Source organism: Schistosoma mansoni, chromosome 7, assembly GCF_000237925.1.
Source record: "Schistosoma mansoni strain Puerto Rico chromosome 7, complete genome".
In the NCBI taxonomy this organism is placed as follows: Eukaryota; Metazoa; Platyhelminthes; class Trematoda; order Strigeidida; family Schistosomatidae; genus Schistosoma; species Schistosoma mansoni.
Window position 1 is genome coordinate 6971997 of NC_031501.1, and position 72089 is coordinate 7044085.

Here is a 72089-nt window from a genome sequence, read left to right on the forward strand (position 1 = left end):
TACTGATTATTCCCAGAGATCATTTACATTACCAGGTATGTGAGAGTAATGATATTGAATTTTTTACACTTATAGGATATTTCTCGACTTTACATATGGTACACTGACTAGTTATTTCCTCAGACGGTATTAGTTCCAGATGAAAGTTAGCTGTCTTTAAATTGAAGACATGCAGTTTCACAAAGGAACATTTAATATTGAACTGATGTGTTACATGTGAATGGTTACGTTTATATCGTTTAATCTAACTAGCCTAGTTAAATATGTCGCCAATCGTGGGCACTCACTCTAAAGTGTCTTGAAATAGTTAGTTGGTAGACCCTAATTTTCAGTGGTTCCATTTTGGATAAACCTTCATTTTAAAACGTGAATCTACTCATGAGATAAATGTTTAAGAGACTGAGATTTCAATCCGTAACTTGCAATTAAAATGATTCCTAGTATATTATATGCTGTACAGGGATTATTGACTTATAAAGTACTTGAGTGACTGAGGAAATCGAAACACTATTTTTCTCACTGAGCTAATACAGTCGATTGGATAGCTATTAGAGAGAGATGTTTATGTTTGACTCGAAAGAGACTCGTTTGATTAGTAGGTTACATTCGTCATAGATTCATTTCAGCTGGACTACTACTGAATACCGGGGAGCGCTGATACAGCTATTTTGTTTTAGTATGAAGCTTCTTAACAATCGGCACATTATGATCCCATCTCATATCATCGGTAACAACTATTTCACTTTCCACATAAATAATCTCAACTAGTCACAACCTTTCATATGCTGTCATGAAACAGCTGTCCAATGCTCCCTAGTTTTCATTGATATCCCGACGGAGATCTGTCTGTGTCAAGTAAAATCCTCAAATAACATTAACATTTATAAACAGGATTTCTTTAGACTTGTATAGATTAATTATCTCACTCATTGTAAAACCAGTAATCTATCAATATTGAGAAAAGAGGTCATAAACCCACCATTGACGTTACATTTCTGTTATTTTATTAGATTAGGTTTAAAGATTCCGTTTTCCCATTCATAAATTGATAAAAGACATCTATTAACTGAGCATGAAAATAAAATGAAATAACAACTTGATATTTGTTCTTAATCTAAATAATTATCTAACTGATTGCTGCTTCGTCGGAGAAACGACTGACTTCATATTGTCTACTCATAACTATGGACTAAATTTTAGCGAAAGAAATTAAGATAGTCACTTATGTTTATGCTAATTACATGGATAAAATCAGTTTGCCTGAGATTGAAGGCTTTTTACATAATAATCACAAACTTAGGACCATGGTGTCTTGTGAAAAGCGTCCACCTGACTAACAGGAAAAATATAGTGGTATCTAATGTTGAATCACTAAGGCTAGTGGCAGCACTGCAAATTGATCGATGGAGTTCTACCACTACTCAAGATTAGGTAAATATAACATAACCTACTAATCAGTGATCTACTAGTTGAAGTACATCAGTTTCACAGGTCAATCACGGCCCAAATAGTTTGAAGACGTTTCAGTCTATGGCACCTAGTAGCTCAGTTTTAACTCGCACAGGAATAACCAGTTCCCTCGAAATTGTAGATAGATTCTACTGACGAGGACTAGGTAAAATCAAACTTAGGTTTCTCATTTATTATCTTCAACCTACTACCATTATAACAACGGTCAATTTATCTCTAAGTAGGCTATATCAATTAATAATGATCAAATTATGAATTAATGTCCATTTTACAATGACAATTTTTGTAATTATTTCATTCCTATTGGGAATTAACAATGTCTATCAATGGTATGTTTGTAGAGAATTGTTCATTGTAAAGACTGGCATTAACTGGCGAACCACTGACAATACGGTAGTATTGAATAGATATTTCTTTTTAAAATTATAATTTATAACTTCTTTGCAGTCATAAGTTCCTGTCTATATTAAGTAGTATATGAACACGACTGAGAAGTTTTAAAGTATATTAAAACTTATGTTCAACATTCATTTATGCACTTATGGTGTAGTGAGTAAACAGTGTATGGGGTCAATCGAATGTATGCGAACACAACATTACAGAATAACTTATTAAAATATGAGAACCATATAGTGAACAGTTAATTTGCAAAATAACAATCAATTGTCTCAATTTGACTGTTTCTTCTGCAAATATCCATCCATAGTCTTCGATTATAATTGTTCATGTATTTTCGTACCCATTGCGTGCCGTTCTCGTTCTATCCTTATCGGCCTTCTATTTAAATTGTTATCAGTTTATGATAACCAATATAACTGAACATATATACATATATGTTTATAATAATTACTTATTTCTAGGTAAACCACCAATTAGAAGTGTTATCTCACCAGCAAGACGTATGTTCTTTGAAGATAATCGTGAGAATAAGTCTAGTGAAATTGATTTACATCCTATACAACAACAGAATACAAATTATCATAATGAATCAACTAAAGCAAGTCAATTAAGTTTACATAATTCTGAAGAGAGAAATGATATAAATAATTCATCTCATCTTAATACTACTAATAAACATACTACTAATTTATCACAAAAAATTGATGATAAATCTAAATCACTATTAAAAACTGATTTAGATATAAGTAGTATATCAAATTATTCACAAATTTCAACTACCACTAATAATAATCATAAACAGAATGATAAAGGTCAATCAAAATTAACGGATAATCTAGATAAAACAATCAATAATGGTACCCATTCACGTTTATCATTTACTAATCGTTTTACTCGTTGGTCTAATAATTCTAATAATAAACATCTTGAAAAAGCTCATTCAGTTGAACCAAATTCTTTGAATGATTTCAAAAAGGTGAATACATCTGATAGCGGTAATAATAGTTCGATTATGAAAACCATTAGTAAATCTAAAGAGAATCTATTTATGAGATCAACTAAAAAAGATAAAACTCATATAAAATCGAATTCACAAGAAAAATCAATAAAAGGTAATAATCATCAATCGAATGAATCAATATCTACATCAGGAACATCATCGATTACAACAACAACCATGACAACCACGACAACCACTGCCACCACCACCGCCACCACAACAACAACATCTTCATCATCAATAAATCATCATGAAAATTCTTCACAATCCATAGTTAAACGATCAAAATCAGTATCTAATATTTCACCAGCAATTATGGCTTTAAGACAGAAATTTTCAGGGGGTGGTAAATCATAAATATCAATTGAATATTACATTATGAAGATCAAAGATTCCCCTTAGATACATGATTTATATATACATAGAGAGAAAGAGAGAGAGAGACAATATCAATACATGCTAAACATATACTGTTTACATAAGTTTAATCCTATTAAATTTCATTGTGTAAGCTCATTCTTTTCGAAAACATTTAATAATAAAATTTACAGAAAAGAATAAAAAAAGCAACAAAAGAACAGTTGGATATTGTTTTTCCTTTCTCTCCCCCCCTCTCACCGCAAAAAAAAATTTGAAAGTTTTTTATATCACTCCTAGTTCATTCAGGATAGTAATTAGGCAGTTTCAGATATTATTCACCTTTTAAAAAAACAATTCATCAGAAGGGGTTTTGTGAAGATTTCAGTATGCGGCAGTTAACCTCTGAGCTTCTTTCCATCTTTTATTGTATAATAAAGTTTTAGCCACAAAAACATCATCGAATGATAATCCTTTATAAATCAACAACAGTTTATTAGGAGCAAGAGCCTCTAGGGTGCCAGGATCATCCGTATCTGAAGAGTAAGCCATTTTTAATGTGAACACCTCTAATGGATAAGCAGGTGAATAAACAGCCATAACGTTTCTCAACGACTCTCCCTTGTTTGGCATAGAATGGTCCGAAATAATCCACACCCATTTAGCTAAAGGGTGGTGAATGAATCTCTCGTCGGTACTCCAGCAACAGCGCCATTATTTGGGAGTATGGCATAGAGTAACGTCTTCTACATAAGTAACATCGTTTTAGAACCTTCCGGGCGTCAAAGTATCCTTTCACGATCCAATACTCTTCACGAATATCATTTAAAGTTTGAGTAACTCCAACGTTAGTGTTAATCAAATGATGGTGCATTATAATCATATCTGTAACAAATTGATTATTAGGAAGAAGAATAATAGAATGTTTGGTTTCATAGGGTCAATATTTATTATCGAACTTTGACGAATTAAATTTTTCTGTTGACCATCTCGTTCATTCTTTTCTGGCCTTCCTGCTGTCTAAAAGCGTTGTCTCCGAGCGTTAACGGTGAACTGTCTAAAACTCTTTATCGATCGTAAATACGGCACTTCGGACTATCTTAATTATGTCACTCTTCGGTTTATCTATATCCTCAACACTTAGTTCGCCTAAGATTAAACATTTTCCAATCCTCTTGTTTAACATATTATACACAAACCGTCTGCAGTATAAAAACACCCTTAATAATCTGGACCATGACTTACACGTACGAAATCGATATAGAAACTTGTCGTTGCATTTTAAGGATCCGAAATCCGTTATTACATGGGACACAGCGTTCTCGCCCTTTTCTACGTTAGGCCATTTATCTTCTTTCTCTAACAAGAATCCCAGCCCTTTTAACCACTCCCTTATCTTAGCTTTATCATTTAGTGATATTCCACGTTGCACGTGACCCGCGGGATTCAATTTACTTTTCACGTATCTCCATTGGTTCGACGTGGACAACTCATGTATAGTTGCTAACCTGTTACTCACATACCTTTCGAATATTTTAATCACATTTTTTATGTAATGAAGCACATTAACAAATCCGTCCCATACGTGATCGATGAGATGGGAAATTTGACTGTTCCTTTGCATGCTTTCCAATCTTAGCACACAGAAACGCGGGGCGTTAATTACCAGTTACTATGGCATAGTGACAAGGTCAAGAGGTGTAGCTCTAAACATGGCTAGCAGAAATGAGTAATGAATCTGTCCAGAAACACTTATCATAACAAATATACGTAGCAACACCATACTCAAGCTCAGAAGTATCGGCAAAACAATGAAATTGAGGAGATGATGGTTCAAACCTTGGTTTCAGACACCTTGGTATTCCTAAGCGGTCCGACTCTTTACAGTTCTATTTTAATTAAATATGACGATGAAGCTACACTATACAGCCAGTCTTGCAAGACGCTGAAGTAGACTTTGAAATTTATGTTTCTTATTGAGCAATACGTATGTAGTGAAAAATAAATCACCAAAATCAATTGCTCTGTAAGTCTTCTACGCATTAGTTTTAATGGACTCACTTAGCTGAAGGCACTTGGCCACGCATCCGCACCAGATTACGAAAGGATGCGCTGTGCTTCACATCTCCTGAACAGCTAACCAGCTGATATTGGTCACTTCTGGGTATATAAATATTCTATCAAATATATCTGTGTACAATTTCGCTTCTGACTACTGATTTCAGCGGGTTGGTACGTTTCGTTTATAAAAGATGCTACTGGTTAAGGTGTTGTCAAACTCCGAATACTTGTGCCATCTTTACGTACATAGACTGTTAGGAAATAGTGATGACAACAAAAACAGGTATGGTAATTTTATGTAGCTTATGAAAATCTTTAACGTTTACATCTGGGTTTCTGTTATCCTAAGACGAACTTGTCTTGTTATGCTAACTCAGTGCATGTTTGAGTGATCAACGGACTATAAATAACCTTATAAATCAATTCTTATTGTATTCAACTTAATATTTTACAGAAAAAAGTTCTAAAACTTCGTAACTCTCACTTTCACCACATGTAACAACGAGATTTTTTTAACTATAAATCCCGAATCAATGAATTCTATGTACATATAAAGGATCCTCGTATGATATTTGAGAACGTAGATAGGGAAATCAACTTTCGGTTTGTCATGTAAAACAATTTGAGCAACTGTCTCCTATTCCACAGACAGGTAGAACACTTTTAAAGAACACTAGAGAAGCGGCACATTTGAATTGCATCATGAGCAGTTCTCGGAAGTTCATTGAAATTTTAACGACAGTGAATCGGGAAAATGGTTCATGTAACAATCTGATAATGTGATAATTAGAATGATAAGAACTTAATTGAGTAATAAGGGAGGTGAGTCATAAGTAAATTATTTTACAGCTTGTTTTTGCTTGAAACTATAATGTCGGCCTATTTTTGACTTGATAAATGGTGAATTTCACTTGCCTGAGTCTGCATTGTCACAAATAACCAAATTAGGCTGACTAAACATTCACCCAGGTTGTGAGCAACAAATACGTCAGGCAACCAATAGGCTGCGATAAACGCCATGTAACAAGCATAAACATTACAAAAATTGATATGTGACGGAAGAATGCTGTGATTAGCTGATAAATAATGACATTACAAATCCGCGACAACATGTGACATGTGAGCGAGAATCAATGACATGACTTTTCGACTCTGCCGGTTCCTATAGTAGTATTCACTAAATACCAAGCGCCTTCCAGTTGCTACTTAATAAGAACTGCGAAATTATTAAACAGCTCCATTAAACAAATGTTTTGCGAGTAACTTCCCTAAGCACTTCCGTCAATCATTCCTGATTTGTTAATACCGTCATTTATAAACTCTGCAGGACATCTACCTGATTTGTAAACGTTTACTGTAAATCTCATTATATCATGTTGACCATGTTTTTAAAATTGGCGTTTACGTGCTTTGTCAAATATATTTTTTATCACTACTAATTACTCACGTTTGGGGTTTTTTCAAAATCTGAATAGCGTAACAGAACATCTTCATGTATTATACTTTTAGCTACTCGGTGTTCAATGGTCAAGTCATTAGCACTGAATTCTAAATTTCATTTTTTTTAAGTGATTTGGTTTGATCGCAAATAAACTTTAACTCCTGGTGGTTATTCACAGCGTAGACGTTCATGCCAAGCACATATTCATACAGTCTCTTTACTGCCCACACCACAGCCTAAAACTCCTATTGCGTTTAAGAATACCCTTGTTCAGTCTTGTTAAATCATCTCAAAATTGACATTATACGCTCCTCATTTTGTCCCATAACCGAACCTATCTTTAATAGTGATGGATCTGCCCTGAAGAAAGGCTATCCAGCTGACGAAAATAAGGTAAGGAAACTTTGCTATTTAAAGGCCGTAAACGTTTTCTTAGTATACCATGCTGTCGTTGTTCCTGTTACGTCCTTGAATCTGTCTACCCAATTAGTGCCGAGTATAATATAGATTAAGACCTTGACACGATAGACTGACTGGCTTAACCTTGAGGCCAATATGCGTGAGTTCGAAATAGGGGTAGAGAGACGAAAACTATTCTGTCCCTGATTGGCTGGCAAGCACGAGAGAGAGAAGACACGAGTATCAGAGAAGCACTTTACTACAAGGTTCAATTATGTACAGGAAAACAGGGGTTTTATAGTAATTAAAAGACCTTGAGATTCCATAGTAGCAGTATGTTTAACAGCCAATCAGGACCTTGTTATTTTAGTAGCATTTTAGTAGCATAGCTTCTAACTAATCGCTGATTGGTTGGGCTCTTTATGAGCCTCTCTGGAGGCTCTGATAGAGTTTATTGTAAGCCGACCTAACACCTCCCTTTTTTTGAAGATTCGAAGATTAGATTCTGATTTTAAAAAAATTATCTGTAGGTTGAAATTCTCCAACATTTCCTCCCCCACGAAATAATGTTGGATCTTCATATCTCCAATTTACAATTAATATGACTTTATTTAGAACACATTTCTCGTATTGAATGCAGAATCCACTAGAAATGAATAGATGATGATGAACGATATTTGATTTTAGGTCATCGGAATTTGGCTTTTCTGAAACATCTCCATCAAATTCATTAAGATTTTCACTGGAGGATATTTGATAGCTAGGGGAATCATCATCTAATGAAATTGCCTTAGGTTTTTGATCAGCATTTGATTCAACCGACTTAGTTTCCTCATCTTCATAAGAATTTTCATCAAAATCATGTGCACCATTCCAGCTTTCTTGACCGATATCATGTAACCCGTAGTTTAATTCTGACTGAAGTTTGTCTTCAGAAATCGGCGGATTGAGTGGTGCTTCATTAGACTCTGGGCTCAGGGCTTTGTCTACGGAACCTTGTTTTTCTTTGACATCTGATACTGTCACAGTTTCATGTGCATTTAGCAAGATATTGTCTTGCTCTGAACCGGCCAACTTACCCATTTTGCCTTTTCCATCAGATGTGAAGGGAAATGAACCCTTAACTGGGCGTTCTTCTGGGACGGCCATTTTAGCACCATTATTGAAAAACTTGTCCAAGACTGTTTCAAATAGTTGCTGCTGGAAGGCTAGCATCTGTTGTTGCCGGTGCTCTAAGATTATCAGCGCCTGTTCTAAAGAAATCGTCATTTTTTTCTGCTGATAATAATAATAACTCCGAAAATTCACCGGCAATTATTACAGCTTGTTTGATTACCAAATCACGTCTCGGTTGCTGTATTTCTTTTTGCCAGAATCCTCGACGACAATTGTTGTATTTTTTTGTGTACCAAAAACCCCGACAACAATTGTTTTTTTTTGCCGAAATCCCCGTCGCCACTGTTATGTCTCGTAGGTTGAACGCTTTATTCGGATCCTAGCTATTCGGATAACCCCAGGCTAGCACTACTCAGCGACTTGAAAGACCAGAGAGAAGACACGAGTATCAGAGAAGCACTTTACTACAAGGTTCAATTATGTACAGGAAAACAGGGGTTTTATAGTAATTAAAAGACCTTGAGATTCCATAGTAGCAGTATGTTTAACAGCCAATCAGGACCTTGTTATTTTGGTAGCATTTTAGTAGCATAGCTTCTAACTAATCGCTGATTGGTTGGGCTCTTTATGAGCCTCTCTGGAGGCTCTGATAGAGTTTATTGTAAGCCGACCTAACAGTTCCTATACAAGCGCTTCACTAGAAACTAAGTCGGAAAATAGGGATAATATTCTTATAAAGTTAGAAGCAAACCTGAAATAAAACTAGGGACGACCAATCCATGATCTGTGTACTGCGATATTCATGAATGGTGGTCCTAGAGTCAGTGGGACTGGGAAGCTCGTATCAAGGGGTTTCAAAATCCTTGGCGTCTACAGTATAGCCTGGGCAGTTGATAAAATGAAGTTGCAACTGGAACTTGGAATGGTTCGCATAAAGAAAGCGTCAAAAGAACTTCACAAAATGTTCATTATGCAGCTCAATATTTTCAGCATGGACTACTTTGTCATCCTGAAACGACCCAACATCATTGGAAGCCGTTACACTCTTATTCATAACCTGAAATATCGCAGGTGAAAATGTATCCGGAAAGGTGGAAATATGTATCAGAAGAACCTGAAGGGTGTAATAATAGTAGTTAGTTCTTCCGAAATTTTTTCCAGTGTGATTTATAAATATTCGCTTTTTAGGTCTACTCCGGAAAAAAAATTAGTTTTACCTGATTTAAATAGTATATATTTCGTCTCTTTAGAGGAACAACTTTGTTACGATGGTCGAGTATCAAGCAACAACAGATGAACACCACAAACTCTAGGGTTTTTCTACTCGCAGCTCAGTTAAACGACTCATTCGGAATCATTATCCCCTTTTCAACCTGTTTATCTGATAATTTTTTAAGGCCTCCCTTAAATCTAACGAAACTGGTCTACGCTTCAAATAAACAGACTCACACCGTACGATTAGATGTATCAGTTCAATTTTATTACTTTCTACAGCCTTGCAGCATTGTTGAATCAGATCGACACTTGTCCTAGAATCACAACCACTTGTACTGGTTTAATGATAACACTAGCTAGAGAATATCCGGATACTGTACTCTTATTAAATAAATCCAGGATTGCACTATCAATGTTTAATTTGCATCGTATTGGAATGATTTGAAACTGTCTGGAGTGTCACTTGGCATGTCTCAAATATCTATTTGTCAACATAATGATGGAATATGATTATGAGATAGATAGACAGGTAGTTATATAGAGGGGCTGTAGTGGAAGTAGAATAAAAAATATCTCCTGACCACACGATCATTATAGCAGAGCAAACAGTTGACGTTGAATCTTTGGTGAAAAGTAGTAGAGTTCAATAAAGTTCAACGCCCGATACAATCCGGACTGAATGACTTAATAGTAATGAGCGGACTGAAAGAAAGTATAATGGCGACGTATTTTCACTGTTCAGTGTTGGAGGTAAAAGTGTGGCTTGTTCGTCCGGTGGACATAAAACTTTTAAAAGTGAAATTAGCTAGATTGTTGTGAAAATACTGATTTATTCTGATGCGAAAATCAGGACCGCCAAGTTCATATTAGGTTTCGTCGAGAAACATATACAGCAATGATCAAGAGCCATCAACAGAGAACGGATAATATGAAATTTATATTTTACTTATTGCTGCTGATATTCTATTTTTTGGCACTACAAAGCTGATCAGATCTATCAGTCTTGTTGACTAACGGGTACAAGTATGATGATCTGTTCAAAATGTTGAAGAGAATAATGAATAGAAGTGTTTGCGTCATTTGTTGTCGTAGTTATTGGACAGATATCGCTGCCTGACGCTTGAATAACTATAGCTTATTCTGTTCTGGTCGTTCGTAATAACGTAAACTTCATTGACAATTAGATTATTCTGCTGTTATAGTCAATAACACTGTTCAACAAAAAACTTTAAAGTGAATAATAGGGAATGTTTACGAAGACCGCTTCTTGTTTAACTAGAAATGCTATCACGATCATGTGACTGATTATAGAACGAGGAAAAGAGGTGAAACTATTCATCAGTCATAGTTAGCCAGTGTAGTAGCAACTCTCCTACATCTTCAAAGGACAGATATCAAAAGACCTGAACTGTTGATACCACTAATCTTGTTTCAGTCGGGCTAACGTTCCATCTGTGGCATTAGTGATTTTATGTCCGTGGTTTTGATTGTAGCTAGTGCTATATCTGGTGTTCACAGTTTGTGATTGGATTCGGAATCTGCGGGAATATCGGACAAAAAGACAAAGGATATTTATTCCTATAATTTTTATCTGGAAATATGTGGTCAGTATTTTTGAACTAAAACCTACGTTGACACATCCTGTGATTGCTGAGTAAAACTGATTTGTGTGTATTTAAGCAACGGATAAATCATTCAATTGAAAAAGTGTTGAAATGAATCGAAAATATGAACTATATGCACCATTGTAATGTCTAGGAGTATTTGAATTATAGTATGAACTGGTAAACCCAACAGTAACGCGATTTATTCAAGAAGTATCAGATGAGAATGAACGGATGAACTGTATTTGGAATTCAAAATCAAAACAGTCATTAATACAAATGAATCACTCATTCATTAAAACACAACATCCGCCACAGCTTAAATTGGAGTGTAAGTGTCTGTATTCGATTGAACGTCTTCTTAAGTTCATCTTACATTTGTCCGACAGTGTATCAGATGTAGACTCTGTATTATCCACAATGCAGTCGTTAGTATTAGAATTAACAACCGAAATTGGGTCCTGTAATTGTATTGGATCAACATGTCAGTTATCTATACTCAAGTCATCGATATCTAGAATTCGTACCATATATTTTTCAACGTTCTTCACCACGATCCCCATGGCTGGTCGAAGATCATTCACACGATAATATGTAACTTCTGCAGACTCCAAACACCTCATATTCGAACGGAGAATTCTTCCTTTTAATAGCTTTGATGGAGTCTCTTTCGTCACAGAGTGTTTAGCATCTCTATATTGAAGTAGAAATGTATCTACTTCCCTCTCCAGTTCATTAAATGTTGCAATTTTCAATGTCCAGACGAAATTTTCTGCCTGACCATTAGAACAAGGGTGCCTGGGAGCAGTAAACAAATGTCTGCACCCTATACCATTCAACTATTTAGTGGCTGCATCCGCAGCGAAATGAGAGTCATTATCAGTCACGAACACCATGGGAACCCCTTCTCCACTAAACACCTTTAATGCTTGGATTGTGAAGTCAGAATTTGATGAAGTTGTTTTCACAACTTCAGGCCACTTAGAAAAATAATCAATAACTACGAGTGCATACTATTTGCCAAGAAATGGACCACAGTAGTCTGCATGAATTCTCTGCCAGGCCTCGGACGATACTGGCCATGGAGTCCACTTCGAAGGCTGACTTTTTAGCTTATGACATTTCTCACAATTGTTTGCTGTACAACATATATCTGCATTTATCTCTGGCCACCAACATATGAGTCTTGCCAAGGACCTCATTTTCTCAACACCTAAATGTCCACTATGAAGATCATCAAGGACAGGTTTGCGTATTGAAGGAGGAATAACAACACGATCACTTAGACACAAAATACTATCAGGAGTATAAGATAACTCATCCCGCTTCGATTAATAGATAGGAAATCTACGTTTCAGATTAGCATTCCAGTCCTTCCGTATGGCAGTGAGTATACATCCAAAGTATCTACAGGTTTCTCTAATGAGATCATGACTTCTCACCGCTTAAGGTTGCACTAACAAACAGTCTAAAGTATTAACAGGTCTATCATGTAATGATTGTTGAGAAATGTAGTCAACGTGTTGAATTTGTTTTGCACTCCTGTGCTGAACAGTATAGTTATAGGCAGCCAAAGCAATACTCCATCGTTGAACTATAGCAGCTGAGCAACGTGCTAAGAATTTGTCAGGATGATAAATGAACTTTAAAGCTACATGATCAGTAACAATCATAAACTCCTTTCCAAATAAATATTTATGAAGTCTTTTAACAGCCCAAAACACAACCAATGCTTCTCGCTGAGTTAGTGAATAACCTTGTTCAGTAACAGTAAGATTGCGCGAAACACAGATAATTGGTCTGCCTTCGTGTTCCAAAACTGCACCAACACCCACAGGTGATGCGTCAGTAATAAGCACAGAACGTACACTGGGTGAGTAAGTTCGAAGAACAGCATCACTTTGAAGAAACTTTAGCAGACTTCGTAGGCATGACTCTCGTTCTTCACCCCATTTGAATGAATTGGATGTCAAAATATTAAATAAACAGTTGGCACGACAAGAAAAATCAGGGATAAAACGAGAATAGTACTGAAGAGCACCCACTAGTGAACGTAATTCTGTGATATTTTTTGGAGACGGTGTATTTGTCAGTGGGGCTAGTCGTTTCATATCTGGTCTAAAACCATTACTATCAACTAGGTATCCAAGGCATTCAAAACTAGATACACTAAATGAACATTTATTCGGATTCACTGTAATATTCTTCTCAATTAAACGACGCAATAAAGCAATAGGTCTCTGGTCATGAACTACTTTGTCAGCACCATGAACAATGAGATCATCTTGATAAACTTCAACACCTTCAATATCGCTGACTATCTTATTCATGACCTCCTGAAATATGGCTGGAGAACAACTAAGACCAAATGGAAGGAAGTTGTATTTGAACAGACCAAAAGGGGTGTTAATTGTTGTCAAGGATGAATTCCCTAACCTTTTAATTATTCTGACGAATCATCTTATGTAATTTCGCTCTCTCACGACATTCAAAACTGGTGCACTTTACATGATTTAATAGTAGATCCTTAGGAATTGTATAGGGGAGTAAGGTAGGCTTTTCAGGATATGCTGAAGTTTTTAGCAAACTGTAGGCTTCTTTACCGACGAATATAGGAAAATGTGCCACAATTTTGTCACCCTTCACATCTTTCTTGGTCATGCTCCATATTTCAAACCTTTCAAAATAATCCTCAAAAGCTTCAGAAGTTGAATGAATGTCCAACTGTTATATCGCAGGGCTCAATCGCGACGCCAGTGTAATAATCGGAAGTATTTGAATTATAATGTAAACTAGTAATCCCAGCAGTAACGCTATTTAGTCATGAAGTATTAGATGAGCACGAACGAATGTATGGTATTTGGAATTCAAAATCAAAACAGTCATCAATACAAAGAAATCATTGATTCATATAAACACCACAACAATATGAAAAATGTGTCTGAACAATGCTTTCATCAACAGATATTGTCGCTTATTCGTTAAACATCTTGTATACTCAGATCATAAGACACTTGAGTATTAAATTTTTTAGAATGTTGACTGATTACTTGTTGAGTATAGAGAAGTTTATCTGTCAAGCAAGTAGCAAGATGCTCTAATATGGTGGCCCCCCAAAGTAAATGTTAGGTGAAAGAAAGTGACGTCATCTTGTACTGGTTGTTTATATTTTCCCAATGATTCTTAGGACTAGAACTCATAATTTTCCTTTGGTGTATGTGAATCCTGTGTGGACTGCCTCGATATTGCCTTAGTTCACAAGCATCTTAAGCAGAGACGTTGGCTAGCTATGGAATTTAGGATGAGTTTCGTCCTTTTTGGGACTTGTCACCTGAATGTCCCTATATTTCAGGGTTCTTCTGCAGTCTTAAACGTCAATAGGAAGATTCAAACAACTAACACAAATCCGAATACTGGAAATCAATAGGCAGACATGTTGTAATTTAGCAGTCGACAGAGCATAAGAGAAAGGAATGATATTATTCACTAAAAGTAACATAGTTTGTAAATGGTCGACGTTGACTGCGTACAAAAGAGAATGAGCTGACACCAAATAATTACTGAAACTTCAGATATTCTTCCGATGGACTGTCTTTTGGTCCATCCATAAGGAGACGGACGGGAGGTGTGTGGGACAAGCTTGAGACTTTCCCTAGAATATTTTATTGACAACACACTATGACCCTTCTTTAAAAATATGACTCTGTCCTCAGTACCTGCTTTCCGATTCATGTGCGTAAGAAATGGCGGAACAGTTAAACCCATCAACGTTTGGACACTAAGTCCCAGGTTTATATCCTGATCCACTTTGGATTGATGAGGCGACTGACCTTCATGCTCAGACTGTCCCTTCTACTCAGATACCACATGAGTTCATTCTTCCCCATACATACTTCACAAACTCCCGACAGCAGCCCAGGTTTTTCCATCATTTAAGGCGTGCTTAAATTTTTGAATTATTGCAGCTTCCCTCTCAGCAACTTTGAATTGGTTGTAATGAAAAATTAATTCTCTTTCCCGCTATAGAGATCAAGAGGCAAGAATGACTGGTGATTGTATGGAGATTATGAATAGGATTTGTTTAATTGGTAGCGATGTGGTAAGTAATGGAATGTTTCAGGTCTGTGTCAGCATACGTTGTTTTCATCAACGTCGGAAAAACAGCTATCGAGAAGTAGAGTGCATCGTAAGCTTTTGCTCCAACAACTAAATTCGTGGATGTTGTGTCGTTCTTGAAGTCTTTTATAAACACAACTTTGTGTTGATAAGCTTGTGATATTCGGCATTCATTAATTAACTATTATCTTGCAAAGCTCCCATTGACATTATAAGTGATAATCTTCTGCAACGACGAAATTTCGGGGAAGCAAGATATTTGAGTCAAGGTATTTTGGAACACTTTGAACGTATATACAGGCTTTATTAATTAATGTAGGAGTAGGGCTTTGCTTCTCTGAGTTGCTGAGTGGCACGTTAGTAAATCCAGCTCCGGTGGCCACTAAAACTGTAAACCAGTAGATTTATTCTTGACGTGCATATGACGACTGTTTGTGGTATTTACTATGGTTGTATAATTTCCCGTTTCGTATTTGACAAAGTAATCTGCTATCAACCTTGCGCTTTCTCATGACGTTGCGACAGAGTGCTGTCCTTCAGATAAACCTTGCTAGTAACTGATTTAAAGCTTACTGATCTGAAAACATGGTAGTTTTTGCGGCTTTTTGTTTAGATATATGACTTGGATTTGTCTACACATCGTTCCACAGGCATTCTACTCTGGTGTTCTCTAACCCATCTCAAAACCATTTCTAGGCTTCTCTGCTCCACACTTGCATTTTAGAAGCTGTAGTGAGAATGCTAAAGCGACAAGTTTATTTCTGTTACGATGTTTTGACCCTTCGTCCTTCTTTCACCCATGAATAGGTTTATTAAACAAGGATAATCCTCTCAAACTTTGGGTAGCATCCAGCTCAGAGCTTTCACACAAAGGCATAACAATTTTCATCTACATCCAGTCACCCCAAAATCTTTCATTTTTAACTTATTCGCTACGTTTCTTGTTTACACTCTTGCTAACTCCTGACTTAGCCTGGTGATGATGAAATTTCATCCGAATGATCAAGATTTCAGAAGAGCCCAACATACGTATTTATTATAAGCTAGGTTTTATCCATTCTCAACGTTCTTTGGAATTACAATGAGGGGATTATCACACTGGTGAATATCTGTAGCTGTTTCTCGACAGCAAAAAAAAAGAGAATTTAATTCAAATTTTTATTATGTCACTGTTTGATAATTCTATTCTTGGTGAGAAACAGACAGTGGTTTGAACATGCAGCCATTCAGTTCACTACACTTTACAAAAATCTCATGAAATCTCCAACATTGGATGTTGAATTTAGGAACCAACCCATGAGAAAGATGTCTTTTGGCAAGGTACTAATTTTTATGAATGGTATTAGAAAATTTGTCTAATTTGTCCGATTTTATGTTAAATTGTTTTGCTTCTCCCTCCCGGATGCGGAACAATGAAAACCGGTGCTTTCGAATCTCATGAGTGTGAGTAGTTTTTTGTGGGTCTGATTTTCGCATGTTTCTAAATGGTTAGGTGTTATAACGCTATTTAAAATGATTTTTAGTGCTCCAGTTAGTTTGTATCTTTGCTTGGCATTAAGGTTTTTGCTGAACTATATTTATATGACGTTATATTATGTGCAAACAGGTAACCAATTAAATTCATGAAATTGATAAAAATAATGAGTTTACCACTTCTAACGTTTGTTACTTTGACCATCTAAGTTCCCTCTCATTTGGCAGACCAGAAAGGTCTCCTTGTAAGGGCGTGTTCTGAAAATATCTTGAATTACTAGGGATTTCATGAAAGTTCCATACCGGTTTGAGAATCGCACACTCGTCATTCATTGCTGTTAAATATGTGACATCAATTAACGGTGCTTAAGTCTGCTACGTTGTATTGTCATAGCCGTATTAGTGTTTTACTTTTGGGAGCAGTAGATTCCGATGGACTGTCGAGCTTTGAGCGTGCTTGTATATACGGAGAAACTAATTTTCTGATTGTTCTTTTATTCACATGTCCACAGACCTTTTATCTCATGCTTTATGCATTGTTCCATTTATCCTGTTTCATCTTCACGCCGCAAAACTTCATATCGTTAGTGTGTATAAGCTACGTCTGTTAGATCACAGCTCATCCATGTATACTGCATAACATTTTTTCTTCAGGGTTATACTAACAAATGGACAAGTTATTTTTGACGAAAGTGTCAGAAAGGCTTGGGGTCAAATACTAAGCCATATGACATCTCATGGTTGTGTACATTATTCCCAAATTTTATTACATTAGTGGCTTCCAGGACCACGTAGGTGGTATTATCTCGATCGTTTGTGTAGTTGCTTTTCATTTCTCGTGGGTTTAAACTTCAGTAAGACACACTGAGATGTTGTATCCTTATCTTCACAAAACATCTATGTCTGGAAACCATCTGACCTACAATGTAGATAAGGGGTTATTACCAAACCGGCTTTTACTGTCTTCTTCATTACCCATCAAAAATACATAAAGCAAATAGAGGCATTGGAAAGAATACACAACAGACTATTGAGAGGACTACCGTCTTGACGGTATGGTAACTCGAACTGATGTTCATATCTCAGTTTCTACGATGTACATCACCAACAGTGATACTTAGAAAGTCCAAAGTTAATTAAACAAGAGTTAATGATGTGGTTCCAAACCTTACGCTGTTCGGACAACTAGGGAGTATCAAGTACTACACTTCTATCATTCTTATTTATATCAAATCTGAATTCTGTATAATTTATCGTCCCTCTCATCAGAATGCTTTGCTTTTCAGAGTCCCGAAATCCTGTCACATGCCTTACTCATCAAGTTCACACGTTCCTCTACTCCCTTCAGATGCACGCCATAAATTGCAGCTCAGAAAATGCTACAATGACTCGGCAGGTATGGGGAAAACAGATATAAGACGGCATGTGCGGGATACTGAGCATGATACTTCTTTACGACTTGGTATCAAACGGAGATACAACTCGCGTGGCAACAGTAATGTGGTCAACTATCATTCGGGAGAACAAAAGCGAATAAGAAAGTCAAGTCCCGGTTATGGCTACCCTAGTGCGGAAAGTCATAATTCTGATGAAGAATGGAATCTGGGAATTAACAAAACTGTTCCTCGGAAAGTAACTAGTTTATCCAGGAATCCCTTGTTAAGTACACGACCACACGGTTATGGGAATCGATTTCACGGTTATGATCCCAATCAAGCCGCTGTACCCAACAAATTCAAAAACTACAAACTGGATGTTAATAATGCTAATCAAAATATGGATAATGAGCAACTTTTAATGTTGTATTACAGTCATATGTATCAACAGTACTACCGAACTTATACGGCGACTGCTCTCTCATTGTCAAAGTAAGTTAAAAAGTATTCTTTAAAATATGCTACCTTGTTCGTAATGAATGCGCGATAGTGCAAATTTGATTTCTTCTGAACCCGTTTTTTTCTATAATCAGACCCTACTCACAAATAAATTGTGACAAAGCTCATCTGCCAAGTACAGGTTTGTGTATTCGCGTTCGAATCACACTGAGGGCTAGTGATACTACTTATTTGCCCAAAACTATGTAGATGTGGTGGGATTTGTACCTACGACATAGTGTTTGAAAGCCAGGTGATGTAACCATTCAGTCACTGTTTCATTTAAGTTCTTGTACTATGATGTATATAATTTCAGTTTTTATCCACTTCCATTTCACTAATAATTTAACAATCGAATCCATTTGTGTTTAATATGGTTGGATCATTTTACCACACGTTTTTATCTCAGGAATTAGTTGTTTCAGACTTTCTAATTTACTGTCTTGTCAGAGCAGTAGATGAAGGGTCATAACGCTGTTTAGCTTACAGAAACATTCTGTTTATTGTTATATATTGAAGTATTGAAGATTTGAAACCCAGGTGAACACTATCATTTCTTCTGAGTTAGCTGGCTTAATTGCGGAGTGCCAACTTTATGTAGAAATGTGAGCTATGTTGTGCAGAATAACAATGAGACCTCTGTAATAAACCCATCTATTTCAGAAGACATGACGCTAAAATTGCTACATATTTCTTCAGGATACTTGTGTTCAACTGCAAGAATAGTTAAACTAACTGGAAGGTCTCCAAAACTACTAGTTGCTCTATTAAATTAGTGCTATAATGATATTTATTTAAGGAATATTGGACTTTCGCTTTTTGAACAAACAGTCTAAGGCGTAGTCGTTTGTATTATCTTAAAACTCATTAGGTCTACCGTCAACTCTCGATGCCATACGATTATGTTAGTAAATATTCAGCTTCATTTACGAATCATGTTCATTTAATAAAATTTATAGAATCGCGATGAATGTGGGTATATATTGGTATAATTCCATCTTGTTTTATTATTTTAGTTATCCCAATGCTGACTTACTACCTGCTGTTGCAGCTGCAGCTGCTAACAATTCAGGTATTCCATCGGATTTAACTTCTATAGGATCAGTACTATCAAGTGGTAATAGTTTTGATTTCTCCAAACATAGTCGAGATGTGGATATACGTGGAAGGCGTCCAAAAAAATATCATAAGCATGAGTCATCCAATGTTTCTTCCCGTTCACCTGAACAACGTCAACACTCACATTCTCGTACTTTTCGATCTAATAGAACAAACGACTCTTCTCGTTCCTCTGTGAAAGATACAGTTCCAAAAGGGAAAGGATTTAGAAAAAGAGAATCACCTGTTAAAGTAAAAAAGACAGAATACACTTCTGAAGAAAGTGATGACCATTGCCTAGATTACGTTAGTAATGATCAACTTTGTGAAGAGAATTCAGCAGATGATGATAATGAAAGTCAACAGAAATCTTCCAGACGCGTTGTTCGTAGACGTAAGTTTTCCCAGTAAAATGTATTCACCTTTCAATTCGTCTTATTAAAGTTGCTTTAAATTACATATCTTCTACAACATTTCACCTTTGAAAATATAGGATATCTGTAGAGTATTGGTATATGATTATAGATACCTTTGAAGCATCACTGGTATATGTTGGAGCTATCAAGTTAATAAACAGTGCTAAGATTAGATACGACGTATTAGGTAAAGATGGCATATTGATTGATGAGGCTGTCGATTTTAGACTGAGTTAGTTGAGATATTTATTACGTATGTTCAATCATCACTAACCTTAACTTGTAAAATTGTTTTGTCTAGGGAGGAGTTTAGAAGAATGTTAGGGGTGGTTAAAACAAGACATGACACTATTCTCTTGAATTATTGGCAGTTAGATTATGTTGTGTAAGTAGGTTCAGGCTGTCTGGTTGTGATCCTCTCTATTGTCTTAGCTAATGGATAGAGACTCTGTATGAAGTGGCTCGGGTGCGCTTACTGTTTTTCTTCTTAAGTTTCTAAACCACCCTATATTTTTTTATCCCACGAATTCATATTGTCTTCCTAATCCCCAAATGCCTTGGTACGGCCAAAAGTGGGGAGAGTCAGCTCTCCCTCAAAATGCTCTCACATGGTCATGCGTATCAAGACTTAATGAGTTAGCCAAGCGGAGTTCACTGTTTCACTTTATTCATATTTTCTGTCAATATCGAAACTAATAGGGGGCAAATTCCTTTGTTTTTGTCACAAAAATCACGTTATACCATAAACTGTTTACAATATTGGTTCAAATTTTATTGATCACTGGAAAGCTTGAAATCATTACTGTGATAATTAGATGTTGGATGCATGATTGTTATTTTTTTGGTTTTGTACTGATGCGCCTAAAGTCACTTGTAAGCATGAAGTAACTTATTTCACATTAATACCAGTTCACAGTGAGTGACTAATCAAGAATTTCATATCGGTGATAGTTTTTGAAGTATGTATCGATTTTGATTACTTTCACGTATATCGGTAGCTGTTTATTTATGTTTTGCAATTGTATCAATGACGTTCTTCCATAGGATATATGCAACGTAATATGCAGGATATAATATGCAGATCGAGTTATTTGCGAATTGTTTGTTAAGCCAGTCAGTAAAACTGATTTGTAAAGCTTTCCCTGCTTGACTATTACTTTCATATACGATGTTTTCTATGTGAATCGTTAGGAAGTGTTTATACTTTTGGATTAATATTTTCTTGAACTAGGCTCGACTGTTGAAACTACTACGTCAACCGGACAGAAAGAGGAGTCCGTTCATGACGAAGATAATTCCAAAGTCGTAACATCAAATACGTCTGAAATTGAAACTGAGTCCAAACAATCATTCGGAGCTAATAATGAAGTTAGCACCACAGAAGCAGTGTCACCGAATGAAACTGAATCTGTTTGAGAAGGTGAGGCTAAGGATGATGATACATATGGTGAGGAGAGCGAAGAAAATGAAAGCGTACTTGAAGAATCATCCAGCGAAAACGAAGCAGATAGTTCACGTGAAACAGTTGTAACTCAATCACAAAGCCAGAAAAAGCGAAATATTTAATAGAAATCAAATCATCGAAGGTACAGAAAACGTCTATATCCTCGACGTCTAACCGAGTTGCGGCAGAAGGTAAAAGACGGCATGTTGAAGTCCTGCCTACTGACACTTTACTTCCTATGTCCACTGAGTAAGTAATTTCACATAAGGATGATTAAATCCACAAACGTTATTTCATTGGCTAAATCTCATATTTTCCACCCTAGGTTCGATCATGAACGTGGACCACTTTTACCTACACCAGTGGATGTGGATAGACGACACTTGAGATTTCGTAACGCTGGCAACGATTTATCATTATTCCCTGGCTGTGCTACAGCACCTCATATTCCGAATGTCTTGGAAGCTGCTGCACTAATGTCAGGTCTTTGCCCATCTCTATTTCCGTCTATGAATCCATCGAATTTGTTAAATACTCTAAGATGTCCTCCTGTTGATTTCGCTCCACCATTTTGTGATCTATTTAATTTACCGAATCCGATTGAAATTCAGAAACAAATAAATTGTTTAAAGATGAACTGTCATCCCCCATCTGAGTCATCAGAATCTAAGTCTGGACGAAGTAAATATGAAAACTCCAAAATAAGAAGTGATGTCAGGGAAATTCGTTCCACGTTTAATAAACATTACAATATGAAAACCCGACATGGGAATGACTCGGAATCTGAAAGTAATTGTTCTTCTGGTTCAGATTATCAAGCTAATGTTGTAGTACGCAAATCTGTTAATAGGTAAGTGAACTGTAGTCTTTTTTGTTTACTTATCGGCGGCTTTGCAGAAATATTTCTGGTTTATTTGTTAAGTTTGTTTAATAATACTGATAATATCAAGTTTAGTACTTTGTCAACTTGCGTAAATTGAGTAATACGTCCTAGAAGTGTACATCAGTAGCCACTAACGAATTGATTCGGTTATTAGGACACCAATTATGCAGCAAAACATATAAGATTATCGTTTTTTCATGTTATTAGATATTAATTATCTGTGTTTAGTTGCAGTGAATTTATACCTGTCCGATAAGTTTCTTTAAACCTTGTCATAAACTAGGAACATATCACAGTTACATGTGTTAAGGTTAGGGTTCAGTATAATTCTGTAGAAGTCATAGTTATACCTATGAAAATGTATTGCAGTTAATCTACTTGGAGACTCATAACAACTTTTAACTGTTTGATGATTTTAATGATGCGCCTTTAACTTTGTAGACCACCATCTTCAGATAGATGCATGTTAGAAGCCCCAAAGAACAAGCATTCAGGAAAATTTTCAACAACACGTAAAGTGAAAGATAAAATGAAAAAAGAACAGGAACCAGTATCAGATAAACAAGAATTCCCCCGTAAAAGTAACAAATATATGTCTCCTGATGATTCACCTGGGCCGCCAGATACAAATTCTAATAAACCAGTCTCGCGTGTCCCACGAGGTCCAAGAACACCATCTAGTCCACCGTTATCTTCTCAGGATGAAGGTGATTCTGGTGGTACATGTTCACATTATGATTTATCCCGTGAATCTTGCTCCAGAAGTTCTCTTAATAATAAGACACGTCGACAAAACGAAATAACTAGTTCCGTATCAGGTCGCTGTTTGGATTCATCGAATTCAAATGAAAATCTATCTGTAAGAAAACCTGTTGTGTGTACAAATTCTCAATCGTCAAATAACAGATCGCCGAAGACACGCTCCTCAAAGCATAATACTAAAATAATGCGTGGTCGAGATCACCACAGCTCCAACTGTTCCAACTCATCCACTTCGGCGTCTACTTCTCGGTCAAATTCTTATGAAGCTCCAAATGTCTGTAATACTTCCAATAAAAAAAAGAGGTCTACAAATCGACATATTACACATTCCAATGTAGGCATGTCCTACGAAGATAATTCCCCTAACCAATCTTCACAGTTTGCACATTTTCGTAGCGATGATACTGGTGATAGTAGTGACAGCTCAGTAAGTGTTTATATATATATTTTTAAATTTTGGTTCATCCGAAAACAATTAATTTTAGCCTACTACTGTTCCATAAGTACATTTCAATTCCACTGTTCTCGTTTAGACGTTGATCTGCAATGTATTTGTTCAAACCGCTATTTTCTTTCCAATAGGATCAACAAAACCGTGCATTACCTGCAGCCTATGCAAATCCTCATCAAAGCGACCGACATCAGTCACACTCATCTGGTGATGTTGAACCTCCGCCTGCTCCTTCTCCTCGTAGTTCATCTTCTTCCACTTCCTCTTCATCATCATCTCGTTCATATTGTCACATTCGTTCAAGTTCAAGTAATCCTCCAGAAAATAACAAGATTCAAGCAATATCATCTGGTTCTTCACGTCATTCGTCAACATCTCAATCACAAGACAGAGTTAGACATACTCAATCGAAGTCACGACGGCAAGGTATTAAACCGAAATCAAAAAAACTAAATGATAGTGATGATCACAATCAACAAACCCGCTCTTTAAAAGAAAAGAAAAAAATGTCTACATCCTTGTGTCATAGAAGCTCTGATTCTGTTGATGATATTAATGACAACAATAGAAGAGAAATATCGAATCCGGTTTATAGTTACCGTGATTCTTCATCAGATCTTAAAGATATTTCTTCTAAAGAGTCATCCATTTTGAGACGCGGAGAAGATACTCGTTCTGACGTTTCTGAGGATGAGAGCTCAACGTCAGGTGGTCGAAATATGTGTAGACAGTCCTCTCGTTCTCGAAGTTCTTCTTACACTTCTTCAAGAAGTACTGATCGTAATGTGTCAAATCGTAGAAACAAAGAAAGAGTGATAGAAAACAAATACAAACATTCCAAGCGAAAGCCATGTACTCCTGATTCATCATTATCGAATACTCGCAAATATGGACAAACTAAAAACCGAAATGAACATAATATTGAAGAAAAGCATTTTAATAGCAACCGTAAACGTGCTTTACTTCCTCCACCGACGAGTACAAAACCTGAAACTAAAATATGGAGATCAAGGAAAGGTTATGTCAATGAAGTTCCCGCTTCATCTTTACGACATCCGCAGCTTCCAAACTCCCATCACTCAGTGAATAAGAAAGTTTTTCATGGACAAGTCACATCGAAAACATCCAGGTAGATATGATTCCCTAACTATTTACTGTGTTTGTTTTGTAACTTACAATATCAGTTTTATGAATATAAGCTGACATGACTTATATGTCGTATGTCTAAGATGTCTGTATTTATAGCATTTAAACTGTGTGAGAAATTCCTACCCATTTATGGAGTTCCCATATTAGTGGGCTTCAAACTTAATCTATCCTCTGTGTTATTTTTACGTTTAATTTACATATTTTTCTATTTGTGTTTTTCTGGTTGTTTTGAGTAGAATAATCACGTTGGGTAGAACATATATTTATATATTGACAAATTTTCAATTAAACAAAATATATTACTAACATAGTTTTCAGTAGGTTGAATTAGTATCTGAAATTAGTTTCCATGGGTTATATCTTTTTAGCCCTGTTAACATAATTAAATACACTTGGTATAGTGCAACTTGTTAGGATAATAAAGAATACTAAATGCTCTATGATCATGATATTTATTCGTTGTGTATAGATTATTTTTATAGTAACTGGAATATTATTACGATCTGGATAGTTCAAAAACTGTCGTTATGGAAATACAGTTAAATGCTCATCTGTTGACTTGGTCTTTGTTCATGAATGTTTTTATTATTTGTTAATTGTCCCACATGTTTAGGTGTTTTCTGATGCATAAAACACTTGTGAGTTGTCAAGTATATTGATGAATAGTCATTAACTATTTGTAGATCTTTATCATCGACTGGATTGACTCATTTAAATGTTTATCAGATCACGACACCAAAACATACATAACTAAACTTTTTTTTAAGATTTGTCCTATAGACGAGATTATTTTTAGGAAATAACATAATCAGTAATGAGTGAAACTTGGAATACTATAGTTCTGTCTACAAACAAGTGTACATATCATTCTATTATAAGCAGGATATTGTTGAAGTTTTGCCGAGTATAGTTTCATAACTAACACTTCCATATTGTTGTAATATTGGAGATTGAAAGATTAGTACTCATACTCTATATCTTCATTGAAACAATCTTGGTTCTAAATATCTCTTTTACTCTACAGGCGTTCGAGTGCTATGAAAAATCAACGAGAAGAAAGTTCTTGGTCAACAATGGCTCATGAACGTCACACTCGCGATGATCATTATGGTAGTGGATCATTTAAATCCGGAACTATGCATATTGATATGACTGATAGCTCATCTCGACCGAGACCACCTCGTTTTGGACATACAACCAATAACAAGGATACTCATGGTGTGCGACAAAATTACACCTCTAGGAATTATCCTGTAAAACATTTACACATTAAAACAGATGTGCATGACTCAAAATTACATTGGTCTAAAAGTGGCAACACGAGAAATTTTCGCCCACCAGTTACCTCTTCAAGTCGATCACCTATTGGTAAAGTTGGAAAACATATTGGAGCATCAACTGATCATCATCATCACCAGAATGCACGTAAGAAACAAACAGATATTGTATGGGAGCCTGGTCCTAAAAGTATTAAAAAGGTGAATAATAATTATTCAACTAAAGTTTCCAGCTCTAAAGCACTTTTAAAAACACCTGAAACAACTTCACGGCGTGCAGATCATCATTATCATAGTCAACATGAGTCGTCTAGAGACTCTGAATCGCATAATTCTGATTCTTCAAGTAGCTCATCTGTAAGTCAATCAATTATTTCAGTTATTCTTTATCACTGAATTTCTTAAATTTCTCTGATTATGTGTACATGTTTGTCTAATGAATCTTTTAGATCATAAATTCACTAGCTTCTCATCACTCTTGACACATTCCACTTAGTCATAATCTAATACTTCAGAATTCCTCAGTTTTATTATTATTTTTTGGTCAACATTACTGATCTAGGCTAATAATTATTCTGCAGCCAGTGTTTCTTAATTTTTCTATGATCCTAGTCAGTAAAGGTTTGTCATATCTAGTGATTTAGTTCAACCTCGTTCGATTTGTATCTTAGCTTTGATCCAGTTACTGTGTACATATGTTGATATCTTTTACTGTTTTTAGTTTTTACCTTTCAAAATTATTTTGATCACATCAGCGTTTAATAGAAAGTAGTTCGAATGGCACTGAAAAATGCTTAGGTTAACACAAAAGAAGTTTGTCAACTGAAGCTCTATTCAATGTTTGTCGTTATAAATTTCGATCATCTCTATTGATATATATTTTGGTTACTTAAGACACCTGTATATGTATTCATTCATTGTTGTGATTTGAAATAGTTTTTAGTAATTTTTAATTACGAATAGCTTGTGAGATTCGATTTAATATGAAAAAAAGTTTATGCAAACGAGATAGACCGATTAACTAGTACACAATACTTCAATAACAATCCTTCGTGCAATGCTCGAGTAATTCTTGTAAGAATGATGTATTATTGAAGTCCCAAGAAGAGTTCATTTAGACAGGACAATAAGAAATGCATTTATAAACCAAATGAATTCACTTCAAATCATTCTATAAATCTTAAAATTGGTTCCTTCCTAGAATCTGTATGTCAGGGACTTAACATTCTCATCAAACACCGAATGTGTTTTTTTGTCTGGATTCGATAAATCTCACTTTAATAATCAAAACATGAATACCAGCGTAGTGTTTTTACGGAGGGTTATATATGTATTATTTATTATTATTTAAACATAAATATTGGTACAAAGAGGCACCAGATACATATGTGCCACACGAATTTCATTTGATTTTTGTGAGGGCTGTGATACTGCACAGGTGCCCAAACTGAAGCAGTTGGTTTTCTTAGGGGGCCACACACGGAGCCTTTGACCTAAATGTCTGATTCACAATGCAGTAGAGCATCGTTAGGAGATGCAGTTCCATGCTAGTCGGTGACCAGCGATTGATTCATACGTCATTTGTTCCCTCAGGATACTGGAGCTAACCCATGTGCTCCGTTGGTTTGGAATCAGGGTTTTCCAACTCCCCTAGGTGGATCCTCCACATCCACCAACCCGGTTAAAGCGCCGCACATTCGCATTTCGTCCTCTCAATTTCGTAAACAACATTAATGCCACGAGAAGGCAGTGAGTAGGACTTCTCTAGCAGTGCGTGTATACGCGTGGCCATGTGAGAGCATTTCGAGAAGGAGAGCGGACTCTCCCCACTCTCGGACGTACCAGGGCATTTGAGGGCATATATTTATATTCATAGTGTTTTGTGCTTGTGTTTTTTCATCAGTTTAAGCCTTTTCTGTAGAAAATGGAATTATTTTCTTGTGGCAGAGTAGCATTGTTTTAGTATTCCAAGATAATCATTTGTTTGAAAACATAACCTTTCTTTTTTAAGTTCATTTCCATACTTTTGTACAAATACAAATGTACCGAAAGAAGGTATTCTAATGCTTAATGATCAATGTAATAAATATCATGCATTTCATTTCATAAAATTAACGCTACTCTCCTGCGTCACAATATGCTAAAAAATTTTCTTATCGTGATTAGTGTGCATTTAATTTTTTTGACAGACCAACTTACAATTTGTCGTATATATCATCATCATCATCATCATCATCACACACACACTATTCATGACTTCCTTTTCTGTTCGAAATCAATTTCAAATCAATATGCTCATGTCTGTTTTTTTTATAGCTCTCTTTAATCAATTGTCACTTGGTAGATTGAACGATTTTATATTTTGGTTCAGATAAAGTTACGATTTGCACTTTTCTATTTGGAATTGTTTATATTACTTATCGGAACTAAAATAAATTCTTAAGGTGTAATGATAAGTAATTGTTATAAGTTATTATTTAGGTAGGGTTTATGAATGGTTACGGATTATAATGATATATAATCATTAGTATTATTCTCCTTCTTAAATCATCAATGCAGTGAATTTGGTGATTTAAATGTCCGTCTTACAGCCATCAAGTTCTCGCTCCGCTTGCTTTAGATCGGTCAACTGGGTGGTATCACGAAACTTTACACTTAACGTGTGGCCTATACCTAAATACTAGGTGAATTAGTTAATTTTTCTTCATTTATATGGCACGGTCATCTCGTGCTAGTAGTGTGTAATTGCCACACACCCGAGATAATTGCACTCCAATGGCCATGGTTTTTTCACTAAAATTGTGAAATTCAGTCATCTCCACAGAAACCTCTATAACAAATATTAATTGGTTGACTAAGACAATAAATAGGAAGAATATATTTGTAAAATCTCACCGAATGAATTTGAAGTAAATCCAACGTTTCGCCTGGCAATCTGGTCCAAGCTTCCTTGGAAAAGCTTTTCTTTTCTATATGTGTAGGTTTTTTAGAAAATTTTTTTACTAAGATTACGCAATAGTCTATTTTTGGAACTAATTTTCACTTTATATTATATTGTCATTATTATCAATAATAACGTTTATCGATTACTTACTTATTCTTTGACCAATTTCTTGATTTGTTTTTCATGTCTGGTCTAATATATCAATTGATTGTCCGTCTTTCTCTCTCTGTGTGTTAATATCTGTGGCAAAACCAGTTATGTTCTTCATCTCCATCAACATAATCGACTAAATGCATTCTTATTAGTTATGTATTATATGGAGGCCTTTTTTTCCCTTCAATCTTATGACATGTAATAAACTACTGTTTCAAGGATATATTTACTGCCTAAATACTGCACAATTTTGTGCTTGTTTTTAATTACAATCATTATGTGGGCAAATGAATTAGACTGTGCATAGCTTTCTCCTAATTTTCTAACTACGCCCACGGTATGTAAGATGAAAAAAATATGATAAGTGGTTTAGTTTGTGCAAGTATTTTTCTGCTCTTCAGGATACTGTTTTACGAACTTTGTTCATGTGTGCATGAATGTACCTATGTGTGTGTGTGTGTTAACACGTAGTAATGTCAATAGAATGATTTTGTATTTGTTCGAATCTTGTGAATGTACACTTGATGTGCGCGTTTTCCTCCACTTTTCTGCGTGTGTCTAGAAAAAAAGACAATACATTACTTACTATCTTTAAACAAAACTATCTTATCGGATCTGATCGACGGCAGTAATTTAGAACTTGTTGTGCAGCCTATTCTTATATGATAACTTATTCGGTTTCGTATAAAATTTATCTGCCCTATTGCGTACCTTTAATATATATTACTTCATCAACAATTTATTTGTTCATATACTTATTGGTTTAAATTTTCTGGATTTTACAAATCACACATTCCAACTGTCGTTAACAATTTCTTCCTTCACTAACTTCTATATTTATGATTGGTTACGTCGATCTTTATCATCACATCACAATGTCTATATAGTGTCATTCATTTTATTGTTGGTATATGTGACAGTTAAATTTCGGATTTAATATATATATTTTTTCTACATCAGTTTTTGTTAAATTCACCTTCCAACTGGGGCAAAAAACAAGTTATCCGGCCAGGCCTACTAACCAAGGTCAGCCATCAGATTCACCCATACATAATAACACATTTTCATCAGATTTTAATCATTGTACATTAGATTCTACAAATAATTTACAACAACAAGAGTTATCATCAGTAGTTCATTCATCACCTAATTGTAAACAGTTACCAAATCGTACAAGTTTTAATCCTACTTCTTCAACTGAAATTTCTAATTTTGTGCCAAAAATAACTTCAGTCACTTCTGTAGAATCTTCCAGTAGTTCTGCTCAACCTGTTTGTTTACAACATTTAATACCAAATTGTTATCTTCCTGTTGCTATTTGTACATCATCTTCAAATTTAAAAGAGAGCAACACCAGGACACTAATCAAACATACACCTGAATACTCTTTGTATAATCATTCACAAATCAAAAATCATCAATTCCATTTATTGGAATATGCATCAAACTTATTGCATCCCTCTCATTCATATATACTAGTTGGACTGATAAATTTAACATTTTCTGAGCAAACTTTTTATTTTACACAATCAGTGGATTATCATGTTTTGATTATAGTTACAGATTGTATAGTTTATCATTATTGTAAAACAATTAAAAATAGTGTTCAGTCTATTTATTTATCTAATCCACTTTTATTGTCTGATTATAAACCAAATCCTGTGATAAACTCCACAGAAAATTCATTAAACTATTTCACTAACTTATCAAATATTCAATTATTAACAACATCAAATTCAATTTCTATATTGGAACCTTACATAACTGATTCTTTTCATCAGTTGACATTGATCTCTAATCAATTAGGTTACATTAATTCTCCCAAAGCTAATCAAAATTTAACAATTATGTCTACTTCATCTACTCGGCCGCCAAGAGTTCCTGCGAATTCAAATTTAGCATCTACAGTTCGTGCTACTGGTAATAGTCATATTAATGATGGTTTAAGTCGATTACGTGTAGGAAGCGCAGCGTCTAGAGAGTCTTCTTATTCTCCACCAGCTGATAGGAAACCTGCAACTACACGACGCACAATCAAACCTACATATGGTGTTAAAGCTGATGAGGTGAATGCAGCGCTACTACGTAAACTTGAAAAAGCTACCTCTAGTTTTAGTCATCCAGATTTTGAAGATGATACTGGTGGAGCTTCCTCAGACAATGATGTATTTGATACAGAAGATGATGGATGTGCAATGAAACATGATGAAGGTATTATTTTGCTGGCCACTTCATCATCTCTGTTGTCTCCAGAATCACCAGTTTATGGAAATGAAGCTGGTGCTGGAGATCTATTACCTACATCATCTTCTTCAGTCAAATCTCCTGTAAAACAATTACTTAAGGCACTTACTTCTGGCAGTCGATTGGTTACATTAAAGCCAATTTCAAAGCGTGAACTATGTCAAAAACATGTTCCAACAGCAAATATGGCCACTCAGACAAATGATATCCATCTTGTTTGTGAACGATGTTCAAACTATTTCTCGTTGGATACAGAACAGGCTCCTTCATCATCTACTTGTATAACTAATAAGGGAGATGAAAATCAACAGCCATCTTTGTATAAACTCAGTTTATTCACTAGTGTTATTGAATATATGCCTTATCTAATACCATTATCTCGTGGTGTTCCATTAAGACGTATGCGGTCTACTACAACTAGTAACAATCCATTAGTTTTCGGTGCTAATTCGCTCAGATTTCGTTGGCCAATAGATGGTGAATTCGTGGATTGTACTGAAACTTTACCGGATCATCCTGCAGCTGTATTCACTGTTTGCATTATTTGTGATGGGTATACTGCAACAGATGTTAGATTTACTAAGAGAGTAGAATATTTCAATTCTCCATGCAAAGCATCAGTTATTGTTTGTGGTCCATTTACTTTCAAGTCATGTTCTAACATAAAGTCAGGCAATCATTTAAGAAAGATAGATAATTTCAATGAAGTAACTAAAACTAAAAGTAATAACTTACACAATGGATCAATGAAAAATTCTTTGAATTCCAACAATGAAATTGATGAAGAAGAAAATAACAAACTAAATGACAATCATGAAGATGACGAGGATTCCGAGTGTGAAACAGTTGGTCGACGTCTTCGACGACAACTTCGTCGTACACAAAAAACACAAGAGATAAATGCAGCTACTGTCGCTTGTGCAATGCGACAAAATGCAATGATGGATGGATCTATGACATACCAAAAAAACGATAATCATATAACAAATACTAATAATACATCTGCTAGTGATAATAATAATAATACTGTTAATGGTAATGGTATTGATAATCAATATGCCAGTAAATTAATTAACAATAATACTGATTCATTAATACAAAACACTGAAGATCAAGCTATGTCCAGATTAGCTGTTGCCAGACAACGTGCCAAACGGTTTATTGAACTTAGGAAACTTAGTGTTACTGAAAGTTTAAATGAGAATTTATTAATAAGACAAGAGGCTGAGGTGAATTTATTTTTCCTATAAGTGATAGTGTTTGTTTTATTTTTTTAATATTGATATTATATATAAACATTATAATATGACTTTTTAAGTATAGTGTAATATGAATAAATGATAACCTGTTAAGTAAGTTATAATCTGTATATGTTCCATAGAATAGTTTATGATTGTTCTGTTTCATATAAGCACAATTAAACCATAATATGTATTATATTATGATTGTAGTTTAGCATTTTGTCATCAACCTCTATATTATTATGTATAGAATTTATTCAAATGTATGAAGTAGGGGTTAATTATTTTATTTATGACTTGTACGTTTTACATTTCGTAATCATTTTGATTTATACATAGAACGATCTTTTATGTATTAATCCTAGCATAGTTCATTACTGTTATATTAATTCATTTGAATGTTGTTATAACAAAAAAGTCAGAAACGGCAAGTCTACCTAGAGGAGTTGGAAAACCCTGATTCCAAACCTAAGGTGTACATGGGCTGGCTCCAGTATCCTGAGGGAACAAATGACGTATGAATCAATCGTTGGTCACTGGTTACCATGGCACTGCATCTCCTTACGATGCTCCACTGCATTGTGGATCAGATCTTTAGGTCAAAGGCTCTGGGTGTGGCCCTCTAAGAAAACCACCTGCTTCAGTTTAGGCACCTGAGCAGTATCACAGCCGGCCTCACACAAATCAAATGAGATTTGTGCGGCGCATATATATCTGGTGCCCCTTTGTACCAATATTTATGTGTTTGAATAAATAAATAAATAAAATGTACAGGATGTTTGAATGACAGGATATTAGATTAAGAAGGATATATTTGAAAGTTTGTTTTACTCTCTTTGTTTAATTATCTGTCACGGTTAATAATTAATACATATTAGACTATCGATTTGTTCCACATATTTCAGTTTGCACAGCCTGTCACACAGTGTGGCTAAAAATTATCCGAGTACCTGTACTTAATGGATGAGTTTGATCTGATAGTGTTTAAAAATACTTAATCTTATCAAACACTTACAGGTTATTACGAATTTTACAGATATCACTGTGAAATGACCGTTCAATCGTCATATTGGTTTTTCCATGTAATACTTTATATGTCTTCAGTTTTTTTAGTTAACCCGAGATTTAACGAGGTACATCCACCACATGTACAAAAATTTGATCAAGCAACTGGAATTGACAAATAGTTGCATATGTATGTTATTAGCAATATTTGTTTCATTCTTATTCTGTTATTTTGTCTAAAAACCATTTTTCCCTCTTTAAAATACGATAGTTTAAATTTATGGTTAAACATTGACAACTGGCATATTAAGACGATGATAATGGAGAATGTGTAAGGTGGTACTAATCTACATTTCTAAATAACTCGTGATTATTATTATATAAATGCTCATCTTAGAATAATGCACTTCAATTGTACTTTTAGACTTATTCACAAGTAAAAAAATTAGTTAGGTGACAATTTTTGTTGTTTCCCAGGTGTTTTCTATACTTAAATATGACATTTGAATATTCTTTTATATTTCTATTTCTTAGTCTCCTGAAGAAGAAGACGATGATGAAGTCGTGGATGATGTTGACGGTCATCTGATCTATAGTATTGGTGATCGTTTGTTGAATCGATGTAAGTTGTTTTTGTACATAATGTTGTGTTTTTCTGTTCGACATACTCAATTATGAATTATTATTAAATAATAGCTCAACTTGTGGATATTATTGTGTCAGTCACAGACAATGTCGTGTGTTTATTCAGTCATTTTAACAATGTAACTAACATACGTGTTTGTGATGATTTTTTGTGATTAAGGCATTGGGTTTCCAGCCAATTAATCTCAGGTTCCAATCTCACTCCGCCTACTTCGCTTTCCACAGTTGTGTAGTGTCATAGCCCTCACAGATGGAATGTGGCTCAAACTATAATACATAAATTTGTACTCGGTGAATTGTGTCAAATAGAGCTTACATATTCTTTTAAATTCATGTTAGTAAGATTGCTTCTTGATAAAAATTTCTTTCGAGAACTGTTCTTGAGGAGAGAATTATTTAATAGAACCAGAGGAAATGTATTAAACAATGCTAATGTCGTTATAATTGGAGACATCTAATGGGTTCCTGGGTCTCGATCATGTTTCTATGCACGTTGTTGTTGTTATTGGTGAATGGTCATCAAAATATAAAATTTAAAATATGTAAAATTATCTCAGAAAATTTTAGCACTGTTTTTTGAAGTTTCTATTTACTTTATTTATTTGGCCACAAACATTTGTACAGAAGTGCCAAGATATATAAGTGCCACATAAATTATCATTAAATTCATATATGGGTTAAGATACTGTCTGGGTGCTCGAACCGAAACTCCTCGAGTCTTTGACCTAGAGATCTAATCCACAAAGCAGTGGAGCAACGTTGAAATATCCAGTCCCATGATAGCTGATGACCAACAATCAGTTCAGACATCATTTGTTTCCTTAGGAATCTAGAACCTATGTCCACTATTGGTTTGGAATCAGGGTTTTCCAACTCTCCTGGCGGGATTCTCTGTACCTGCCAACTTGGTTTGAGCGTCGGACATTTGTTTTCCATCCTCATTTCGTAAATCACACCTTGTTTGCGAGAAAGCAGTTAGTAGAACTTCCCTGACAGTGACTATATACGCGTGGCTATACGAAACCATCTGGAGAGAAAGGTAGGAATCTTCCCACCCTCAGCTGTAACAGGACATTTGGGGCCACCCTATTAATTGTTGTGTGTGCACTTGAAATAACATTTACCCATATGTATGAATCACCATTATGGTAAAGTATATATGAGTTTCGGCAATTACTTTAGATTGATATAACTTGAAATCATTCTTATCTATTCATTCAGATTTTAGTCAGTTGTTGTTATTGTTCTCAAAAGTAAATTGTTTCTATTCCCAGTGACTGAATGTTTATTTATGGTACATTTCATTTAATATCTTCAATCAAATATAATAATTCAACTGAAAAAAATTATGTACCTTAAGAGATACTTGTTGTGAATCTTCATTTGCGCACGCACTCTGTCTCACTATTTCTGTCACTAACAACATATTGAGATTATCACTTGATAGCATCCATACTGTATGTTTTTGTTTGTAAAATTTTCATACCGCCTTTTTACATCATTACCTATTTTCATATGTACGCTTCATTCGAAATTTACAAACAGTCACTTCATTTTTATAATAATTTTTATGACGTTAGATTATGTCGAGGAGTTTGTGTAAAGTTATTTACTAAGCTTAGTAGAGTGCTGAAGGTAGTTAGCAAGGTGTGTGGTGAATCTGTTGGGGTCATTATTAATATGGTTGTGGATAGACATCTTAAGTCTTGGAAACTCCTGCCAGGTGTTATCTTATCAGGAGATTCTGTGTGACATGGCTCAGAATCGATCACAATGGCGTAGGTATATGCACTGTGTTCCCTTGAACTATAGTATTAGAATTGCTTCATATCGTTTCTTCTTGTTGTACTATATCCTTATATACAATCTTTCTTTGATATATTACCACCATTAAATTAACTACTATGAATTCGGTGTTCATCTTGTTGTGCTAACGAGGTACGGCAACTTGGACCGTTGCATATATGTTTCTGGTCCTACGTTGTAGCTGACTGACTGACTGTTATCTTATTAGATACTAACCATCCACTTCATTTATATCTTTCTCGTTGTATATCTTCTGGTAGAACGAGATGTAAATACATTAAAATTCATGCACGCAAGCAAACCTATTAAAGTTCCGTGTTACCTTACCTAGCAAATATACTCTGTGACGAATAGGTTGTTAGAGTTAACCTAGTCGATAACCTGTATTCTTAAACATGTCTCAAATTTGATAAGTTTCACAGACTCAGATTTTTTTTCACCTTTTTTCTATTTTTTTTGGTAAAAAATCCTGTTGAAATACCTCGTGCTGAGAATTCTATATTGTACTAAAATATAATATTGAATAAAGTCATTAATAATAGTAATAATAAAATTCAAAGATGTATAAAAGATTTGCTTGTGGTTGTTACCAGAATTTTCTGGTAGGTTAAAGGTCCAATCCGCAGTGTAGTAATATCACGAGACACAGTCCCAAAATCGCCAGTGACCTAGGGTAAGTTCATATGCTATTCGTCTCTTCAGGATTTTGGAATGTTCATGCACGATTGGTTTGAAATCAGGGTTTTTCGATTCCCCTAGGTTAAGCTTCCATATCCACCAACATGGTTTTAGCAACGGATGTCCTCTTTTCCACCTCTCACTTTTATAGAAGGCTCCCACTGCCTTAAAAGTAATAAGTAGAACTTCTCTAACAGAGTCTGTGGACACTTGGCTAGATATATATCCCATTGTTAGTAATAAGCAACAATTTCAAACAATGTTAATTATTTCATGATTGTTTTCTCTTTTTTGCTACTAGATGAAATTGTGAAGACACTTGGAGAAGGTACATTTGGTAAAGTTGTTGAATGTAAAGATCATGTACAGTAAGTTTAATTAATGCTTAATTCAGTCTTAGATATATCCGCGAAATTTATTTGTAGTTGTGCATTTTCTCTCTTCATATATATATATATATATATATATATATATATATATATATATATATATCTGACTGTTATCCACCTACATTGTTTGTTAAGGTCTATACATACATACATAAACAGACTGATAGAGAGAGCAATTTATCAAAATAATGATAATTCTATTCCAAGCAAACTACCTGAAGTTTGTGCTGATGTTGTTCAAGAAAACGATGAAAGCTCCACGACCAAACTATCCAGCTTAGAGAACAAAACTCCACCTAAAAATTTGTAGCTTTTCAATGAACTAACAAACTTTTTTGTTGCCATTGTTGTTGTCATATTTTTTATTTGTGAGTAGATGTTCACATCTTTTTGGTTATTTCTCGGAAATGTGGTCATCAGTTGTTTCACTTAGTAATCTTTACTGACTATGTGGATGTTTTATAACGTAATGTCTGAGGAAGTAGTATGTGCACACTGATTCTTCACCATAAACTTAATAACATTTGTTGCTGAAAGCGTAAATAGTAGTGCAGCTTTAAATTTGAATAACCTTGAGTTGCTTTCATATGACTAAAAGATAAATCATATTCGTTCAGTGATACTGTCGCTTGAATGTTTCAACTACTATAAATGTGATGAAGTGTTGTATTGCTCTAACTTATATACATCGGCATCACTGAACTAATGAGATGTCGTGGTGCGGACAAACATAAGGAGTATGTAGCAGGAATTAGAAGTGGAATGCTTACCAGCAAAAGAATAAAATGAAGAGAAGAGAAAGGAAAACAGAGGGCGACCGGAATAACAACAAAATCGAAATAATCGTAGATTATATAAAGGATAACTCAAAGAAGATATGCAAATGATATATTTAATGTAGAATTTTCATATTTTACAAATGTACTGTCAGATTTAGCATAAAACAAATTGGTTTACTGTGCTTGAGTTTTCGTTCACTACAATATGATTGTAACATTTATGAGACTCGAATTCATTTCTTCTGTGCAACATCGTATATTACTTATTTTTAAACTATTCACTTGTGAATATTCTATTTTGATCTTTTTACTTCTTTCTATATGTAGAAATCGTAGAATTGCTTTGAAAATTATCAAAAATGTTGATAAATATCGTGAAGCTGCTATGCTTGAAATCAATGTTTTAAATTTCTTAAATGAACGTAGTGCAAATGTTGAACAGTAAGTAAAATGTGCTTATTTTACTCAAATATATTTGTTACTATCATATGGCCACGTGTATACAGCCACTGCTAGGGTAGTCCTACTTACTACATTCTTGCGGCATTACTGTTGTTTACGAAATTGTGACGACGAAAAGCGAATATTCGGTGCTTTAAGAGTGCTATTGGATACGGAGGATACACCTAGTGGATTCATGTTTCATTCTTTTCAGGATTTGTCAACTAGGTATACCTGGATCCTAGTGTTAATGTCTATTCAAACATTTAAACCCAGTACCTTTTGCTTCAAACGTCAATGAGTAGTTATCCACTGAGATACTAGGTCCACATAGCCACTTGTTTTTCCAACTGTTACGATGTTTTGTATCATTAGTTCCATGGATGACACATTCATATTTGAAAATAACTTTACTGAACTCTGAATATAAACATCCAACACTGGGATCCAGATACATATCCAACTGATAAGTCGTAAATAAAACGAAACACGTTTTTCTGAATTTCCCAGTTTTGTACCAATTTTCTTCATATTTCGAAAAACAAACAACAGTCAATACTTAAAATAACCCATCGTGTCATTGAATAGAAATGAAGATAATTTAGCGAAGAAAATTTTCATTTTCTTATGATAACACAAGCCTAAACTCTGCGTGCTAGGACTATACGTTCAACCTCCCATCCTTCCTTGGCCTTCCTTGTTTTTATCATTATTTTGTAGTTCCCAACCATAATCAGTTATTACTACGACTTCCATGTTTTTCATTTTTTCTTCATATCTATCAAGTGGACAATTATCTTTCATAATTCCAACATGTGAATCACTTTCATCCTCCCATTCCTCTCTAACCCCCTGATTATTATGTAACCTCGTTTGATATTTAAAATCTCAAATCACTTTATGATGCAATCTTTTCTATCTTTCCATAGACTTATATATCTACCAAATAGCTATAAATACAAATGGGCAGCTTAAGTAAAGAATTTCGTTGAAAAGAAAATTTTCTCCACTGTATCCTCTTTACTTTTACTCAATAGTCCACAACTTTTGATAATGTCAACAGTTAGTTAGTTGAGAATCTTATTTCATCTTCGAGATGAAATAATCATGACTATTACATAACAGTAAGATGGTATACTTTTTTTCCGGTCCAATTATTATTTAAACACACAAATATTGGTACAAGGGAGCACCAGATATATATGCGCCGCACAAATCTTCGGTTTTTGTGAGGGTTGTGATACTGCCCAGGTGCACAAACTGAAGCAGGTGGTTTTCTTAGGGGGCCACACCTGGAGCCTTTGACGTAAAGGTCTGATCCACAATGCAGTGAAGCATCGTAAGGAGATGCAGTGCCATGGTAACTGGCGACCAACGATTGATTCATACGTCATTTGTTCACTCAGGATACTGGAGCCTATGTGCACCTTAGGTTTGAAATCACGGTTTTCCAACTCCCCTAGGTGGACGCGCCGTGTCCACCAACCAGGTTGAAGCGTCGGACATTTGTTTTTCGTCCTCTCAATTTCGTAAACAACAGTAGTGCCACGAGAAGGCAGTGAGTAGGACTTCCCTGGCAGTGGCAATGTGAGAGCATTTGGAGAAGGAAAGCGGACTCTCCCCACTCTCGGTCGTACCAGGGCATTTGTGGCCAATGAATTTATTCCAATTATCATTGTTAATTAGGATAATCTTTATGTATTTAACATTTAGTAATGTACTAATATCTTGTTACTTTATAGATAAATATTAAATACTTATTTTTATATTCTTGGGCTAATTAAATAAATCCCGTGTTGATTTTGCATTATTCCCTCTTGCTGCCTCTCATTCTCTCTCTCACACACACATTCACATTTTTGTGTTCTGTACGGTAAACATCATCGATATATATATATATATATTTCTATTTCAAAAAGAAACTATAAGAAAGAATGTATACATTTCCATTATTTGTGGCATCTTTCTCTTTGTTTATGATACTTCCTAGTGTATATATATATATATGGTTGTCAGTTGTAGTTTTTCAGTAGCTGTTGTTCATTTAAAATAAACTGATTAAGGACAATTAATGTATTGTCGATGTTGATCTAGTTGCCATTACAACTATTTATTCATTTAGTATAAACGAATAATTCATGTTTTATTTTTTATATTTTTTTGGTTACTGGTTGATTTGAATTTCTTCCATACTTTATTCCGCACTCTTATTTTTTTGTTTGTTCCTGACAGTTTATGTGTAACATTGTTGGATTGGTTTGATTATCATGGACATATCTGTTTGGCATTTGATATACTTGGATTATCTGTTTTTGATTTCTTGGTAAGTAAATTGTATTTTAATAGTTTGAATATTTTCTTTTGTTTCTCTCTCTCTCTATATATATATGGTGGTCAACTACAAAGGGAATAAGAGTAGGGAGGGTTTTCTTTATCGAAAATATGAAACTATTAATATTACTATCTATCTATGTATTATTGTCTTATTGTTACCGGGTGTTCATGTGATTTCAATGTTTGTTATGTATTTTCAATATTTTAACTAAAGTTAATTTGTACCTTGGAATAAAATGTACATTTTCTGGACATCATTCTGTATTAATTATGAAGAAAAGTAGTATTATTATTACTCCTGTACTATATCCTTAGATACAATCTTTCTTTTATATATTAACACCACTAAATTAACTACTTCTATGAATCCGATGTTGATCTTGTTGTGCTAACGAGGTATGGCAACTTGGATCGATGCATATATGTGTCTGGTTCTACGTTGTAGCTGACTGACTGGTAAACACAATGATATCAGTAACAATAATACTACTAATAGTAATAATAATAATCTTACGATTATTAGTATTTACTATTGTGGTTTTTATTGATGTCAATTTCTATTAATTCTTAGCTAACTACTAGTGTATGTGCATTTGTATATATAATATGTGTCTGTGTATTAATTGTTCACTTCATTGAAATTCTCTCGGTACTATTCTTCCTCCTGTATCTAATAATTTCACTATTTCTAGTACATTTGAATGCTTGTTACATTGTTTACCTAATTGCTTATCTATTTACTTGTATATTAAAACAGAGAAAAGGGATATACATATTCTGTATTTTGAAAATAAGTTCTTAATCGTCAGAAGTTGAAAAATAGAAACCGATTTTGAATTACTTATTATTGTTTGTTTGTATCCTCTCATTGATGTTTTTAGGACTGCAACTGGTCAGTCTCTTATTGGCCATATGTGCATACTGTGCGTATTGCCTCGATATAGCCTTAATTCACAAGGATTATAAGCAAAGATGGATAGTGGCTAGCAGTGGAATCCGGGACGCGCATTTCTTCCTATTCAGGTGCATCCAGCTGACGAGTCTCAAATAGGATGGAACGTGCGTCCTAGATTCCACTGCTAGGCTTTTACTAATGTAGGGTAGAAACCGATTTTGTTTGATTCATTGCACAAGCTAGTCTATGAACACATTCATTAAATCGTATCGTTGGTTTTACTGTCATTTTCGATTGATTGGTAAATAATTGTGCCCACTATTAGTGTGTGTGTGTGTGTGCAATTCAGTGCATACAACATACATGTATAACCTATGAGGACAATCTATATTGTTTTCTAATTATTGTCATAAACACTATCCTTTATTTCCTCTTGTTTTTGACTGACATTCGTAAGTAAATCCACTTGTCATCGCTTGTAACTTGGGTCATTTTTTTATTGATCCCACTGTTTGTACGTGTATACATACATTTTTCACTGCCTAGTTTCTTTGTCGATAGAAAGTTTGTCCGACCAATCATTAAAAAACTATGTGTCATCGATCTATTTTGTATTAGTGTTCTTTTTCTTAAACACACACACACATCGTGATTCTCACTACTTCTATGTACATATATAGGTAAATAGGTATGTGCCAATGGATAATTCTATTTTCAGCCACTTTTTCCGGTCAATTTCTGCACTCTTGGTGGTATGTATATGATTATTATATCGTAAGGAATAGTTACTAAATTTTTGTACAACATTCTGAATTACTGTGAATATAATTAGAACTTGGATCGATGTGTGAAAATAGGCTTATTGGACACAGTTTTCTGTATTAGCTATAAAACTAAAGAACTTATATATATATATATATATATATATATATATATATATATATATATACATATGGTTAAATCAGTTCTGTGGCTCATTAGTTAAAGCGTTCACTTTCTATAAGGCTAGTGAATCTTGGGTTTGAACTCCTCTCTATTTAGGTTTGGACAACCAAGTAGTATTACTAGTATACATCATATTTCATTTACGACTAGAAGCAAAGTACACGAATTTCTACGTGCTGGTAGTATGTTAATAATAACACGATTAGTTTTGTACATGATTCTCTGCTGCACTTGAAAAATTATAAGTAGTAGTCCAGATGGATTTGATATTTAATTTTTTCAGCTGAATAGCTTGATTACTCAGAGTAATAATGACAAGGTTTACTTTTTTAAAAATGAAAATCATAATAATTCACCCTTTATTTCTGTCTTTAAAATATTCATCCTTGTACCCAACCGTTGGTGCCATTCATAAGTTGTTTTAAAAAAAAACTGGCTATGTTTTACGTATTAGGATGTTAGTTAGTATTATCACCAGTTTATCAGCTTTATCTATGTTCTTGGTCAAACTACGGTAATATATTTTAGAGCTATCGTATTCATCGTCAATTCGTTTACACAATGTTCAGCAGTATTAGTTTGCATATAATTGTCAAACGTGATAATAGACATTGATATTCGTAGAAAACTGTCATGTTCAATGGGATACCGTAACAATCAATCCAATCGGTTTGTGACTGCCTTAAATTTGCTCAGTATGTGACTCCATTTTAGTGGCAAACTTAAAACAAGATTATTAAGCTACATGATTCCTCGGCTCTGTTATCACAAGTTTCATTCAACGTCTTTATTACTACTTATTGGTTAAACTGACTGTAATAGTAACCTTGGATTAATCTCTACCGTTAATTATTCCAGTTCATACGAAAAGTTATTCTGTGATAATAATACTAACAAAATGTTTTGTTACTATTGACACTAAACTTCCCTTACTTCATGATTATTGACCATATAGTTAAAAGTTTTAACAAAGTTTTCTTAAAAAACCCAGCAGATATTGGAAGCACATTGTATTGATTTAACTTTCTTTTTTTCCCAAGAGATTCAACATAACTGAAGTACAAAATTACCAACATAATCCTGTTTTACAGTAAATAGTAGACTCAATTCAAAGTTCTATGTGTTTAATGTACGTTATGTTTGAAGTGACATCGTTCTTGATAGGTTAGTTACAAACTAGTACATACAGATCCGCCCCCAAATGCCCTGGTACGACCGAGAGTGGGGAGAGTCCTCTCTCCCTCTCTAAATGCTCTCACATGGTCACACGTATATAGCCTCTGTCAGGGAAGTCCTACTCACTGCATTCTCGTGGCACTACTGTTGTTTACGAAATTGAGAGGACGAAAAGCGAATAGCCGGCGATAGCGATATAATTTTCTCTTTTTACACATAAGTTTCTTTACATTTTTTTCTTTTGTTTTTCTTTTTTTAAAATTTCTAGAAAGAAAATAATTATGTTGGTTATCCAATGGAACATGTTCGTCATATATCATATCAATTATGTTATGCTGTACGATTTTTACATGATAATCAATTAACTCATACAGATTTAAAACCAGAAAATATATTATTTGTTGATTCCGATTATATATCAGTCCATAATCGTAAAAAACGTCGACATGAACGTATGGTTAAATGTTCTGATATACGTTTAATTGATTTTGGTTCAGCAACATTTGATTATGATCATCATTCTACAATTGTATCAACAAGACATTATCGTGCACCTGAAGTAATACTGGGTTAGTTAGTTATTATTATGATTATATTATAATTATAATTAATAGAAATTATTGTTGTATGGTGTTATTGTTATAACTTGTGCTGCCTGGATGCGTGATAATGTCGTCAATTAGAGAGCAGTGATTTATCGACCGGACTAAACATACACGAAACCAGTATGAACAGTCTAGAGTATTTACCGATCCTGCTTTCTGCCTAGCTCAACCAATTATGTTCAGAACACCAATCTCAGCCTCGGCAATATGAATCATTTATCTCAAACATACTGCGTTTATATATCAAACAGACAGACCACATCGTACCATAAAATAGGAAAAACAACATTTGTACAAGATTTGGCCAAATGTGGGAGATAGTAATTGATAGACAGGGGATAATTCAAGAATGGTATGTCTTATAATAATAGTTCATAGGTCAAAATAAAACTTATAATAAGAGGGACATAAATATGAATAGTTTGGTTAGTTAACGATTATACGATAGAAATATACGCATATTATTGGTTCATACATGTATCCCAAAGTTACCATTCACTATTCTTATCGGGACATAAAAGTTATTGAATTGTAGTCCTTTTAAAATATTTGCTATCATGAATAAAATGAAAATGAAGAATCAATGAAAACCAGAAAAGATTTTGATATTTCAGAAGTCTACACATCTTCTCTATGATCATTAATTGGGTAAAACTTGAAGGTTCCCGATTTCTCAACTATCAGTAGTGATGTGTTATCTAGAATAATTCATTATGAAATAATTATTTTACTACTTACTAGTTAGCTGTTAACAGTGTTCTGTTCAATTTTTCATCAAATGTCATAGGGAAATAGTATTTATGGAATCCCATTGTGTTAAAGGTATTCATAACATTTGGTATAGAACGCAAAACCACTGAAAGAAGTGTATTAAAAATAATCTACATCTTACATGTGGACGATATCAACAAAACTTTTGAATAAGTGAATAAATTTCGAAATAAGTCAATTTTCATTATTCATTGGCAAAATAATTTGTTTATTTATCAAGTATAGATTTAATTATCAGAAGAGTGCCGGATCAGTGGTCTATCGGTTAAGGCCTCTGTCTCGGGATCGTGGATGCGCACTGCTGAAGAGTCCCATAATAGGACGAAACGGCCGTCCAGTGCTTCCAGGTTTTCCATGGTGGTTTAGCTTCAATTGACTCACGCTTTCAACTATGAAAGTGTAGATTTATTTACTTGGTTTTAACTTACACCGTTTCTGTGGCAGAGCTAGTGATACTACCTAGATTCTAAATTCCCTATGATTGCCTGAGACTCACAAAAGGTTCTTTTAAAATCTGGTATTCGAAAATTGCTGACCAATGCAAAAACACCCGGCAGTACATTGCAGTTAACTTTTCTTTATAATGACTGGTTTATGGTGAGCAATGGATTCCACGGCGAATCAATCGTCCTGTTCATGCTTTATTCCCATTGTTGGTCATAATATATTTTGAACGAAATGTCTGTATCCAGGCTATCTGGTCAAATTTCAATTGTGAATCGGGTTAATTCGAACTCTTACCAATTATTAGTAGGATTTATGTTATTTTTAGATAAAATCTGTGTATTTTTTTATTGATACTCATATATTTTTCTCTCTCAACAGAATTAGGTTGGTCTCAACCATGTGATGTTTGGTCAATTGGATGCATTATGTTTGAATTGTATACAGGTTATACACTTTTCCAGGTAAGTTACTCTCTTGTATCAATATGTATGTTTATCTAGTTTTTATTTCAAAAAAAAAAACTATCGCTTTTATGATGAAAAACTTCAGTACATTGTAATAAACTAATCAAGAGAACGACAATCGGTTGATAAAACTGCGAATCGTCATCGACTGAAGTATTACTGACGTGTGTTACATATGTCTAATTATCCATCACGTCGACGCATAATATTAACCAATGATTGTGGGGATTTTAATAAAACTAGCGGCATAATCAACACTGTCATTGACTGAAATAACTGATTGATGCTATTCTTTTTATTAAAGTACATTGATTCAGTTTTTCGTAGTTGTACAAAATCCAGCATAAAATCAGTAAAATTTGAATAATTTTAACATATATATGTGCCATGTGTGAAGAGGTTGCGAGTTCACCTAATCTGCAAACGAAACGAAGACTCTGTGACACAATGAACAAATATGCTAACTATTCCGATGCGTCCCAGCTCCGCTAACTAGATAAAGAGGTTCATGTTCAGAAGAGGTAAATGTATTCCATAAGTAGCCAGAAGCACAATTCAAGCGTATATATGCAGCATAAAAATGTCCTTGGGAAACGTTACAAAACAGCATATTAAAAGAAAAAAAATGATATTCAAGTTCCTCCCACATGGGAAATACGGTGTGTAGATAAAAATGGGCGCTTTTGCACCAAAAACAAGAAATTCACCAACAATATATATATATATATATATATATATCAATTCATGTAATAGTATGGACAACAGTTTGCAAACCTGGTCTTTCATTCGATTTATTTGAGGACTGAGATACTGCCCAGGTTTTCTCATTTTATTTCTGGAGAATTTTTCAGACAAATCTCTACTTCTGTCATTAGTGTATATCTAGCGTACTGGGAAAATACTTTTTATCATTTTGTATACAAATCACTATTCATAAAATAATCAATTTTCTCGTGGTCGTTCATATAAATTAAGACTGACAGTATTCATATAAATATACAAAAATCTGTATTATTATTTTCATTTTAGACTCATGATAACCGTGAACATTTAGCTATGATGGAACGTACTTTAGGTCATATTCCTTATCGAATGACCAGAAAGTCACGGTATGTTATTATTATTATTATTACACATTACTATAATAGTATTTTTTATGTGGAATTTTCATCCTTAAAATATATTGGTGTTATTCAATTCTGTCAAATAATTCCAGAGCTTTCATTGTCGTACTGGACAACATCCTCAACACTTTACTTCATGTAGAAGTTGATGATTATCTTGTTTTGTTAACTTCTAGCCATGTGGTTAATTGATCTTTTTCGATAGGTAGTTTGATAGATCGTATGTAATTTGATGCACCTATTGGTCTGCGCAGTCATAGATCTATAGAATAAGCTAGTGAACTTGTATATGAAAAGACTGATGAAGATAATTAAGTCTATGAGTACAACTAATTATACGCTAAGGTCAGCCAAACAAACTGACATAAAACTAGGTGTATGACTGAATAATCTCACTTCTACGTGAAGTAGACGCTAATAATATTACTATCCAGAATGATGATGAATGCTCCAATCAATTAAGTTATCTATCTTGAGGGACAATACTAACAAGATCATCATCCATCTGAGCTACAAATCTCCATTTCCACTGTATAAACTATCTCTCCACTATTAGACAATGTTATAATTAAGTGTATATAATCAAATTCTCTCACTAAATCATTTCATTCGTTCCACTTATACCTTAGATTACCACTATTTCTGTTATTGTTATTTCCAATCTATCACTTTTCACTTTATTAATCTCAATTCCCATTATATGCTGCTATAGAGTAAGAGGATGCAGCTCTTGGACTGATATTCATTTATGTCAGTTATTAATTAGTTGACAACTAAACTAACTGACCCAACTATCTCCATAATTTCTCAAAAACTAGAATTTGTTGTTATTGTTGAAAAATCGCCTTGAAAAGTTTACATTGATACGATTTGGGGGGGAGGCTCTTCATTCGGACCAGTCATCATCACTACATAAAATATCTTTACATCAATACTCATTTTGTGTGTTTAGAACTGGGTTTTTCTATCATGGACGTTTGGACTGGGATTTTTATAATCAAGAAGGTCGTTATGTTCGTGAGAATTGTCGTCCTTTACTTGTAAGTTGTTGATAAGTGATTATACAAAACTATTCAAGCTTGTTTCATGGGCACACACTAATTATAATTTGAAAGAAGACGTTTATCCTACTGCATCGTGTCAACATTATACCATTATAATTATCATCAAATGAAAAGAATGCTCACATCAGATATCTTTTCTTTTCCACTCTTCAGACTGGGTTTATTTATTTTTTTTCTAAAGGATTTCTTTTGCATGCGTTTATTTGCATCCCATCTCTCTTTAATTAATTACTTGTTTGCTAAATCACTTCTAATTGCCTTAATATTATATATGGATCCATGATACTATGAGGTTAATTCGAGACTTTCATCGGATAGTAACTATTATTATTATTATTGTTAATCTTATTGTAATGATCACAATGCATGCAAACACGCACACGTATCTATCTGTGTTTCTAGTCGAACCAAATACTTTGATACATCTGGCAATCTTTTATGGGATGCACAATCACGTGAAGCCAAATATGTTCTAACGCATTGTCGTCCATTTCGGGTAACTTTAATTATTTTCTCTCCTTATCATCTGTTGCATAATCATGAATGTTTATTTTATTTAATACTAACAATATCTTTGATTTGTTCGGTTATGTACGTATGAGTATGCGTAAATATTGCATAATGCGTCTTACTTTGCCTTATTCGCTCATGTAAAACACTTTACTGAATGTTTATTTGGTTTGTTTCTGGGCTTTTTTTTAAAGTGGGGGGCTCATTAGATTTTTTTCCTTGTATATTTTGAATTGAGCTACACATGTGCATATATGGGTTTTTATCAAGTTGGTCTTAATGCTTCTGTTCATCGTATTTATTGTGAAGGATCAATAATTAAAGTTGTCACTAGCGCTTTCCTGTTGGATTTATTTAAACCGTATATTCAATTATGTTAGCTGGTGTGAGGAAATATGTTCGAAGAAAGCTTAGTCTAGCCAAATTAGTACGTAGTATCAGTTTTTGAAGTCATGAGCTGTTTTATCGAGTCGTGTAGATGGATCGAGAATACTTGATTGGAGGCCGCTCAATTATCATAACCAATAACTGGAAATGTTGGGTAACATGACTGAGAAGCGAACGTAATCCGCCAATTCGTATGATATATGCTCATTCTTCTACAATTACTAATATCATTGCTTCTTTGCCATATATCTTGATTGTTTCATCGTAATTTACCGTTATAATGGGACAATTTGAATGGACGTCCACATTAGATCAGGTTCTATAATGGGTATGACTAATTTAGCTCTTCAATCCTGTGATTAACTGTCACTTATTTTTAAACTTAGTGACTTTTTCTCTAGTTTGATCTATCATCCTTAGCTTTAGATGCTATATATATGTAACGTTTCGGAACCATGTTATTGAATATAAGTTAAGTAAACTCATTACTTCAATAATATGTAAATTTAAACATATAAACATTGGTACAAAAGAGCACTAAATATATTCATTTTTCGTCCTCTCAATTTCATAAATAACACCTCGCCTCGAGAAGGCAGTGAGTAGGACTTCACTGATAGTGGCTGTACACGCGTGACCATGTGAAAGGATTTCGAGAGCAAGAGCTGATTCTCCCAACCCTCGGCCGTACTAGGTTATTTAATATATTGTTGGGTCAAAGCTCATAGTTTTATTTACATCTGTCATGCTAATTATTACGCTAATCATATTTCTTTTTTTCTATCTTACTTCTATCTGTTATTTCATTAATTTACAGCGTTATTGCAAAGATGAAAGTCAAGATACACTTGATCTATTTGACTTAATGTCTAAAATGTTAGAATATGATCCAGCAGATCGTATTCCATTGTCTGCAGCACTTACACATCCATTCTTTTTACATTTACCATCGCATCAACGTTTAACATATACTCCTTATCCATTGGATACAATTCCACCTAATGAACGTCGTACATCTGGTTCACGTAGTGGAACAACTAATCAACAACCATCAACAACAGCGAATAATGGCTCATCATCTTCATCATCAGTATCATCAGATTTTAAACGTAATCGGTAAACAAAAAAGTATCATCATTAGTATTTTTATTCAATCAACGTTGTTAGTTATCAGTTTAAAATTGTAATGTTCTTTCTTTTTTTGTTGCTTTTCACTTATTTTATCTCCTCGAATTGAGGAAAAGAAAATCATACCATTTTTCTTTCGAACTAATCATAATAATGATAATAGCACTCCTACTCGAAATACTTCACTGTTCAATTTGTTTTAATGGTATTCAACACATTAATATGTTACAATAAACACACACGTATATATATATATTGTTGTTCATGTATATATAGAGCTATGTAATATGTTTCATGTATGATGAATGTTAAAGTCTCTATCTTTCGATTATTATTGCTATTGTTGTTGTCGTTGCCATCGCTATCATCGTCTCCTCTCTCTCTCTCTTTTAATTAACTTTTTTCTTATGAAAAAAGTATGGTTGGTAGGAAAAGATATTTGAGGTTTGAGCATTACAAGCATTACTTTCACTCTTACCTACTATTATCATGTTGTCAGATATATATATATATATATATATATATATATAGTTTGCTTTCTCTTTCCATCTATGTATGCTTATTATCTTTCTTTCATATTTCAATTATTACCCCCTAACCTTCTTTTTTGTTGCTTATGAGTCATTTATTCCTATGTGTTATTGTTAACTTTTGATAAATGATGAATAGTCTATCAGTTGCTATTTTCTTGTTCGGAACTGTTTTTATTTCTATTGTGAAGAGTGAGAGAGAGAGAGAGGGAGATAGAGAAAGTTTTGCTTGTTTCAATATTTATCTATGTACACATTATTGGGATTCATAAACTTGGATCGTTAAAAAGGGATTTATGTGTGTATAACGTGATATGGATAATCTATGTAACATGTGTGTGTGTGGGGGAGGGACGATAATGTACACTATGACTTATATATGCATACTTATAGGTGCTAAATTTTTGTTTTGTATTTGTTTCGTATGGTTACAATGAAATAAGAATGCATGCATCTCAATTCTTTCTTTCTTTCTTGTCAAGTTTTCCTATGATAAATATCAATGAAAACAGGTCAGGTGATTATTTGGACCAATGAATATTATAATGAGTCTAAATAATAGAAGCTCTTCGTTTTTCTGTACCTTTCTTCCTTTTTTTTTTTAAAAAAAAATTTCTCCAGCACATTCATTGTGCACCTCATATATTCTTTAATGATCATTATCACAATTGGTTTATAATTATGATCTTGTGTATCATCAAAATGTGTTTTAATGAATCATTGATATGTGTTTGTTTATTGTGCCTGATAGTGTTGAATTAATGAACCATTATTATTGAATAAGTAGTATGTGATAGCAGCTATATGTTGATGAAGATGATGATGTGTATACATTAATGTTAGTAGTTTTACTTTACTAATCACTTAGATGTTATGTCTTAACCTTTTTGATCATATAAAAAGGAAAGAATGTAATGAACTATCCATCCAGTTAACTACTAATATCGTTATACATATATGTATGTATGAGTCGAATAATCGTGTGCTGTATTTTTTTTTCTCTCCAATGTTTCTATTCTTTGGTTGTTTTTGAAAAGATGCAGTCCTATATCTTGTCTTTTGTTTATCTCTTACTCTTTCTCCCTACACCTTTTTTTGTTTTACTTCCTCAGTATCTTTCTCTCTCTCTGTCCTTTTTTTTTGTTTTCTCCTTAGTAATTTCAATGTATAATGTTCATGTGTTTTCACAAAAAAATACACGTGCAGAAAAAAAAATTGTTTGATGAGTGAACAATTATTGGGTTCTTTTATTCTTTGTTGAAATCATGAGTCAATTGAAGCTAGATCACCATGGAAAACCTGGAAGCACTTGATGACCGTTTCGTCCTATTATGGGACTCTTCAGCAGTGGGCATCTACGATCCCGCCTCGCAAGATTCGAACTCAGGACCCACCAGTCTTACGCCAGAGCACTTAACCTCTAGACCACTGAGCCAACATCCAACGGTGTTTTTTTTTCTGTCTAACTATCAACCAGAAAAGTAACAACTTAATCATTTTAGATGCAATTATAATTCGTTATGTATTTAAGTGTTACTTATGTTGTATCTATAGTATAATTCATTTTCTTAAATCAAGGGCTTTATGTACTCTTCTACTAATGTATTATACCTCAGGTGTATGAAATTGTTTAAATTGAACTAGGTTAAGTACTGCTTGAATCTGTAACCTAGAGGTCAATAGTTGAATGCCTTAAGCTAACTGCATTTTCATATGAAGCAGTGGTGTATTGACAAGTAAAATGGATATTTATTGTATCTTTTACGAAGTTGAGAGGACGAAAAGCGAATATCCGGTTTTTTAACCGGGTTGGTGGACACATAAAGTCCACATAGGGGAGTTGGAAAACCCTCATTCCAAACCAGTGGTGCACATGGGTTCCAGTATTTCGAGGGAACAAATGGCCTATGAATCAATATGTATCTGGTGCCCCTTTGTACGATTATTTGTGTTTAAATAAATAAATAAAGTATTTCAGCTCAAATCTATCATAGTGATCATTGGTTGTGTGGATTGTAAAAGAAAGAAATATGTGTACAATCTAGTTAAGTCGTTAACGACATTCAATGTTAGTATGTTGATTTTCAGTTTGTTTGTATTGATAATCATCAACTCGACTGAATTAGTTGAAAGACTTCATTTTTTTCAAAAAATATTATTCTCTTGTAATGTTATGCGCATCAGTGTACTCAGACGACGTAATGTATTGAAATCTGATGAACCTCGAAATTCATATAAATACATTTTTATTTTAAGAAACTTAAGCATTCTTTAATTCCAAACATCTCTTGATGTTCATATAAGCGTTTATTGACATACGATGCCTGTAAAACAGGAAAACTCATTTTCGAAGAAATGTTCAAATAAGTATCAATTTGATAACTCATTACAAAATAAATTGTAAAGTGCAAGGCAAATGTTGCTCATTAAAGGATATCAACAGATAGTCCTGAAGTACATCTGAATTATTAATTCTGTTGACAGTGTAAAGATTGTAAACCACCTCTGCATATCGTAAATACCATAAATTTTCAAATATTATAACTCTGCCTTCAATTTGTTTTCAACTGCTATCTATTCTTTAGATGTCTGCTTCTAATTCTGGACGGAATGTGTTCTTTGGTCTTCCTTTCGCCTTCAGGCTACTAGGTTAGGGCATACTTTCTGGTGCAGTTTGATTTCCTCATTTTGTGTTTTATGCACCTCCATCAACTTTTATTATTTTCCCCTTCAGCTGGAAGTTGATTTGTTCTTTCCCACAGTACGTTGTTTCTGGTGGTCAAGGGTAGACAGTTGTTTGTTAATACCTGTACGTTTCTGATAATGATTGCAGTTCTCCAAGTTTTAGCTCCTTACAAAAGGGCGGTTTTGATGTTTGTGTTAAAGATTCTGACGCTGATGTTTGACAATTTTGATTTCTAGATGTCCTTAAATTGTGAGGATGCTATCCTTGTTTTTCTAATCGATGCCTTCACATCTGCCTCAGACCCTTCTGGTTTATCAATGATGCTACCCAGATAAGTAAAAGGTCTCACCTCTTTTAAGGCTTTTCTATGAAGTTTGATTCAGTCTATTATTAAAAAAAAACTAAATTTTCGATGATAAATCAGTCAACGTTAACTCGAGATAATAAATAAAGTGACTTTAAGTGTATTGCAAATTATCAGTTCAATCTTTGGGGATTTACAATGTTAGGGGATTACGTTAGTTATCACTGGTCATTTGTTACGTCATAGCGTCAGAGACTTTCCTGTAGTATTCATCCATTTTCAGAAAATACATTGGAAGTAATGTGCTTCTTATTCAATGGCTTAAAATTTCGTAATTTATTTCATTCATAAGTAAACAGTTTGTTTCCAAAAATTTTTATATACTGCCGAGTTATTAGTCAAATGAGAATTCATTCGGAAACCTCTACTTCTGTTCAAAACATAGTATTTTCTAAAAAGCAAACTATACTTTTATTTGTGTAGACAACCTATGTGGATTGTGGAATTTGACAGATTATACCACTAAATGACTAGCTAAATCAACCACTAAAATTCAGAAAGCGCCGGACAGTTCTTGTATGACTTTCATATGATCTATAGGTTTGCATTTCAAACTTCAGTCAATTTGCCATATTCTACATTCATTATCCAAGCCTATTGATAGGTAACTGCCTCACTCTTGAAGTAGTAAAGCTTCACTAGTCGCATCTCATCAGGACGAAATGGCTAATGGATAACGTTTCTCCTTCATAATCGAATTTTGTATTCAGTTTAGTAAGTCAATAATAACTCCATATACTACTAGCAAGATTTTTTGAATGTCTCGGAATGTTCATTCAGTCAATTACAAATGTATTAAAAAAATCTTTAGTAATTTTTTAAAATTTAATAAATAAAATCAGAAGGGGTTTTGTGGAGATTTTAGTAATTTTCTGTATTTGAAATCATGAGGAGTCCCATAATAGGACGAAATGGCCGTCCAGGTTTTCCATGTTGGTCTAGCTTCAATTGATTCATGATCTAAACTATTAGAATTACTATAATATCCAAAAAACAAGCCCTTCTGATAATGATGATATGCTCACTAGTGACTGCCTCCATGAGGTATTTTCTAGAGTTCTAGTGAGAAGCAGTAACCAGTGGAGTTAAACCAGGTCTGTTGGGAGATATCAACTCACTAAAGACATTGGTGAATGGTTGCTCAACTTCGTGGATTGTTTGAAGTTAGACATTAACACCGTTGGATCCTGGCTCAGTGGTCTAGTAGTTAAGCGCTCGCGCGTGAGACCGATAGGTCCTGGGTTCAAAATTATGTCAACATGTTTTATAAACATATTTTACTTGTGAGGTTTTGACAATTTAAGTTCAACAAATGGTTGTTCGATATCATTTTTTGAGAATTTGTCAGCAATATACACACAGAATCAGGTTTATTCAATGTTGAGATTATTTTGATAGTAGAACTAAACAGCTATCATCCTTATTTCATCCAATGTTTATATTATAATCTTGATTGGGGTCGACGCGACTATACTAACCTATGGTTTGAGAATTTAGGTGATATGGCTCAGAATCGACCATAATAGCATAGGTGTATAGGTTATATCTCGAGGAGAATAATGAATGGTAACTGTTGGAATCTATTTCTGGACTAATACTATACATGTATTTTTCTCTCATTGTAAGCTTGATTTTGACCCATAGACTGTTACTATACAACTTATCGTTCTTGAGTTATCCCCAGTCTAACAATAACTGTCTCCCACATTCACAGCCACATTTGACTAAAGCTTCTATTTTATGGTACGATGTTGTCTGTTTGGTTGGCATATTGACCCGGTATGTCTGAGATACCTGATTAATTATGGCAGGACTGATAAGGATTCTAGGCTTCTCATATAGGTTTTACACGTCATTGGTCCGGTCGATAATTCACTGTATTCTAATTGGCGGCATCGTTGCATCATGTACTTATGGGGTCACAAGTCATAAGATATAACAATATACACTTTATGTCTCCCATTAAACCGTGAAATTAAAAGTACTTTATACCTTTCTAAGAAAGAATTTTTTATCCTACTCCTAAATGCCTTGGTACTGCCGAGTTTGAGGAAAGTCCGCTCTCACTCTTCAAATTCTATTACACGACCACACGTATACAACTACTGTCAGGGGAGTCTCACTCACTGCATTCTCATGGCATTACTGTTATTTACGAAATTGAGAGGATGGAGAGTGAGTGTCTGACGCATTAACCAGGTTGGTAGATATGGATGATCTACCTAGAATAGTTGTAAAACATATGCTTCAAACTAATGGTGTATATGGGTTCCAGAATCCTGAGGAAATAAATGACGTATGAGCACAATGTCGGTCACCGGTTTCATAGGATTACATCTTACATTTCCCCACTATCTTATGGATCAGATCCTTAGGCCAAAGTTACGAGGTGTGGCCCCCTAAGAAAACTATCTACTTCGGTTTGGGCACCCGGGTAATTTCATAGCTCATACAAAAATCAAGTAACTTGTATGGCGCATATGTATTTGCTGCCCCATTGTACCAATATTTATGTGTTCAAATAAACGAACAAATCAATAAATTGTTTCTTCCTGTACAATATCCTTATAAACAATCTTTCTTATATATATTACTTCCATTGAAGTAACTACTTCTATGAATTTAGTGTTCATTTTGTTGTGCTAATGAGGTATGATAACTTGTGGGATGTGGTCCACTTATATCCATATAAGTAGTATATGGTGATGGTCAGACATAGAATGTATTTGGGCAGAAGATCGATAAGGAAAGAAATGAAATGAAGCGCAATCGGTATGAAAATAGAGAAGATGGATTGATAATTACAGAAGGAACAGTGAAGATTGAGACAATTGATTGTTATTTTGCAAATCAACAGTTTGGTATATGGTTATCAGATTTTAGAAAGTTTGTAATTTGTCGATTGTCCCCAGTCGTGTTCCTGTTCACTACACTTGGATCGACGCAGATATATGCCTGTTCCTACATTGTAGATAACTGACTGACATGATAATCTTAAGAATTCATTTATTAATTTATTTTGTTTACGATTTAATCTCTTAACAGTTATACATATAATGATAAATAATACAAAAACTAAAGACCATTGAAACATAGAAAACAAGTCAATACTTTTGTATAACAACAAAAAACAATTAACCGAGATTACGCACTGTGATTTCCTTTTTTCAATCAAAAACATTGTTGATACACTGTAATTGGTTGATAATCATCGATTCTAATAATGGAAAATTCTTAAATGTCAGTGGGATTTTAAAAAAAATACTAATTTCACTGTTGAAATCATGAGTCAATTGAAGCTAGACCATCATTGGAAACCTGGAAGCACTGAGAGGCCGTATCGTTTTAGCATGGGACTCTTCAGCCTTGTACATCCACGATCCCGCTCTCGGGATTCGAACCCAGGACCAACCGGCCTCGCATGCGAACGCTTAACCTCTAGACCACTGAGCTGGCATTAAATAAAAACTGTGGTAACTGTAGTTATAACTTGATATTTGCTACTGGAAAATAGTGAATTAGATAATGCAAGTAAAAAACTTATGGATGATAGAAATGGATCTATTATGACACTCAACAATTGATCTATACGAATACGTGAACAACCCTCATTCTTAAATGCTTTGTATACACTAATTAACAGTTGGAATTGTATGTGTTAAGCTAAGTATTACTTAACACTAAGTAATCAATAATGTACTTAATAATCACAAATATACGATATCAAATTACCCGTCTATGACCATTAAATATAACTAATACGATTACTTCTTAAAATGTGACTAGAAAAAGAATCAATATTATAGGTCACTTATGCTCCAATTAATTGAATCTTTGCTAATGATGTGATGTTAACTGAGCAGAATATCATTAATATAGCTATTTTGTAGAGATTTTTTAAATTTTCATAGATTATATCTGGCTCGATGGCCTTCAGTTTAAGTATTTGCGCGTGAAACTAATAGGAGTGGGTTCTATCCTCAGAGTTAAGACCGTGGATAATTATTGTTCAGCATTCACACATCAGGACGAAGACGTTATCCGGTGCTTCCTGATTTTCATTGGTGGTAACCTCAAAGTGCCCTGTTACGGTCAAGGGTGTGGAGAGTAAGCTCTCCCTCTCCAAATGCTACAATATGGCCACACGTATATAGCTACTGTCAGGAAAGTGTCTGACGCGTTAATCAGGTTGGTAGATATAGATGATCCACCTATAATAGTTGAAAAACTCCTATTTAAAAATAATGGTGTGGATGGGTTCCGGAATCCTGAGGAAACAAACGACATATAATCGTATTGTTGGTCACCGGCTACATGGGACTATATCTCCTAACGTTTCTCCACTGTCTTGTGGACTAGACTTTAAGGTCAAAGACTCTAGGAGTGGCTCCCTATGAAAACAACCTGTCTCGGTTTTGGTACCTGGATAGTATCCCAACCCTCACACAAATCGAATGACAGAATGTGGCGTATATGTATTTGGTGCCCCTTTGTACCAATATCTATGTGTTTATGTAAATAAATAAACATTAGTGGTACGATCAGTCCATGATTTAACCCATCGAAATAATATTCGTTCATTTCACATATATGTGCTTTAATAGTGTATAAGTTTATTTTATTTCATTACATTCTAATCTCGTTAATTTTACAACTGAGAGAACTTTAAGTAAGGTCATTCAGTCTTTCATTTCAATCGTTTATTCTTACTATTTCATCGTAACAAACGATATTCAACTAAGAATTATAAGGATACATAGGAAAATAAGAATATGAAGATAATTTTAACAGTTGAGATCATGAATCAATTGAAGCTAGACAACCATGGAAAACGTGGACGGCCGTTTCGTCCTATTGTGGGACTCCTCAGCAGCGCGCATCCACCGTTGGATACCGGCTCAGTAGTCTAGAGGTTGAGCGTTCGCACGCAAAACTGGTAGTTCCCGGGTTCGAATCTCGCGAAGCGGGATCGTTGACGCTCACTGCTGAGTAGTCCCACAATAGAACGAGACGGCCGTCCAGTGCTTCCAAGTTTTTCATAGCGGTCTAACTTCAATTGATTCATGATCTCAACTATTAAAATTATTATAATATCCACAAAACCTATTCTTCTGATATTCATATGAAGATATTTGAAGTAGTAATTCATTGGTTTAACATTTATGAACAAATGTGATGGAACAAGTTCATCTATATAATTGAAGTGTAAATGTAATCATCTACATGTATCATTTTTTTTTCTATGAAGTTATATATGTATATACACTTTTTGTTTCTATGCACTTGATATGAATACACACACATATATATGCCCATATAAACAAAATACAAAACTCCATAGGTAGGTAAAGAAAAAATCCTGAAAAATGTCAAGTATAATAATTTTCCCCTTTTTTGGATGACTAGTATAATTTATTCAATATAGAACATAAAATAATTATGAATGGATCAATGAAAGGTACACAGTGTAAAGAATAATTGTTACATCTACTATCTAACATGAAATATAAATAGATTTATGGTGTGTGTGCTACTGATGTCGATAGATATAAGTAGTATGTATCATCAGTTGAAAGTGAAATGACTGGAAGTAGAGGGTTAAGGACAGCCGAGAAAAGTGAACGAGAACAGAGAATGATTGATATGGAAGCGAAGAAACAATGAAGTCGTAGGCGGTTGGTTGATATTTCGCGAATGAAATATTTACTGTACGGTTCTTAGATTTTACTAAGATGTTCTGTAATGTTGCGTTGAAATACATTCACTTGTCTCGCGCTTGTGTTCTCGTTCACTACAGATTTACGATCACCTTTTAAAAAGATTATAGCCTGCAGTAGCTAGTTAAGATTTTTTCATTAATTCATGATTAAACCACAATAGAACAGCTATTCACAGACTTAATGTTGATTTAACTGAATTTATCAGGTTGCAGTATGTCAATTTGACTAAGTTACTCGATATTGAGTATACTATGTTGCAACATTGCTACATTGTAAGTTGATCGTTAGGATTTGATCAATCCTAAGAAATAGACGAATACAACGTCTGACATTACTTGATCAACGAAGAAAGATCTCAGACCTTTTTACAGTCAATCATATTCCAAATAGTTCAGTAGTAATTTCTCATACTGTAAAGCTAGTTGAGAACACAGATTCATTCAAGATTACAAATGTACTTTTCTAATAACTCCCAACTAGTACGAAATGTAGGTTTAAAGTTCCATATCATTCATCTCAGTTAACTTTACAGATTCAATATATTTGATGGTTCTCTAAATAACTATATGTGATATATAGCCCACTAATAATAATCCCATTTGAAGAGCAAGTTTGATAAATAGAAACACATCCTACTTTAGGCGTTTTGAGAATGTTTTGTTTTGGAATATAAGTCACTGACTGGTTTCAGCTAGATAAATTTTAGAACCAAAGGGTTATAGACAAACATTTCGTCCCAATATAAGGCACGTTTTGTAGTACAAGCTCAAAGCCTCTCTAAAGATGGAACACCGTACACCTAACTGTCCTAATTACTGTATTATCTTTAGACCACAGGTGTTGGAATCCAGTATTTTAAAGATCAAACTTTAATTGAATTTTATACAACTAGTTCCCTTCATGAGATTGAATTATTTATTTTACTTTGTTCACTTTAATTAGTTATGTTGGGCAACTACCATGGATTTCCATCGGTGATAAATGTAGTACGCCTAACATGACTGAACTCTACTTGTCAAGGCTTCTTATGATATCGCATTCTTAACGAGATCTGAAAGTTTTCGGTTCGATATCTGTACTATCATAAGTGGGGAATGACCAGGAATATCTCCCGAAGTTGACATAACTGCTTAATGCTCCTTGGTTTTCTTTGGTTTTGTTGCCAAGTTAGTTAGTGCTTAAAATTTGAAAACTGAGACATTTCCATTAACCTTTTATGCTAGTGATGTTCAATATATTTGTTAAATCCGTATACAATGTACTGAAATGTCTTGCGAGTCTTCCGTTTACGTCAATTATATTCAATTTTTATCTACAGTGCAACTGCAAACTACGTAAAGCGAAAATTTGTGGTCAAAAATCTTAACACATTTTCTATGATATACTTGTAGTGTATGCTATTTATGTCTGTCTGCATAAGTAGTATGTAACACCAATCAGAAGTGGAATGCCTGACAGCAGTAGATTAGAAGATCAAATTGAAGAGAACAGGAATGTAAACAGAAAGCAATTGTAAAAGTAAGGAGAAAAAGCGATGGAAGATTGACAAATGAAGTATTTAATAAATGATTCATTTAATAAATGATTCTTGCCATTTTATGAAAGAACTCTGAACATTTGTGTTGAATAATGAATTAATTGTTCCATATTTGAATTCTAGTTCACTATATACCTAACTAAAAATTCATATTTTCCTAATTTCGAACAGTTTGATACATAAGAAGCAGAGATGGATAGTGGCTAGCAGTGAAATCCAGGACGCGCGAATTTCGTCCTATTTGGGACTCATCAGATGGATGTACCTGTATCTCAGAGTTGATGTTCACTCTGGGACTCGAAACCAGTACCGTTCTCTTCAAACACCATCGCGTTATCCGCTCAGTTACTGGGTCCTAATAGCCATTTGTTTGTGCAATGGGGTGAAGTTTAAACTCACTTAGCATTGTTTGTTTGTTTGAATTTTCCCATTGATGTTTAAGACTGCAGTTGATCAGTCTCTTATTGGCATATGTGCATACTGGGCATATTGCCACGATATAGCCTTAATTCACAAACATTATAAGCAAAGATGGACAGTGGCTAGCAGTGGAATAAAGGACTCAGTAACTGAGTGGATAACGTGATGGCGTTTAAAGCGAAAGATGCTGGGTTCGAGTTCCAGAGTGAACATCAACTCTCAGATGTAGGTACATCCAGCTGACGAGTCCCAAATAGGACGGAACGCGCGTCCTGCATTCTACTGCTAGCCACTTTCCATCTTTGCTTATAATTTCGAACAGTTTGACACGTAGTTCTTTTCCTAAGTAGAATAATAAAACGTGTAAAGAATGAAAAAAAATATATCTCATTGATATTATTTTGTCCTAGTAACAATCAGCTGATTTCTATCATTCGAAATGTCATATTAAGAAAAAAAAACAAAGAAAAGGAAAAAAAAGAAAAGAAGCGATGATGTTATTGCTAGTGAAGTCAACTATAACAATGAACAAGATTGTTCCAAGTTAAATTAAAAGTTAACCAGAAAGAAAAAAGAGAACCGTCAATAGATTAATTAGTAGACAAAAAAGAAAATAATAAAAATACAGATAAACAATATTTTTGTTTGTTTGTAAACGATTTACATGTAGACAAAAATACACACATGATTGTCATATGATCTAAGTTTGCACCTAAAAAGAAGGGAATGTTATACATAGTGAACAAGTATTGTGTTAGTTCATGAAATCATGTGTTTCCCTTAGAAACAAAGAAGAGATATATATATATATCAGAAGGATTGAATTAAATAGTTCGGTTTTTTATTCATTTCAATAGTATATTTAAGTAGTTAGTTAGTTATAGAATGTTGTTGTTCTTTTTTAAGGTTATTAGTGTAATTCCGAATTCATGTTTGATCTTATTTTGGGACTCATCAGCTTATTCTATTTATTTGAATATATAGACTTTGGTACATGGAAGCACTAAATACATATGTGCTACACAATAACAAAGAGACCAGTAACAGTTATCCTTGATTAGTCTGAGGGTTGGGATACTATCCGGGTACCCAAACCGAAACCGGTGGACTTCTTTCAGAGCCACTCCTCTAACCTAGAGGTTTAATCCACATACAATGGAGCAGCGTTAGATGTAGTCCCATGTAGCCGGTGACCGACAGTATGTTCATACGTCATTTGTTTCCTCAGGATCCTGGAACCCAACCACGCCATTAGTGTGGAGTAGGAGTTTTTCAACTATTCTAGGTGGATCATCCATATCTACCAACCTGGTTTACGCGTCAAACACACGTTCTCCATCCTTTGAATCTTGTAAACAGCAGTAATGCCGCGAGAAGGTAGTGAGTAGAACTTCCCTGACAGTAGTTGTATATGTGTGGTCGTATGATAGAATCTGGAGAGTGAGAGTGGACTTTCCTCAAACTCGACCGTACCACGGGATTCGGGAGCAACTCATCAGCTGAATGAAGCTGTATTAAATGGGTAAATCTTATACTGAAATTCTAAGGTAATACATACCGCTTCAAACTCAGATGAGTTATCCACTAGGTTACCGAGTCCACTTACCCAGTGGTTTGTCCTGTAGTTATATTAAGAATCATTTACATTATCCCGTTGTTGATCCTAATAACTGGCATTGATTAGTTTTCATTATCACACTTGAATGTTCAGTTAATTAATCGTATATTACTCTTCATTAAACTGGAAGTGTTTAAATTTCACTTCAAACCACTGTTCTACTTACTTGACGAATCAAAGTTTCACATAATATACCACAAAGTGTAACAGCCGTTCACATTCATCAGTGATTAACCTGGAAGTACTGGATGGACGTTTCATCCCAGTATGGGACTCCCCAACAGTACGCATCCGTGATCTCATACGTGGGATTCTAATCCAGAATCTTCGGTCTCGCTCGCGAACGCTTAACCTCTAGACTACTGAGCCGACATCCAACGGTGTTAATGTCTAACTTCGACTAGTACACGAGGTTGAGAGAACATCTTCGATTGTCTGAGGTAGATACCTGTCTCTACGTGACACGGACGGGACTCCACTGGTCACGACTTCTTACCGGAACTCCGAGAATTCCCTCACGAAGCTAGTCACACAATGTACCACAAAGTGTAACAGTCGTTCACATTCATCAATGTTTAACTTTTGAAACTTGTTAAATATCAAAAAATGCTACTATTCGCAAATTTTATTATATCCATTAGTAGATATTAATTTCCCGTATCTTTTTACCAAAGCTTCCATCATTAGTAGTTTTATCCGAATCAGCTGTTAACCGGTTATTTTCATCTTTAAGGAAACTAATAAGCGATTATGTCGTATACTGATCTTAGTCATACAGCCAATGTAAAAGAGAAAGCAGTAGACAAGTGTTAACTCCTAGTATGTGTCATCCTACTGATCTGTATCCACATCTTTATCACCGTGGATTGAACATAGAACTTTCGAACTAATTGTCGGTGCTTAACTTTTATATCATTCTGTCCGAATTCAATTGTTTGTATGTCCATCTTTTATCAGTTACAAATGTTAGGCAACCATTTTCTAGTGTTATTAATTTGTGAATAATTGCATCATATTCAACATAATCGAACTTCACTGATCTCACTCGAACTTCGGAAATAGTCTCGAGTGGTTTTGGATGTAGACTGCTAATACGGAGTTCAATACTAGAATGAAACATCTGTCTAGGACTTTCTGATTTTCAATCGTCTTTTAACTAAAATCAATTCTTGATTGAAACTATGAACTTTGACAATCATCAGTAACCTCTCATCATTAATTCACATTCTCATAAAATAAACTTAAATACAATGTTTCTCACCTTAACTAGAACTCTTTTAAAAATGTATATACTTCACCTCATAATAGAAGATAGATTTCAGGACACTTATCGATCAAACCATATTATGATACTGTTTCACCGTCATGCTGATACAAATCATTGATTAATCGTCTAATTGTGTTTTTCTTTTTTGAATCGATTTTGACAAAATTTACTAGCTGAACTCATGATTATCTCAGTTGAAGTTTCCAATGCGAATATAAATATCTTGAAAGTAGTTTACCATATCAATAGACCTCCATTACTACTAATTGGTTAAATCTTACGTCATTGTTTATTTTTTCTATACAATTGATCCTGAGACTGATAGATCCTGGGTTCGAATCTCGCGAAGTGGTATCGTGGAGGCGCACCACTGAGGAGTCCTCCAATAAGGAGAAATGGCCGTCCAATGCTTCCAGGTTTTCCATGGTGGTCTATCTTGAATTGACTCCTGATCTCAACTATTATAATTGATCTTTCTTGATTGAATGTTTGATCTCAAAGTCATTGTTAACTAACGAATCATAAAATCATCAGAAAAATATGTTCACGTTAATGATTTTATTAAACTGACATTTTAGTAAATTTAATGTGTGAATTTCTATTGTATTGTACGAATCGGAGTAGAAATTCAGATGCTTCATTTCTGTATTGTTATGTTTACGACTTTACACCATGAAAATCTATTTCAACTACTTATAAGTAGTAAAAAGAATCCTAATAAAAAAGTCAACCTCAGCAATGTTCGAATCAGTATAATGGCTACAAATATGATTGCATACAAATGTTAAAAAAATGTACTTGACTAATTTTAATATGAGACCGTCGATTATTGTTTACTGAATTGATTTCAATTATATAACAAACTCAATTTTTATTCGAAGTACCAGTCAATGTAGAAAAATTTCTATTAGTAAACATTCGTGGATTGGTTGAGGTTAGACATTAACACTATTAGATGTCGGCTCAGTGGTCTATCGGTTAAGCGCTCTGGGACGGGATTGGTAGGTCCTGAGTTCGAATCTCGCTCACGAGGCGGGATCGTGGATGAGCACTGCTGAGGAGTCCCACAATAGGACGAGACGGCCGTCCATTGCTTCCAGGTTTTCCGTGGTGGTCTAGGTTCAATTGATTCATGATCTTAGCTATATAAAATTAATCTTCTTCATTTACACTAATGACCTACTTTAAAATACTTTCCAAAAACTGCAAATAAAAACACTGAGTTGAAACTTGATCAGAAGATGATTATAGCGCATAATATTTTGTCAGTATGAGGATTTGTGGAGATTGTAGTATTTTCATAGTTGAAATCGGGAGTCGATTTAAGCTTAACCGCCTTTGAAAATCTGAGTTGACTGGATGGCTGTTAACTCCTTGTATGAGACTCTTCAGTAGTGTGCATCCACGATCTTATTTAGAATCAAGACATTCTGTTTGGTTTGCTAACGGTCAACTTCTAGACCACTGAGGCAGCATCCAACAGTAATAATGTCTAGTTTCAATCAATCTATGATCTTGCATAATCCTCCATTCATTTCCTGGTGTATATATCTGTCTTGTAGCTGACGAACGTTCAAGTGAAACCAAAAGTCCTGCTCTCATGTCCTGCATGTGGGATGGTGTATTTTTACTGCTGAGGAGTCTTTTACAAAGACATAGTGGCAATCCAGTGTTTCCAGGTTTTCATAGATGGTCTAAATTAAAGTGACTCAGGCTTTTAACTATGAAAAACTTCTTTGTCATCATGAACAAAACAATTGATTTTATTTACAAATTTTATTTATTTATTTAAACACATAAATATTGGTTCAACGGGGCACCAGAAATATATATGCGCCACACAAATCTCATCTGATTTGTGTGAGGGCTGTGATACTGCCCAGGTGCCCAAACCGAAGCAGGTGGTTTTCTTAGGGGACCACAACTGGAGCTTTTCACCTAAAGATCTGATCCACAAGGCAGAGGAGCATCGTAATGAGATGCAGTCCCATGGTAGCCAGTGACCAACGATTGATTCATACGTAACTTGTTCCCTCAGGATACTGGAGTCAGCCCATGTGCACCAATGGTTTGGAATCAAGGTTTTCCAACTCCCCTAGATGGACTTTCCGTGTCCACCAACCCGGTTGAAGCGCCAGATATTCGCTTTTCGTCCTTTCAATTTCCTAAACAACAGTAATGCCACAAGAAGGCAGTGAATAAGACTTAATTGTCCATATTTTCAAGTTTATTATTAATTTAATATTTAACTAACATATTATCTGTCTCCATAGTTTTCAATCAACATAACAAAAATTAATCATTACTGATGAATTTCAATATTATTGTTATGATTTTTCTTATAAATGGTAAACATCAATATGGTGTTATTTGTATCCAACAGTATATTGTAGTGATACCTTTTTTATAATTTACAGATAAACAACAACAATACAATTGAATAGATCTCCTGATCATGGAAAGAGATAAACAAAGTAGACATGTCCTATGAACTATAAATAGTCTTGATTTTATAGTTTCGATAGTGTAATGAGAAGAAGCCGAAGATTATCCGAACCTGTGTAATGATAAATCCGCGTAATACATTTCGAACAATCTGATCACACCTAATATACTTGTTAAGAACATTTATATATATATAAAGAAATGAAAGGTTAACTAGATTGGAAATGGTACGGGGGGGAGGGTATTGCGCTAATATATGATCACATAGTTCTGATAATCTTTGCCTTCTTAATTTTTTTTAATTTGACTGAAATAAAAAGTAAATATAACAATCTATATGTTGCTTTCTTAATCAGATTTTATGCACAACGTGTAGGAGGATTGAAATCTTTGCAATGATCATATTATGTCAATGCTTTGAATAAAAAGAAAGGAAGGTACTACTAGTAATGTATTATTAACTATCTATTTGTTAAATGTTAATCTCTTGACAAAGTTCTTTCTTCGAAATAAAGCGACAACAATTCTCTTTGTCTGATATTAACCCATATACTGTTTATAGTGTACACCTTGATAGAGCTAATCAATTCCTTCTGATAAGTGTTATGAACTGGTCAATGGTTGAAATCATGAATCAATTAAAGCTAGACAACCATGGAAAACCTGGAAGCACTGGACGGTTATTTCTTCCAAGTATAGGACTCCTCAGCAGTCTGGTGCTTCTAGGTTTTCCTTGGTAGTCTAGCTTCAATTGACTCATGCTTTCAACTATACACTATAATTTTTTATTTAATTAATAATTATCTCGATTGACCAATCAGCAATAAGTTATCTCTTTAAAATCCTATTGGTTAGTATAAATTATCTCTTCAAGGTCATTTCGATGCAAATATTTTTCTATACATTTAAAATGCAAAATTACTTTTTTTTAAATATTTTTCTTTAGTAAAGAATATAGTACGAAGCCCATAGAAGTCGAAACAATACAGTAACATAAAAAATCAGTTATGTTGGTTCTTTTATTCGATTAACAATGAATGATTTTATATCTTATAAGATTGAACATTAAAACAATCCCATTTATTTTTGTTTATATATGTCTATGAACTTGTCACATGTGTTGAATATAGTTGAAATAGTCAGTTAGGTAAATGTTCACTTATATATGGATAGATAGATAGATAGAGAGAGAGAGAGAGAGGGAGGGAGGGAGGGAGTGAGGTAGGGAGAGAGTTGTAAATCATAACATTCGTTATCTAATTCTTACACAAACTATAAGATTAGTTGGATATTGTATGATTGTCTTCTGGATATATATAAATTTTTGTTTTTGTTATTCTTATAATCAATTGGGTAAATTAATCAACAACAAAAAAGGAAATATTTTTTTTTGTTTTTAGACAATATAGTGAAATAAAGTAAATATAAGTAGTATCTGATGACTTGAAATTATAATGAAATACATGTGGGTATAAATGTAGACAAAGGTTCTTTGACAATTGATGGTATGAAGTTACTTGAATGGTTTACAAATCATTTGGAAATATTCTTTCTTCTTTTTTGTTGGTAAATTGTATGTATACTTATTAGTAATATTTTCTTCAGGAATTTACTACTGATGGAAAGAAAGATTGTGATGTATATAAGCATATATTACTTACTTACACCTGTTATTCCCAATAGACCATAGACCGCCGACCAGTATTCTCCAACCCATTCTGTCCTCGGCCTCCCTTTCTAGTTCTATCGACCTTTTGTTCGTTCTTCTCATGTCTGTCTCTATTTCTCGGCGTAATGTGTTCTTTGGTCTTCCTCTTCTCCTTTGGCCTTCAGGATTCCATGTGAGGGCTTGTCTTGTGACGCAGTTGGGTGCTCTCTTCAATGTGTGTCCTATTCACTTCCAGAGATTCTTCCTGATTTCTTCCTGCACTGAAATCTGATTTGTCCTCTCCCACAGTAGCTTGTTGTTGATAGTTTCTGGCCAACGGATCCGAAGAATCTTGCGCGCAAGCATATATTAGCGAGGAAGTAATTTACACATAGCAATTGAAAGAGAATTGTAGGTTACATTAGTCATAGACTGATATAGATTAGGGTAAAATTGAAAATAATGGTTTAAAAAACATTTATTAAATCAAAGCACAGGAATTCTCAATTATATACACCTATAACCTTATGGCGAATCGAACAAAAGACCGTCAGGCTTAGCAGCGAACAGTTAATCATAAGAAATCGAGTTAGTTTATTGGTGCAATAAAATAATTCACTGAATTCAATGTTATTAATGATGTTGGAAACAATTCGGTTAGTAAAAAATAACTTATTATTCTATCGAGGTCGTGGATGCGCACTGCTGAAGAGTCCCACGATGGGACGAAACAGCTGTCCAGTGCTTCCAGGTTTTCCTTGGTGGTCTAGCTTCAATTGACTCACGCTTTCAACTATGAAAATACTAAATCTCCACAAAACCCCTTCTGATATTATTCTATCGTCAAATATAACAATATTATGATCTGTTATTCACTATTATTATAAATACATTTCACTAACAGTATGTTAGTGTTATAATGCAACTTCAACATTACCAATGATGTAAAACAAACCCTCATGAATCAAATTTACGTCCATTGAACACTTTAATGAGTATTTAAAATCAGTAGATCAGTAAATAACACAATTTTGGTGATAAGCGATTCCGACATAACAAATGGCGACGACCAGACATAACAATTAATGACACAATCATAACAAGTTGTTATTATTATCTTACACTTTTTTTCACGACTACTAATCAGCTGTTATTATCACCTGAATATTTCCTATTTCTCTTACAAATCTGCCAAATAAACAACTATTTCCTATTCACTTGGTATTGTTTGTTTTTATCTTCCCATTGATGTTTAGGACTGCAATTGATCAGACTCTTATTGGGATATGTGGATACTGTGCGTCTTTCCTGGATATTGCCTTAAGTCACAAGCTTTATAAGCAATGATGGATAGTGGCTAGCGGTGGAATCCATGACGCGCGTTTCGTCCTATTCGGGACTCGTCAGATGAATGTACCTGTATCTCAGAGTTGATGTTCACTCTGGGATTCAAACCCAGTACCTTTCGCTTCAAACACCATCGCGTTATCCACTCAGCTACTGAGTCCTGAGAGGTAGGTACATCCAGCTGAGGAGTCCCGAATAGGACGAAACGCGCGTAATGGATTCCACAGCTAGCCACTATCCATCTTTGCTCATAACTATTTCCTGTATTTATTACCCGTAAATCATTTTTATATTTCTATTTTTTTAACCTCCAGATCACTAAGCGCCCTTCTTTTCATATTTGGAATTTTTGAATCCTTTATTAATGTGAGCCCTTTGAATTTCTCAAAAGGTTACTATGTTTGTTGAATAATTATAAATACGATTATCCAGTTTCACTAAGTGATATTGTCCAAATGTCTTCTGAATGAACGATCTATCCTAGTCGTGTCTAATGAACCCACGCTGATTCTACACAACAACTTGAACACAAAAGAAAAAACGTGAACTGTTAAATCATTAACTGGTGAATATACCACTATTTATATGCACTTGATATTGTTTGCTTGTATTTTCCCATTATTGTTTAGGACTGCAATTGACCAATCTCCTGTTGGCATATGTACATCCTGTGCGGACTGCCTCAATATTGCCTTAAGTCACAAGCTTTATAAGCAAAGATAGATGGTAGCTAGCAGTGTTTCGTCCTATTTGGAACTTATCAGCTGGATGTACTTGGATGTACCTATTTATGCGATTTCTTTTTACAAGTAGTCTTATAGTCCGATTTGTACCCATGGAACTCAGTTATATCTAACAATAATAATTCAGTAACTTAGTGTTTAAACACCTATTTATCATATCATACAATTAAGATCTATAGTCGTTCTTAAGATATGAATACATTTCACACACAAATGTAAAAAAAGAGTCAGTACCATATGTTGTTCACACTCCAAATGATTTAGATCTTGCTCTGTATAACATCTACGTTGGATTGATTTTGTTTCATCTTCAGTAACTAGCTATTTCTAATCATGAAATGTTACCAAGGGAGCACTGTCCAAATATAAAACATTATTTTTAGGCTTTTCAATAGTCAACACTCGCGAATTCACACTACTCATAACTTAAAACTTTCAAGTCTCGCGACTAGCTTAATTATAACGGAGTTATAAGATGGTGGTGAAGATTTGTAGCTTAGGTTTGTGCTGATGATGTTGTTCAGAATAACAATGAAAGCTCCATGACAAAACCATCTAGCTCAGAGAACGAAACCCCACCAAATAACGAAATTACTATCAGGGCATAGCTTTGAGATGAAAGTTTTTGAGAATAATCATCAACAATAAGATTCATTCAACCATATTGATAGTGTTACAATTATCACTAGTTGCACTTAATGATTGTCTAGTTGTATTAAAAAATTGACTGAATTTTAAAAACACGTGTAAACCGCCAGCTTCTGACTCAATGATCCATATAATTACATTCACCTGATGAGATCTGAAGCTTCTATATAAGATGCTGTACAAGTTTATGATTATATTCTATTGAGAGTTCTCAAACAAGAATTGCCAACCGATGTCAGTCTGGCCTGAAATTAAACACTATCTTCAAGACAGAACGCAATCTTTGTAAATCACCTAGTAGAATATTTGGAGATTAATCAATAAAATCATATCATTAGACACAATAAGATCCTTACTAATCAATCAATCAATCAATCAACCAATCAGTCAGACGATTATCGATGGTAACTATGGTATTTTTGTATACTCTGGTATACACTTTCTTATGATACACTTGAAAAGACTGATAGACTACCATGGTAGATTACTTCGTTTTATTGGCAGACAACGTCAGTTTTATTGGATTGATTGTCGAGGGATCTCAGTATATATATATATATATATATCAAGAGGGTTTTCAACATAATTATCAACTTCAGTTATATCTATGACGTAGGTAAGATATTTAGGTGACTATTTCGTAACCTTTACTAATGACAAAGCTATAGGGTTTTTGATAGAGTTAATAATGTTAAACTTAGGCATCGTATTAAATGCGTAACAAAAAGACTTTGTAAGTGATCCCTATCCTTATATTTTCCTTATTATAAAATTCATTTCATATACGTCTAAACGAACAGTTTCATAATACATGGGAACCGAGTATAGGAATGTCATTAAGATCAAAAGTATATTCGTATAAAACTCAACGATTAGAATGAATATTTAAATTCATGAGTCGATCTAAGCTAGATCACTATTGAAAATCTGGAAGCA

The 72089-nt window shown here is 34.3% G+C and overlaps 2 protein-coding genes across 2 annotated transcripts in view; both read left to right on the forward strand.

Annotated features, from left to right (window-relative positions):
• Smp_134570 (hypothetical protein) overlaps positions 1 to 3004 on the forward strand; it is a gene marked incomplete at both ends in the record, with an annotated part of 66533 nt that extends 63529 nt beyond the window's left edge. Inside the window, 2 exons of the mRNA XM_018798729.1 lie at positions 1 to 35; positions 2331 to 3004. The exon at positions 1 to 35 is cut by the window's left edge and continues 83 nt beyond it. Of these exons, the coding sequence (XP_018653642.1) occupies positions 1 to 35; positions 2331 to 3004 (709 nt within the window). The remainder of the gene's footprint in view (positions 36 to 2330) is intronic.
• Positions 3005 to 16589: 13585 nt separating this feature from the next.
• On the forward strand, positions 16590 to 50172 carry Smp_134560 (serine/threonine kinase; the record flags this gene model as incomplete). The annotated part of the gene is made up of 19 exons (XM_018798730.1): positions 16590 to 16621; positions 17938 to 18519; positions 19542 to 20017; positions 21271 to 21407; positions 21626 to 21732; positions 21809 to 22333; positions 22808 to 23555; positions 23711 to 24708; positions 25753 to 26351; positions 30174 to 32257; positions 34127 to 34214; positions 37023 to 37089; positions 38217 to 38330; positions 40563 to 40653; positions 43949 to 44249; positions 45882 to 45964; positions 46997 to 47076; positions 48044 to 48131; positions 49870 to 50172. Exons 2-19 carry the CDS (start codon positions 17957 to 17959, stop codon positions 50170 to 50172), a joined length of 7452 nt encoding a protein of 2483 aa, XP_018653643.1. The 5' UTR covers positions 16590 to 16621; positions 17938 to 17956.
• Between the last annotated feature and the right edge of the window lie 21917 nt (positions 50173 to 72089).